The sequence below is a fragment of the Crocodylus porosus genome, unplaced genomic scaffold, assembly GCF_001723895.1.
Source record: "Crocodylus porosus isolate Cpor-Errol unplaced genomic scaffold, CroPor_comp1, whole genome shotgun sequence".
In the NCBI taxonomy this organism is placed as follows: Eukaryota; Metazoa; Chordata; order Crocodylia; family Crocodylidae; genus Crocodylus; species Crocodylus porosus.
In genome coordinates this window covers 7326310-7392696 of record NW_017728925.1, presented here as the reverse complement: position 1 = coordinate 7392696, position 66387 = coordinate 7326310, and the positions used below count along the sequence as shown (strand labels likewise).

Genomic DNA, 66387 nt, shown 5'->3' with positions numbered 1-66387 from the left:
TGAACCTGTTCAGCTTCCATAAAAGAAGGCTGAGAGGGGATCTGATGGCCACCTACAAACTTGCCAAGGGGGACCAGCAGGCAATGGAAGAGTCCCTGTTCCCCTGAGCACTACTGGGGGTGGCAAGGAACAACACCCATAAGTTGACTGAGAGTAGATTCAGACTAAACATCAGGAGGCACTACTTCACTGTCAGGGCCACTAGGAGCTGGAACCAACTTCCAAGGAAAGTGGTGCTTGCCCCTACCCTGGGGTCTTCAAAAGGAGGTTAGGTAATCACCTAGTTGGGGTCATTTGACCCCAGCATCCTTTCCTGCCCATGGCAGGGGGTCAGACTAGATGATCTGTTTAGGTCCCTTCTGACCCTATCAACTATGAAACTATGAACAAGGACACTCCTTCAGAGAAATAGATCACACTTTTGAAAGATCCATCCAGGTACTACATGAAGAATTGATGCAGTACAAAAAGGAAACCCCCCATGAATTGCACACCACTAGTTATGTCACACAATCCCTCCCTGGAACCTATAAAGAAAATCCTCAAACAACTGCAACCCATACTAGAAGAAGACTCACTTCTCAAAGACATCTTCCCAGAACCTCCCAACCTTGCCTTTAAACCAGCACCAAACTTCACCAACCTCATCACCAGAATCAAACTTCCTACAGCCCAAAACATACCAAATAGATCCAGACCATACCGTGACAAGAACTGTAAAACCTGCCAACACATCCCCACAACTCCCACAATAACTGCACTCTGCAACAGAACCATCACCATGCCTGGGTCTTACACCTGCACTTCCACAAATGTCTTATATCTCCATCCAGTGCACCAAATACCCTGATGGAAAACATGTAGGAGAAACCAAACAATGACTGCATACCTGAATGAATGCATACCGACAATCCATCAAAGACAAGAATACCCAATTACCTGTAGGGGCACATTTCTCACAAGAAAACTACTCCCTCTCCAATCTCTCAGTTCTAATCCTCAAAGGGACTTTAAGAAACACCTTTCACAGACAAGCCTATGAACAGATGAGCCTATGAGCTTTCATCAATCTATTGGATACAAAAAACCATGGACTAAATATAGACATTGGATGTATGACACATTGTAACCTGCCTAACATCTGACTCCCCAGGTAAACCCTCCACTTTTTACCAGCTATTCCCATTCCCTCCCCTCCTCCCCCTCCTCCTGTCTCATCCTTTGCCTGCAGCCACTTTATTCCCCCTCCCCTACCACCTGTGTCTCACCTACTGAACACCTCAATTACATTTTAACTGACTGGCCTTTTTGCATAGGTACTGCTCAAAGGGAATTTACAAAACACCTTTTGCAGATAAGCCTATGAACTTCACTTCATCAACCTACCAAATACAAAAAATCATGGACTAAATATAGATATTAGATTTATGACGCATTATAACCTGCCTAACATTTGATACCCCAGGTAACCTCTCTACTATTTACCAGCTATAGTCTTATCACCAGGTCTACATTCCCCTTCCCCCACACCTGCCACCTCTCTCTCACCCATTGACTTCCTCAATTTGAATTTTCACTGACTGGTATTCTCACATGCATACTGGCCTCTGGCTCCTATTCCATCTAGGAAGAGCGCTGACCAACTGCAGATACTTCCTCAGCCTGCTGAAAGGGGTTTGTACCTGAAAGCTTGCAAAGAAAAATTTTTCCAACTATTTTTATTTGGTTTAATAAAAGATATTGGATTTGCCCAAAGATCCTTGTCTGCCTATACTCTTAAACCAACATGGCTACAACTTATACCCCTACAATTTCCCATATTTCATGGTAAATTTCCACGTTCTGAAAAAAGGGATGACTATACCATTTTTATATAGTCTGGCATGAGACACCTAACCCAAGGCTTGACAACTGCAATGTCTGGGACTGACATGCACACATCATGTCTGCTGTCAGAGAGCAGCTTCTTCCTGGCAACCACTGGCAGCCACTCATAGACTGAAGAGTACAAATCAGTCAGGGAAGATGGCACATGGGACATTAGAGACCAAGATTTGGATTTCCCCAATGCCTACATGTGAGTTAGGATGCCTGGCCAGCTCATCCATGTCCAAAGTCAAAGAGAGAGGAAGAAGGGGATAGCATCTCCTTGTGGTCATAAAAAGAGAACCAAACAATGGCCAGACTGTGAAATGCATTTGTCATCCCTCCATTCTGCTCCTAATTCATTGGCTCTTTCCTCCTTATTTTAAAAACACATGCACACACCATACTCATTGCATTTCAATTTTCCCAGTGCTCAGACACCTTTCTTTGGGTCTGGAATTTCTTTTAGTCTCACATACAACATTAGGGAACATTAAAATGCATACATGATCTACGCTACCATCACAGAGTTTCAATCAACAGGAAAACATGACCTTCAAAGTACTGGCCAAGAAGCCAGGACTCCTGCATTCTGCTCCCTTCCATGTTACACAAGAACAGCACAGTCTTAGGAAAATCAGCTGTGCCTCGCTTTCCCCAGCTGTACAGTTACCTAACCTGACAAAGATTAAATGAAGGTGAGTTCAAGAACATTTGAAAAAGGTTTTTAAATCCTAGGAGAGAAGCAGCAGGAAAATGCAGAAGTAGCATTATTAGTAGCAATGCAAAAAAAAAAAAAAGAAAAAGAAAAGGCCGTGCTATTCTGGGCTGTGTGCGCAAAGGCTTCACGTCACAGAGCTGGGTAGGATACAGCATGGATGTGAATGCATTTGAATGCTGCATGCAGCTGTCAGTAGCCTATAGCAGGCGCACAAAGCCTTGGAGAGTGGGACAATTGCAGTGAATCTGTAGGTGGCTGGAGAGAAGATCAAAGGCCATATTCTCAGCTCGTGTAAATGAGTACGGGTCTACAGCTGAAATGAATATATGCCAATGGAATCCCAGGCAATGCTATACAACAACAGCTCTACTGGCAAAAACGCTGGTAGAGACACAGCTTATGCCAATAAAAGGAGCCTGCTTGCTGATATACAAGACTTGCCTTCCTGCACAACCTAAACTACATTGACAAAAAGTTCTTTAACTAGTATAAATTGATGCCACCTAGGGAGATGAGGAAGATTGTCAATGTGGCTATGTTCCTATACTACATCTAGGTGTGATTGTTTTCAGGGCTTCTTTCTGGCTGAGCCATACTTGAATTGACTAACAACCACTGCCACCCAAAGCCCCGACTTCAACTGTCATGGAGTGTACACTGCAGACTACAGTACAACCACTACATTCCTCAATGTGAAAAAAAAATACAGTCAGCAAACTGGAAGGGATCCAGGAAAAGGAGATAAAAATGATTAAGGGTTTAGCAGGATTGACCTATGAAGAAAGATTAAAGGAACTAATTATGGACAGCTCAGATAAAGGATGAGTAAAGAGGTGATTTAATAATGGCCTGAAAATACTTGGAAGGTGTCAATGTTAAGGTAGAGGGTGGAATTATTTAGGGTGGTTCATTTAGGACTAATGAGAAGTGATGGACTAAAGGTTACAATGCTCTTTAACCTGCAGATATGTTTCTAGTCAGAAGCCCCACGAAGTCAGCAGCGCATGGGTGGCCAACACCTACAGCTGGGACTAGATCCAACATGAAAGACTGGCCCACGCAGATCATTTAGTTGCTACATCAGCAGCACTATGGGGAACTGCTCTAGTTCTCTTGGGCTAGGGACAGAAATTACATATAAACCAGTATACGTGAGGTTCAAATCCATAACACAACAGAAGTTCAAGGCAAATAAATCACTTTCAGAACAGCCAAAACCAGTTTAAAATAAACCTGGATAGATGTAGTATCAGACTTAACTGACTTAGGTTAAAATTGATGTATTGAACTTCAGTCCCAGATTACCTCCAGATTCGAGTTAATGCGCAGTCCCCCCGCATCCCAGGATGTTTTGCACCTTCCCTATAACCCCTCTCCCCCTTGCAAGGTGGGCAGGCTAGCCTTGACCCAAGCTGTCAGCTCCAGCTGAGCAGGGAAGCAGGCTGTAGCACTACCCCCCAGCCCCCAGTTTCTGACCTGAGCCACTGCAGGCATGTGGCTGCATTTCCAGAATCAAAACTGAATGTCTGTTCACTAGGGCTGTGCGAAGCTTTGGGTGACAATTCAATGCAGAAGAGATTCAGCCCCAACCCACCCTTGTCCCCTCCACCCCCCGCATGGGTGCCTTGCCCGGGCCAGCTCCAGCCCATTAAGAAAAAAACCAAACAAGAATAGCCCTGGGACTCACCATTCCTGCAGTGGTCTTGGGACTTGTGCACAGCCCCCTATATGGCATGGGGCAATGGGGGGCAGCAGGGATCATTCCCCCACCTCCCACTGGCAGGAACAATGAGTCTGGGGGTTTTTTTCTTAAAGGGCCGGAGCTGGGCCGGGCAGGGCCCCCGGCTGGGGGAGTGGGGGGGGCTCAGGGGGTTTGTGCAGAGGGGCAGTAGAGGGCAGTGGGGATGGCCCCCCCACCCAACAGCACCCGGTGAACCGGGGCTTTTTTTTTAACAAGTGCCCTGGCTGGGAGAGCAGGCAGAGGGTAGGCCTGCCTGATTTGGACATTCAGAGATTTGGCAGCAGCTGAATCTCCAAATGAGATTCAGCCAAACTGAATCGGGACAGTGATTCAAATCACCAGATCCAATCACTGTCCCCTGAATCGGCTGAATCCGAATCCGGTGCGAATACTAGCTGCTTTGCACAAGCCTAATAATCACTTGCTTATCAGTTCAATCTCTGCAGCTTAAAGTAGCCTGTGAAGATAGAATAGATTCACCCTCAGGTTTTTTTGACTGTCTGTACTTACTCCAATAATTCATCCAATGGAAATTAATGGGAGTTACATTGTGATCCCACTTTGCACATGAAGAGGGGCACAGTGAGCCATGCCTGCCTTCATCAGGACATCACACAATGGCTTCTTCCAGGGATATAATCCCCCAGAAAGGGGCAAAGGCATGGCTTTGTCTATCTATGTACTGCTTCACAGGGTGGAAAGATTTGGCAATGGGGAGAGCAGGGAATTTGTTCCAGCCATGTGGATGTGTGTATATCCCTCAGCTGAAAGAGAGATCATGTCTGCTCAAAGCACATTCTCTTGATGCGCTTTCTAGCAGTAGTGATACAGCTATTTTCTGTCCCCCATCACCCCTCCTCTTCCCTCCATGTAGACCTTGTGTGAATGACATAGCTGAGCTTGGAGGGTGTAGAGCTCTCCTCTTTTCCCCAAACTTTGGAAGCAATGAAAGCGACATTCCCCACAACAAGGCCACTTGTAAACTCTAAACAAAATGCCAGCGTTACCAGAGTAAAATTTTGCCTGCAACCTACTTTATTGCTATAGCTACTGCACTTGCAACCTCAGATGCTATATTAGAATTTAGAATGCAGTAATAATAGAAGTCCGGGTGAGAGAGAGCGAGTTTGTGACTTGTACTTGTTATCACCCTGAAGGATTCTTCAGGGCAAATATTCCAGAGACAGTTTTCATTAAACCACAAACTCGGCAATTTAGTCCAAAAAAAAAATAAAAAAATCAAATAATTGCTTGGAATTGGGGATTTTTAAGAGGATAGTTTAACCCTTTAGCACCACTCAAATCATCTTGCAACAAAATGAAAGGGGAAAGTTAAACACAGAGATAATGGCCAGAGTTGCCATGGAAATGTAAGAGGATAGAAATTGAAAGTCAATAAAGGGCTAACTTAATGTTCAGCTTTAAAAATAGTACTTTCATACCAAAATGGAACAGCTTTCAAATCCCTGGTGGCCTGCATTGAACTAAGTGGGAACTGGCTTGGCAACTGGATAAGTCCGTTTAATATTGCAGAGTATTCACAGTGCAATCATGTAAACTATAGGCTGCTTTGGTATGTATTGAATCAAGACATGCTTTCTAAATGTTAACAGAGCATTCTACTCCCAGACATATTGTAAGGCCCTTAATTACACCTGCAAACACATGTGCATACATACATGTTGGCTCAAATCATTGTGGTATAGAGGAACTAATGATCAGAGGGGCATGAATGATTCTGCTTAGACTAATTTGCTTCCTTTTATTAAGAGAACTAGAATGCACCTAGCCCATGCCATTTAGAGAATGAAAGAGTTATATTTGAATAGGGTAAAAATCTTTTCGTGAATAGCAAACCATTCAAAAACTGGCTTTTGACTTCGTTCCCTCCATCCCTTTGATGTTTGCACTTGGCAAACATTCATGTAGCCAGCTTTTTGTTCACAGGATTGCTTGAAAATGGCCATTTTGAGGCCCGCAGACAAGATTCTTTTAAAGGTAGAAGGTTTTTGTGTGCCCCAGTAAGCCTAATAATTAGACAGGGGTGAGACTGTGGTAAAGGTTCAATCAATAAATCAGAAGGCAGAAACAAGGCCATGTGGTCAGTGCTTCAGTGGTTTTCCAAGTGGTTTTCCAGTGGTGCTTCAGATGTTTTCCAAGAGACCTATTAACCTGGGTGGTAGAAAGCTGGGGAGGTCTTTTTGAAACAGGTCTCTGCATAATGAGCCAGTGCCGAGAGCTGAATGTGTCTGCATTTGAAAAAAAAGCTCTGGCCCTCTAAATTTAATGTCAGATTGGGATGAGTTTGGAAGTGGGTATTTCTGTCAACAGAGTCCACAGGCTGTTGGCACAGCCGCTTCACCAAACAGTGATGTTTCTCCTGCGGTGCGTACCAAGCCAGCGTGAGTTAGTCTATGAAGGTGTGTATCTCCCCTGCCTTCTCACTGACTTCAGGTTAACACGGCTAACTAAATGAGGTACATATAGACAGTGCAAGCTTTCATGAACTAAAGTTCACTTTACCAGATGCTGTGAAAGGACATGCAGAAAGCAGAGTATAAGGTGAGAGAAAGTCGAGTGCACAAGACAAGGGAGGTATATTAAGCCAAACACTCATTCCACTACCTTACCTCCTCATGGTAACAGTGTCTGCAGTCCCGATGGGTAGGAATAAGGTGGAGGATCTACGTACACCCTGCTCCACTACTACTTAGCCCATATCGCTAAATAGCGGTAAGCAGTGCTAGCTATCAAGGCCATTCTCCTCTCACAGCTCTACACACAACCTTGTGCCCTCTCCTACCTTAGTCTATCTGCAAGCCCCAGTCCTGATCTCATCTTGGGATAGAGTCTTTGTCCTCCATTCATGATTGCTGTTGCACCATTGTCTCTGGACTTCTCAGGTTCAGCATATTAGCAGCCTGCAGTGGCCACTCCTTCACCCCCACTGGGAGCCAACAACCACCAGGCCTGGACAACACTGTTCTCTTTGACCACCCAGTCAGAACTGAACTCCCTTCTCTGGTTTACTGGTTTTAGAGTCCCATTCAACCCAGACTCCAAGAATGCTTCTTTTTGCATACATATAAGGGGGGTTGGAAAACCCCATTATATAGACGTATCACTTTATGCCAGCTGCATAGCTACCCTAAGCAAGGGTAGGGGCTGGGCTCATTTTCTTCTTCCTGCTGGGCCTCTTGCATACTACAAACAGGCTCAGGGGGTTGGTTCACCACTCTTAGGGAAGAAGGCTCAATACTGGTGGCAAGCAACTACAATTTCTGTCTTTTATCTAAAGGCATGGCTGCTTATGATTTTATAGCCAAGGTTCCTGATTTCTGCAGCACATGGAATATGAATGAAGTTAGCAGGTAGAAGGATCAAGTGGTGATACAGAAGCGTGAAGTGAATCTGTCTCCTATTTTTGCCCTGGCACTTTCTTCTACAGCTCTCCCCCACACTCCCACCTGAAGCTCTCTATCCAGTCCAACAACCCCTGCTATATAACATGAGAAACAGCCTCTTCTTTTTCATTCTAAAAGACCTTTATAAATTCACTTTTTCCCAGGAGGCCTTTCAACAACACCCACCAAACCTGGTTTCTAGATTGCAACACAAACCCTATACTATATTAGTTATATCAATTTAGGTATCATATACATTTAAACCACACATGGATGAATCTCCAAAAACACACAGAGTTTTGGGAATCACGCAGCCTATTTCTTGGGGAATTCAGAAATCTGACCCAAGCCTGTAGCTTTTTTTCTCCAGTAGGTTCAACCTGAATTTACTTTTCAAAACACAGCCATTGCCACCCTTAAAAAAAGAACCTGCGTTCTCCACATACAGGAGCTGAACTGCTTATCAGAAGTCCTGTCCATGTTTCACAGACTATGGATAATATTTTCAAAAGAACCTAAGTCATTTCAGTAATTTGGAAGCTAAATCCCATGGACCTGAAAACTCCTAGTGGGATTTTCAAAGGTGCCTCAGTACCTAACTCGTGCTGATTTCAAGGGGAGTTTGGTGCTTTGGAAAAGTCTCACTAGACATAGACCTGCATCACAGTGAAATGAACACCTTTGCAAATCTGCTCCCTGGGCTTTGGGTACTTAACTTGTGTTGGAAGTCAATGGAATTTAGGCTCCTAAATCAGTAGGTGGTTTTGTTTTCTCCAAAATGTTACTCTATCTTTTGCTTCCATTAGTCTCACTCACTATCTCTCCCTTGTCCCTCTATAATCCTCTTACTGAAAAACAGCCCGAACAACCTTTGAGTTTAAGCTTCTAAGCAAAACATTCTAGTGAGCCTGAAACTGGGCGCTATGAATTAACTAGCTCCTTTTATGAGCTGTATTGCCTAGTTCTACACAGCATCTTCCCCTATCATGCATGCAACAAGAGTACTGTAGGGGTTTAGAAAGCAAGCCACAATAAATGTAGGATTTCTGTCATTCTATAGCAGCCCTGTCATGCAGCCATAGGAAGGAGGTCTTTAAAAACGGTTACATGCTGCTCTGAGGGGGATTTTCAGGTGCAATGTGATATACAACATAGACGATTCTAATCACGGCTCCTTTACTTAAAGAGAAGTTCAGAGCGTAGCCGGGAGGCAGTGGCCCCATTTTCACAGAAATAGCTATATTCTGTAGATGTCAGGGGTGCACATACTGCTATCATTTCTCTGTACTGCACTGCCAGCAATTTGGGTTTCAGATACAAATAGCAGTAGTAAAGTGCATGCCCATCATGAATGCATCCTACTAAGCTAGTGGAAATGAGCCCATTTCACGTATCCCAAAAAAGTCTGTCCCCAGCTTCAACGGGAAATAACTATAGCTAGTGCTGCAGGCCTGAACAGGCCTATCAAGTGCAGTCACAGAATTATTCATATACTCTGTTTCATACTCTGCCCTTCCATTGAATGTACCCAGCCTTCCCCAGCTTCTGTCAACTTGAGACTCTGACTCCTGGGAGCATGGAGTACAGGGGCTGTCTTTTATTATTTGCACTGCAAAAAAAAAAAAATTGGAATTAAATGACAAATTTCCATCTAGGTTGATTTCTTGTTTCTCCTGCACACACACATCCATAATCCTATATTTACATGCACATTCACACAGACAAATATTCTTCTTTCCCTTGGCCTCATCATAGGAGCACTAGCTCCACTACAGTGAAGATTGGCCTTCAAGCAGAAAGCAGCACTCAATTTTTCTCTCTCTACTGCCAGTATATACATGGCTACTCAGATGTAAGATTTCCTGAGACTTCTGGGGGAACTGGATAGCATGACTGATCCATGTTTTGGATCATTTGGTGGCAGAGTTCACAAGTTACCTCTCCCTAAAAACAGCACTTTATAAAGTCACCTGTTTTCCTACTGTGCATGTGCATGGGGGGATGGGAAGTGGGGGGTCGCACTATTCCTTGATCCCCAGTCAGACGGATCTTAGCTGGTCACGGTATATCATAGCTAGAGTATACCCACTGCCCCTTTGGAGAAGCTATGTTGAAAAGCTAGCAAGGACTAACTTTGCAATTCCAAGTTGGGGCACATCAAACAGAAATGCGCAGCAAAGAAAACCTATGTCTAGGCCAGAAACATTAGGAATCTGCTGAAGCCAGAAACTTGCAGGCAGCCCTTTGTCAGAGTAATCAAGTGACTCAGAATAACATGCTCAGGTCAGCAAATCTAAGGTGCCACATGAGTTGGAGCCCTGCCTATGAGGGGTTACAGAGGGCATACATCATGAGTGCTTCTTGCTCCTTATGAGTTTCTTCTTAGTTTTTCAATCCTAACTCCTTCTCCAAGTAGCACTCCAGCATGCCCACAACACACTGATGAGCACTCTTCCCTTACAGATGCTGCAAATGCTCAGGGATTAGCGCACGTGAGTACAGCTGGCCGAAGTCTAACATCTTCCATTGGCCAAGGCAAAACTAGGGTGAGATCAGAGACAGCAAACAAAAACTGCCTTCACCTGAACACCAAGCCCACTCCACGCAAATCTTGCTTTCAAATGAATAAATCACAGCCCTGTGGCAGGCCTCTATCCCAGAGCACACCCCCTCACAGGGCAGCATGATCATCCTGGCAAAAGAATCCCATCCCCTCCTAGTTCTCCCATTACCTTGAGGACAGGCCCAGGGTGCTCGAAACATTTCACTGCCTAAGGTCCAAAGTATTCTTCATAAATACAGCCCCCTTGGGACCGACCCTACATACAAACTGGTTTAAGTGATCAGAAATTGGTTTAAACCTGTAACAGAACAGACATTCAGTGCACATAAACCCATTTGAAATTGGCTGAAACTGTTTTGAGATAAACCTGGTTGAATGTAGCATCATCCTTAACTGGGTCAAACTGGTTTATGTAATGCCTGTCCCAGACCCCTTCCTGGTTTAACTTAAACCAGAGTCCCTCAGCATCCCAGATGCTTTGCAGTCCTGGACAGGGCTGACCCCATTCCTCTGCTCCTTGACTGGAGCTCTGGTAGACACTTGCAGGCACAGCAGTGTCCATCTGGCTTCTCCTTGCCCCATTCCCCCTCTTACTACTTGCTGCTCAAGCAGGGATCCCTCCCTCCTTTTTCCCACAGCACAGACCCCAGCCAGTACATGGTTTGCTAGCTAATGCTGAGAGATGTCTGTGTAAGGAGACAGGACAGTGTCCAGTTAGGACTTTTTGGAGCTAAGCAACAGGTAGCTGGTACCTCCCTCTGTTCCTTCCTTGGAAAAAAGCTGTCTAAGAAGAACTTTAATGAGAAACACTTTTGTTTTGCTGATGGGCAGAAAAATGGTCTGCAACTCCCTCCTGGTTCAGTCGGTGATCAGAAGAGCAGTGAGGGGGGTCGGGGACCCCTCCCCTATCAGAGCATCCTGCCAGGGCCTGACTATGCATCCCTTCAGCTCAGAACTGTAAAAGGGAAGGGAGGGCTGTTCTAGCACCCCCTGGCTTCTAGCCTGAGCCACTGCAGGCATGTGCCTGAATTTCCTCAGTCCAGAGAGGATGTCTGTGAGGTTACAAACTGGTTCAGCCTCTCCAGGTTAGACTAACCTGCAAAAATTGAATCAATTCAGGTTCTGGCTTTTTGAATGTCTGTCCCTAGTCCTTTATCCCTGCAGGCCCAAACATGACCTGAAGTCACTCAACATCAATGTAGAAAGCTGGGAAGAGGGTACAGAATCCAGTGTGAGCTGGAGGGAACATCTAGCACTGGATCCTGCTTAAGATGAAGTAACTTTGATCTAGAGGATCAAAGCAAAGTGAGAAAGAAGGAAGCAGTATGCTGTAAACTTGGACTCCAACTTGGAGACCACATGGATCTGTGAAATTTTTAACAAGCTGTGCACTTTTGAATTAGGCTTGTTAGCCACAGGTAGGTTCATCATGCATCTGACTAGACTTCTTGCCTGTACACCATGATCCAAATGACTGACAGTTGTCTCATCAGGCTGCACACAGAACCAAATAGACTGCCCCAACTTACAACTAATACATACACTGGCAAACCTCCCCTCTTCCTTTTTAGGCTTTCTATCCTTCCTCTACCACAGACAGCTGGATTTAACCAGATGACCTGCTTATCATGTGACCTTGCTCATTTTCTCCACCTGGTAAGATAAGCCAACTGCATCACAGGTGGGACTAGACAGATCATCTCTTAAAGCTGACAAACTTCTTCATCAGACCCCTGCAGTCTCTGTTACAAGAAGATTCCCTTGATACTGAGGTGGATGCAACTTCCAGAACCCAACAGTGACATGAGGCATACCAAGTGTCTTGAAGTCCACATAAAACCTCTCCTCATATCGTACAGTGTCTGTGAATTCCAAAAGAAGTCCATCCTTTATGGATGCTATCCACATATGAGGACAGTCAGTGCACAGTCAGCTTTGTTTCCAGCCATATGTCCACCTGTGCTCACACAGAATCAAGGAAATGGCCTTCCAGGCAGTCACATCTGCAGCTTATTAAATTCATATGGTTTAATGTTGACACAACTGTGTCAGACATGCCTTTAAACACCCTTCTCCATGTGTGTTTATAGGTAGACAAACAGATATGACTGTACAATTATTCCTGTACAGCCATGTTGCCGTGCACACAGCCGCATGAGTGTGTCTACATGCACAGATGTTTTATCCAGCCCGTATCACCGCAGAGACATGGCCACACATGCACACCCTCCTGTTCTCTGTGGATAGGAGCGGCAGAGCTTCTCCCTCTCCCCAGCTCCTCACTCCTTGCACACGTAATCCTGACAGTCCTAGTAAACTCTCAGAAAAAAGACAAGACAAAACATGATCCCATTTCTTGTTAAATACCATTAAAAGCAAACCAGTTACAAAAATAAAACGCAACAACAGCCCTTGCTGAAGGTTACAGCCACCTTGAATGTAATCCTGGCATGGCTCTGAAAAAGGCAGATACTTCCCTACACTTGTCTGTCAGGTTCACTTTGCATCAAAATCTCCTTTGGATGTCACAGCATTATTAAAGTTGTGGATTGCAGCACAATGCATGTGTGCATGTGTGTGTGTGTGAAAAACTGGGTCACCCAGGGAAATCTCCCTGAAATCTTTGTCCTTGACAAATGCAGCCAACTGGGACCTAAGGAGCCTCCTCTTTTATTTTTGCTTCCCATCCTGTTTTGAAGGGACCAAATAATACGCCCCCTTTTACTGGGCTTTTGTAGCTTTTATTTGCCAGTTCCTGAGGTGAATAACCTCTGGCAGATGAATCCAGGGGGACGCTCCTCTATCGCTCTTAGTCTCTGCTTGCTGAGGGCTGCTGTGCCTTTGCTTTTACAAAGCTCTTTATAAAATATTCCCTTTCTCCAGGAAAGCAGCTATCACTCGGGGTGATCAGTCCCTCAGACTCCGCTCAGCCCTTTCTATTCACAGCGCTTGCCCTCCAGCTTTTGGCAAGGGAGAGGATGGGAAGCAGCCAACTTCCAGAGCTCAGCTAGGGCCGGCTGAGTGTTAGATAAGCAGAAAACAGGGAGCATCAAGGTCATGGGGCAGCTCTGGAGCTGCTAGAGGGTGGCTGTTACAGTCCACTGGCTAATGCTGTCAACGCAGGGTGCTTACACGGCTTCATACTGGGGAAGTATCAGGAGGCTGCATCCATCTCTCTCCCCTAGTATTGCAACTCCACTGCAAAGACGCCATCCATAAGGCAAGGAGTAGGGTCTGGGTTTGCCCCGGCAGGTTATAACAGGCAACTATTCCCTCAGGATCTGGAGGCAAGCTGTGCTCCTTGCCAGCTCCTAATGCCAGCTCCCTGCGGCCAACTGTGTCGCAACCACCAATGCCCCAGCACCCAGCCGGTGCCCGTTACTCCTTGGAGGTGCCATCTCACTAAGTGATATCATCATCCTCAGTTTCCATCTGGGGCAGGAGAAACATTTTGTGCTCTGGGCAAGCTGCCCTCCTGGCCTCTGCAAGATAGACGGACGGGAAGATATCAGAGAGCAACAGTGCGCGCACAGAGAACTGGAGCTGCCAGAGCGATGCAGTTTGCACAAGGCGAGAGAACGAGACCTCCAGCTGCCACTAACCTCTGGGGGAGAAGGAACGAGCTGACGGTGTTGGTCCAGTCCTGGCAGCTCCAGTAACTGCACTTGCCAAAGAAGCACAAACCAAAACAAACAAAAAGGCTAGTGGCCACACTGCTGACAAAAGAGGAGGGGAAAGATTGTGTGCTTTCAATTCTTTTAACAAAACAGTTTGATTTTCAAACATATGCACCATGAACAAGACTGGGCTGCCACTCGACACTGCAGTCTGACTGCAGAGGCCTCCATGCTGTTTTCTGTTCAGTTTAATAGGAAAGGCAACGTGTACCCACTGGTCCCTGGCAGTTACATTAAACTGACTATCCAGACAATAGTGAAACCACCTGCACTTATTACAATCCAATCAGGCCCGCTCCATTGTCCTTTGGCTAATGTATTCAGCAGTGAGTTTAAGGGATCTTGGCGGAATGAATTGTCAGCTAATCGGAAGCGAACGATGACAGGGGAATTATGGCTAATCCTACTTCAGGGCCCAAACACTCCAAAGGAATTAAAGAACATTTAAAAATAATAATAAAAAGTCACCTTCTTTTTATAAACCCCAGCACAGATTGTTCCCTTTTCCTGGTCACCAAATGGCAAGCAGAGATATGCAACGAATGAAGAGAGGAAGAATGCAGGGGAAGAGAAAGAAGAGAAAAGATAAAGACAGGAGATTAGATTTGGACAGAGGCTCCAGGTTACCCACTCTGGGAGAGTAAACTCCAATTCAATTTTCTCCTCCCCACAATACGCCATTGTGAGTTACACAGAACCCAAGATAGTGAGATAAATGTACATGGTGTCACCAACTGGAGAGGAGAGAGACAGAAAAGAGAGACAGAGCGAGAGTGCAGTCAGTATATTACCACGTAACAGCTGGGTGTTATTTGACAAACGGAGGAGGTGGGGGGGTTATGGTGATGAGGCCTGATCCCCAGTTGGCGTAGATCAGCATGGGTTCACTGAAGCAAACCATCTATTTCCATTGGCACCAGCTGACAATCAACCCTCCAAGTTGTTAATTAATAGCTTTGCAGCAGTGTTAATTGGTCAGAAGAAAATACACTCATTCTTCCAGGTCCATAACCAAACCTTCAGTGCGTGTCCAGATTTCTATACCCCTGCTAAGCCACTGCGGAGGCTTCCCAGGATTTGCTTCCTCTGGCATGAAAAGCACAAGCAGGAAGGAGAGAGAACATCAAGTAGCTGCTCCTGCAACAGGTTACCTGGCCCTTGTGCGACCAGGGTGTATTTTTCCCTTTTTCACCATAATAAGCATGCACGGTCCTCATCATGGACCAACACCTTGTAGTGGTGGGGAGACTTGTGTGTCCCAATGATCCTCAGAGTTATGTGGCCCAAAGTCTTACACTCCTGCAGAGCCATCCATGGCAAACAGGCCTGAGGGGACTTTCCAGACAAACCACAGTTCAAACTCCAAATCCTCAACAGCAGATCAGGTGGGAAAAGATGTCAGGATCTCCACAGCTGCAAAGACGGAAGAAGGCTGTAGCAAGATGGATGTCTCCTGTTGTCTAGGGCTTTCCCTCTCTAGTGGGCTTAAGTTTCTACCTTGTCAAGAGTCTGTGGTTGCTGTTTCCACACCCCAGCTTCCTCACATTAAACAAAGTCATGCGCAAGCTTCTACCACAGAAAACACCATGCTTTCCTATACAAACCCCCAAAGGCCCTGCCAACTATGATGGCACGCTTATCCTGCACAAATATGCAGAGCATGGTATTGTCATCCTGAACACCATCTTCAGACATGACAAATACAAGGACGCATGGAGACATGTTCACTTTAAGCACTGGCACCTCCAGGCATGTGTAGACAAAACAAGAGTTTACTTTTCCCTAAACTGAAGCGGTGGGTTTTTAAACAGGCCAGATGACTATCCAGTCTCTTCTTGAACACCTCCAAGGTGGGAAAAGCACCATCTCCCTTGGAAGCCCATTCCATATTTTGGCAACCCTCACCACAAAGAATTTCTTCCTTATGTCCAGTCTAAACCTATTCTCCTTTAGTTTGTGGCCATTATTTCTGGTAACCCCAAGGGGTGCCCTGGTAAACAGAGTGCCCCTATTCCCTGCTGCCACTTTCCCCCACGCCAACCCCGATGAGTTTGTAGGCAGGTGTTTTAGTTTGCTGCACCCCAGTCATTTAAAACACATTATGCCACTGAATGTGCTACAGTGGCTGGAATTAATGCACAATATGCCACCAATGCGTGCAAACACCAACACCATTAAAGTGGTGCAAAAGCATTAAACCCACTTTAAAGTGTTGTGCACACATGCCCCTCGTTTCTTCTATGCACGGCCTCCTTGACTATGTTACTGTTAGAGCCTGTGATTGAATGGATGTCTGTATTATGCAAACCATGAAAAGAACCAGTGACTGCTGGACAGATCACTCTTCTCAGATCCATTATGAATATCCAGGTTGCTTTAAAACACTAAAAATGGCCAAAAGCAATGTGAAGGACACCAAATCCCTTCAAAACCCCAAAGTCTGTAAGGATCTCCAACAGTGTCTCCATGTGAAGCTCTCTGCCCTGTCCAGAAATGAAGGAACACTGGAAGAAGTTTAAAACCACCATTCATGTGACCTATGGTGAATCCACTGGCTATACCACCAGTCAACACCCAGACTGGTTCGATGAGAGTGACACCAAGACCAAGCCCTTCTTGACCAGAAGAGAAGAGCTCATTCTGCTTGGCAAGATGATACCTCATAATGTCAAAAAAGCAGACAAATCTGCTCTTCAAAGACAAAGCTGAAAGGAGGATCTGGAAAATCAAAAATTAGTGTTGGCAAAATAAAGCCAATGATACCTAGTGCTATGCTGACAATTATGACACATATAGCCTTTTCTAGGCAACGAAAGCAATCTATGGCCCAACTTCCCATGATCCTACTTTTCTGAGACCCTTGGATGGCTCAGTGCTTCTTAGATGCAATTAATCTATCCAAACTAGATGGAAAGAGCACTTTGAGGCACATCCCACTCTTCTCTATGGATGTGAAATGTGGGTGGCCTACTATCATCATCTCAAGATCCTAGAGAATATCACCAACAATGTCTCCAGAAAATCCTCCACATCAAATGGGAAGATCACTGCACAGATGCCAGTATCCTTGCTGAAGCCAGTGTTACCAGCATTGGGTGGATTATCCTCAAGAACCAACTTCCCTGGACCAGACATTGTGTACAGATGCCATGCTCTGGACTCCCAAAACAAGTGCTCTGCTCTCAACTTAGTAATTGCCTGAAATCTTGCAGTGGCCAAAGGAAATCCTACAAGGACATATTGAAGGCATACCTCAAAAAATGGATGCCAACATCAAAAGCTGAGAGAAGTTGGCTGTCAACTAATTCCAATGGCACTGCAAATTTGACCAAGTGGCGGCTTGTTTTGCGGTAAAGTGTCTTGCTCTTGAAGCAGAAAAGAGAGAACAGAGGAAGGAAAAGAAGAGAAATACTAGTCTACAGCCTACTCTCCTCTGTGGAAAGATCTGCAACTTCTGCGGGCAAGTCTGTAACTCAAGGATTGGAGTCTTAAGTCACCTCAAGACCCATCAGTGAGCCAGGGTAGAAATCATCCTCAAATCAAGGGACTGTCACTGCTACCAGATGAGCTAATGGGAGTTTCAGTTCCAATGAGTTTGTTTAAACATATTAACCTTTCTTTTGAATACCACTGTTGAGGAAGCTTTGGGGCAGATGAAAGAAGACACCTCAGGCTATGTTCCACTATACAAACTTACTGATGTCATATGGGGCTTCCTGATGTGCCTAAGGTTAGGATCACGCTTAAACATCTTTTTGAATTAGGGCCTGCATATATAGGCAGCAGCACATCAAGTTTTCCATGAGCTTCCATGAAAACATTGCTAAGCAGTGTCTGAGAAAGAGCAACCCAGAGAGACGAGGGCGAGCTTGGTCTCCAGACCCTTCCATCCTAGCTGAGACCACCGCCTAGTACTGTGGGAAAAGGTACTGTAGTGATGCATTTAATTATACTCTTCATAACATGGGGTCCAGTGGGTGGTAATGTTTTATGTGATGTGGAGACATCTTCCCACTAGAACCACACTGAGGATCCCAGGTCATGTTATATATTATAAGTACCTTCCTATGGGTTCCCCCACCCCCAATACTCTGTAAATATGGTTTAGTGAGAAAGTCCAAACATGTTGATCTTCAGCCCATTTGACAAAGAACCCTGGCTTTGGTGAAAGGAGGTCAGCTGAGGATTATGGACACAGCAACGTTGTGATGTTGGGAGTTATTTACACTGCAAGTTGAGCATGGGATTTTAGATCCATGAATAGTTTTGTATCTGTAGCATGGGAAGGAGAATAACCAACTATGGCAGGTCTGGATTTGTGTATAACATTGGACTGTGTCTTTCCAGTGATGCTTCTTAGATGTATGATAAGGAAAGATCAACATGCTTTAAAGGCTCACATGCATGCAGACCCGCCAATGTGCAAGAAACAGTGGCAGACATAGATATGGAGTGGATAAGGGAGGCCTTCACCTTTCCAGGCTGTGACTCTCTGGAGGATGCTGAGCTCGGTTGATTCCAGCTATCTGTCTGGTAAAGCGGTGGCCAGCTACAATCCCAAATGAAAGCTAGTACCAGCAGTTTATATGCTGAGAAGAGGTCTGGTAACCAAGCAACCCTGACATTTCCCTCTTTCCCTATAAAGCCTATGGTGTTGAACCATGCCCTGTCTGGGCTCTGGACAACCTCAGCCATGGCCTGGTAGAAGACATCAAGGTTTTCTGAGAATGGAGGAGTCACTGGGATGAAGCTGTTAATATTGTGGAGACTCTGGTTACCTAAGATGCTGTTTTTGCTCCTCTAATATGTGTATGTGATTAGATGACTAGAAAGACAGCGGTGCTTATTGCAAACACTAGACTCATGGGTTAACTGGAGTATTTCAGAATGTATGAGAGGATCTTGCAACAAACATAGTATGGACTGCACACATAATGGGGCTTCAGGACAAGAGTTTCATTTGCATTTAAATAGATTTAAACAGTGACTCAGTCCCTCTCTTGTCCCATTCACCATGTGGAAAAAAACAGGCTGATGACCACAGGTAATGAAAACTTGTTCAAATGAATCTGTTCTCCTGTAACTGCTGATACTCAGGACAAGGAGAGAACCGTGCAACTACATTACTGTATACTGTCTGGAGCTGGGATATTTCAAGGACAGGCTCTGTACAGACCAATGCTCAGTCCCCACTGCCCACCCCTTTGGGAAGCAACGCAGGAAGAAGTGTAGAGATGCTAAGCAAAAGCCCTCTGCTCTTGCAATCTCAGCCTCTCCCAGCAGAAATCACAGCAGGTAATGCTGTGAATGTCAGCACCTCCACTTCCAAGTTTCAGCCTCCCTCAGAGCATGGTGTTAAAGCACTAGAAAAATCACTGCAGTCCCAGTTTCCCCAAAACCTCTAACAGCTACTTGTGGAGGAGTTTCTGCATAGATATGACTCACAGCTCCATGCACATGCACCAAAACCTGGTGTTAAGATAACACATTATCAGGGATACTGCTTTCAAAAGCAACTCACCCTCTCATCTCAATGTTAATGAAGATCTTAGGAGCCGATGTGCTGCCTTGTCTTTGCGCTGGCCACTAGTAGTTTCATTGGCCCATATGCCCCCTGGTTAGAAGTGAGTTTCAGCCTGAGGGCTCAAAGTCCCAGGTTCTAGCCCCTCTTCAGTCTGCATTTATGCAGCCTCAGCACAGTTACATTTTTATATTAGCTACCAGTTAAGTCCTGCATTGATTTTTTTTCCCCCAGGTCTCCTTTTGATTTTCAGAGCCCTTAATAAAACCGCCCCCTGGGACTTGTCTGTCTCCTATCTCTTCCCACTGGACTGGTGTGGTCAGATCAGGTGACTGAATATGTCCTGGATACAACCTTGAAGCAGAGGGAGGTTGGGATTTTAGTTACTGGGCCCCCTCTGCTGCAGCCTGTGTGTTCATACTGCTAGTCATAACTCTCAGCCTGAGTTAGGATTTCAAAGCAGGTTAAAGAAGTGTTTGCTTGCTGCTGCATTCCATCGCTCTTGACCCCAGACAGTTTGTATTGATCAACCGTGCGTGATCCAAGATATTTTGCAAAAGGCACTTTATCTGGTATATTTTACAAATGGTTCCAATTGTCAGGGAAGTCTGCTTCATGTACAGAGCTACCCACACCCTGTGTACAAACCAGCACAAAGGTGAAGAGTTGAGCAGACACATAAACGTGCACTTTGTGAGAAACTGCTGAACTGGAGCAAAACCAAAAGATTCTGAAATTTCCCATGAAACAAAAGGACTGAACGCTCGGGGTCAACCCAGACAGTCTGCTTGGACAATGTTTTGATTCTAGCTTTTTTATTGTCTTGGTAATAGGAAAAAAAAGAAATGGTATGAGAGTTGAGCCAAACCACCCGAACCTGCCTTTCAGAACGTGGTGAAATGGAATATTTCAACTCTTTTGAAATGCCCTGCCCCCAAAATTATTCAAACCAATTTGTTCCCACAACAAAAGGAAGCTTTTGTTTAGAAAAAGCAGCATTCTCCAGTAGGAAGTTCTCCAGTAGCTCTTGTGGAGAACCAGTGACTCCAAAAAACCCCAAAACAACCCATTTTTTCACTGGTATTGACAATATTTACTAACACATTGGAAAGAACAGGATAAAAGTAATGTAGAGCATCACTCACCTTGCACCACTCCAGGAATCAGCATCCAAGAAGTCCTCAAGATAAAAGCAGTTTTGCAATAACATGGAGATCACTACTTCAGAGTAGCAAGGGCCTCAAATATTTAAGTGAAGAAATAACCTTTCCAGTAATGATCAGAACTAGCCCAGCCAACCTTACCATTAGGGGACCAATTTTTTTGCCATTTCCCTTCTCTACACAGAATCAGCTCCAGTGCCCTGTGGTCAAATCACTATGCCCATGCTGGCCTGAAGATTTTGGGAATCTGCATTGTAAAGGAAAAGGGGAAAATCCATCAGAACAAGCAGTAGCTTTGTCTGCACTTAGGGCTTGCACTGATCAGCTGTACTCGACTCAAATGTGAGCACACGCAGCTGCAGACAAGACTTAATGTTTGAGATTCAATGGGAAATGCTTGATTTTGCACTCAGTGGCTTGAGTGCAATGACTTGAACCAGAGACAGGTACCGCAGGCAGACATCTCTAGTTATGTACACCTTGTAGAAGTGGGGGCAGGCAACAGAGATAGGTGATATTTTTTACAGCAGTCTAATCACAGAGAAATGTAGTCTTGGGCACAACCAAAATATATTTACCAAATTCTGAATTTAATAGGCACTTTTGAACTAAAATAAATGTATTTTGGTGGTGGGGGGAAGCCTCTTTATTTTGATTGTTCATTTGGAAAATTCCCAAAATTCATTTTTCTTTAAAAAGGTCTTTAAAAAAACCCCAAAATGAAATAACATGTTTTGATCAACCTCAAATTTCTTTTCTTTGTTTGCTTCACCCAGAAATATATAATACTAAGTTTGAATGAAATTATTTGTTGTTATTTTTCAGTGTAGCCTGTAGATGCAAGAATCAGTTTTTCACACAAGACTCTGGTTGGCCACCTTTCTGTCCCAGGGCAACAAATGCACAATGTTTCTGAGGCCAGACACATGGAGTATCTTCTCCTCGCTGGGCAGAGGATATTTTAGGAGCTGGAGCTGCTCTGTGAGAGACAGGAATATTCTTTACCTTGTCCACAAACCACTTCAGCATGGACAGCAGGTGCTTCTGATTCCAACTTGGAGGCTCTGTGTACCCCTCTCTGGCACAAGTGCTGCATACTTTTGCATTTGCATGGGTAATTTTGGCCCATGGTGGAGACCAGAGCCCATCTAGAGATGTTCATGTCACCAGGTTGTCTCCCTTTGAGCACTGGTGCTCCGCACAGCATCTCCTATTACCCTTTGCAACGGATGCTCACTCCAACCACTAAGGAAACGGCTGCCATCTATACCAGAGCATATTGACCGAGATCTCTGCGGGCCGAAAAATCAACTTGCCACATTCTCAGAAGCCAAACCAGTATGAAAGCTAAGTGACACTAAGTCCAAGTCTGTATGTGTTTGAGAAAACTGGAAGGATAGATCGTGAGGGAGTACTAGGGGACAGAGTAATTTCCTTGCTTGAAGAGAAACAATAATTAAATTAAAAAAAAGAAAAGCCTGAGAACATGTGTTTGACACTGCCCCAGGGCTCTGCAAACACTTGGAAAGGCATAGCCTGTCTCCAGGTCCCAGCTTGTTGGGTTTGGTTTCTGCTTACACCTTCCAAAAGCACTTAGGGTCTTTGCACGTGCTCCCAGCTGGAAGGGGTAGCCTGGAGCAGCTTGTGAATCTGTCTCAGCAAGGGGGATGCTGTGCATTTGAAGTGGAGGAGGATGATGACTGAATGGCTTGTGTTTAAATTGTGTATCTCCAAGCTTCTTATGGGCACAGCCCCAGCTATTCTGTTCAGCTTGTTTCAATAATCAACAAACACTCACTGTCGAAACAACACATCTGTCCTAAACCCTTATTATAATTCCCGGAACCACTTGCAAGCGTTCAGAAACCCATTATTATCATTATAATCAAGAATCTTAGGACACTGCTATTTGTGCCAGAAATACATTCATACAGTGAATTGTTTGTGGAGGAGCCACAGAGCGGGAGGAAGATGCAGCTTCAGTGTCGTTAAATTCAGGAGCAGTAACTCCCACGCCATTTAATTTTTCCCCTTTCATTTTCTAATTTAAATTGTAGCTGCTGAAATTCAGACTAATCTTTACTTTGTCCTCTACTCGCCTTTAGCCTCAGTCCCAGGTACCTTGAGAAATGCCCTTGTTTACTGAACCTTGGAGCCATTTCAATGAGGAGAGCCTCTCCCTGGGCTTCTGGTGCCCGCACCCCAGGGTGAGAAGGCAGGTTTGTTTGGCAAGACCCTGTGCTTAAGGGCTGTCAATCACACCTGATATAAAAGACACAGCACTTTGGAAATTACTGCAACAACACTTAGCAAATACAAAATGAAGACGAACTCGCTACAGAATGTAAATGCAGAGTGGATCCCAGTTTTATTAGTCGTTTACAGTTCCTCCCTTGAAACAAAAGACACCAGAGAGTGAACTCTTTTTTTTTCCAGCAGTGAGTATTCACCCACCACACAAGGAGGAAAAAGGAATCTGGCTTATGCCAGCACAAGCCACAAAGTCTAAAATGATCTCTGAGCAGGCTTTTGCCTCATTCTGTTATCAATTATACTTGGCTGCAATGGAGATTGTCTTGACCTGTGCCCATGGGAGAGAGAGGAGCATCAGGCCTCTCTTCTTGAATAAATAACAGATCTGATTCATGACTGCATTGCTCCTGTTTTACATTAGGATAGTGTCACTGATTTCATTAGGTTGCGCTAGTTTAAAGAAGAGCTGGCTGACTCACTGATTAATCATACCTGAGGCCTTCCAAATAGTTACATAAAAAGGGCAATCTGTTATTTAGCAATACATGCCCCTAAGATCCCTCCCAAACATTTTGTCCAAGAGAGGACGTTTCTCAAGGCAGGGATACACTCAGTTCTCCACTGCATTAACCTATGCACCTCCTCCTTCATTCATTTATTAGAGGCAGAAATTCCACTACATGGCAATACTAAAGGTCAAACCTGTTCCCAATAAACCAAAGGCAAAACTCTCAGGAGTCGGCCCTAATAATTTATCATCAGAACTCTGGAAAACAACAACTTCATCAGTTAAAATGTCTACAGCTCATTTGACCCCGTAGGCAACCAGAACACTTTACAGACACTGGTGTAAGCAGTGATAATCAGAGACTGGCACTTGCTTACCCACGGACTAACTTTGGCCAGAACATACAAGTACCATGAACACACCCAACCCTAAGTCTATGCAAGTAGGGCAGTCCCCGGTGACACCCGCTTAAATAGCCACAGTAGAAAGGCCAGAAACAATTGCAGGAAAGGAATAGTTTGATTTTTAGAGCTGCTGAATGCAAGTGACTTCCATTGGTTTTCAGTGACTCACTGATTTCATTGACCACAAGTTCTCAGGACCAAAGATGGAAAGTATGGTAACAGCACAAGCCACAAAAGAGGGCTTCCAACTTGCAAGTAATTTTGGTTTCTTTCAAAATTTGATTTTGGCCTAAGTCAGACTGAATTCACTCCAAGGCTACCATGCTCTGAATCCCAGCTCCACAGCAGGTAGCATAGAAGTTCAAGACTGTGGAGCTGTGCCACAATTAGAGCTGGGGCTCCTAAGGCTTTTGGCATACCAGCTCAAAAGTATATGGCTTGGAAAATCCAGCATGGCTGGCTGTCTCCCAACAGGGGACTCAGGAGTCCTGGGTCCTTGGCCCCGGGGAAGTCTGCCTAGAGCCAAGCAGCTGCTGGGATCCAGCAGCCAGCTCTGCTTATCTCCACAGCAGCATGGGGAGATCACCCCTGGCTGAAACTCCCCACCTCCAAATGTCGCTGAACCTCCTCATGCATATGCTGGATCCAATGGTTTCACAAGCTGGATCCAGCCTATAAGCTGTAGGTTGCCAACCAACCCCTGCTTTAAAGGGTGCAACAGACCCAACAGCAAGCATTTTGCAGGATTTACCCCTCTCCTCATCCAGTTAAATTCCTCCAACTCCAACAGGGTGCTTGAGGGACATGCCTCCCGCAGAACCAGCACTGTACCACTGACTTTCAGCCAGAACCAGGTGGAGAGAGAAGGAACAGGATGTGGAGAAGCCTGTTCACATTTGTTTGACCTCTTCGTGGGTCCATGTTTTGCCATCTAGCAAGGCAGTCCTCAGCTGCCTCCAGAAGATGTGCTTGCTGATCTCTTTGTCCTTCCACTCCAGGTAGGTGTTCCTCCGCAGGTACCGGGACAGCCCCAGCAGACGCCGCTGCATTGCTTTATCCAATTCCTCCAGAACAATCAGGATGATTCCAGCTTTGCCCTCCACGAACTGCCAGGACTGGGCAATCTCAAACTCAAACTTACACCAGTGGCTCTCTAGGAAGTGGCTGGAGATGACAGCAATGACCTTCCTGCTGCTCAGGAATCCTTCCTGGACAATGTTGGAGATGATGGGCACCCCGGGCTCGAAGTCTCTGTAGTGGAGGCAGAGGCGGAAAGGGGGAACTCCCTCCTCTAAGGTCTTCACTAGCTCCTCTTTAACCCAGTCAACATCTTTGCTGGAGTGGATGACGAAAGCATCGTAGGTGTCTCCCCTCTCAGAGGAATGCTTACACCCACTGAGCAGCACCACCGCATAGTACAGGTGGAAATAGTACTTGTAAATCAGGAACATGATCAGGACAGCAACAAGGGCCATGCTCGCTGAAACAGCCACCAGGGTTATGCTGAGCTGACAGTAGGACAGATCAAAGTTCAGCACGGTCACATTCTTCATGTTAACAGGGCTACTGCAGACCATCCTCTCAGTGTTTTGAAGCAACTGCTCCTGTTTCTTGACCCACTCAAAGAAGCTCAAATGGGAGCAGGAACAATCAAACATGTTGTGAGAGAGGTCCAGGTGGATCAGCTGGTCTGCCAGGTTCTGCAGAGCTGTGTGCATCAGGAATGTTAGCTGGTTGTTGCTGAAATCCAAGACAGTGAGGGCCTGCAGAGGCAGGTAGGTCGTGGTGTCAAGAGTTTTCAACCTGTTGTTGCTAATGTTGAGATTTTGCAGGTTCTGGAGGTCTGCAAATGTGCTTGAAGACACCTGCAACAATTTGCAACTGGAAACATCCAGGGTGCGCAGCTGGGTTAGATTCCTGAAGTTGCTGGCCAGGCTGTTGTCCTTAAAGGAGTTGCCAGCCATCTTGAGCACCTGCAGGGATTCCAGGCCCCAAAAGACACATTCACACAAGATCTGAACACCAGTGTAGGAAATATCAAGGTAGGTGAGATTTGTGAGGGAGCGGAAGAGAGGCATGACACCAAAGTCTTTTAGTATCGAGTGCTGAAAATCCAGGGATAACAGCCCATTCAGGCAACCAAAAGGTTCCTTCAAGCTGATGAAATAATTGAAACTTAGATTCAAATGCTTCAAATTTGGGGCCCCAGCCAAATGAGAGGAGCAGCACCTGGTGAGACTGAGCCGATTCTCACTCAGATCCAGCACCTCTAGGCTAGGCAGATCCTTAAAGCCGTTCAGGAAGTTAGTGAGGTACTTGCTCTTGGTAATCCGGAGCACTCTTAGCTTCCTGAAGAGGGACAGCTTCACTGCGGGAACCTCCTTAAACTTGCAGAGTTTGCATTCCAGGCTTTGTACTTTGGAGAACTCAGGAACCGTTGACACTTGGGCGAGGTAGAGGTCCACGAACCGGATACTGGAGACATTGAGAAGGCACTCGAAGACCGTGTCTGTGTGATTTTGGAACCTTTCGAAGCTGATGAAGACAAACTCCTGCATCTGTACTTGACACAGTCCATCCAGGAGCCCATTCTGAAAGTTCTCCACTCTCCCAATATTACGGTACTCCCCCAGGATGAGTCTATTGACCTGCAAACCAGCAAGACCCTGGAGGCAGTCCTTCATAACTGTGAAATTGTTAAAACAGGCTCTCAAGGACAGCTCCTGGAGCTGAATGCCTTCAAAGGCACCTGGCTGAATGTATTTTATATCATTCAAAGAGAGCACTAATGTGAGATAGGGTCCCTTTCTTTCCTGCAGGACATCCAGCTGTCCTTTGGAGATGTATGAGATCCTATTTGATTGAAGGCTGAGGAATCTGAGGGAGGTCAGGCTAGTGAAATATTTTGGTAGCGTCAAAGAATCTATGTGGTTGTTGGCCACATTCAGCTCCTCCAGGGTATGTAAGTGTCTGATGGGGAGGTCAGCCAGAGAGAATATGTTGGTTTCTACAGCTATCAGTCTTTGCAGGGATGTCAAACCAAAGAAGGCTGATGGACCAAGGTACTGGAGGGGATTTCCAGTCAGAATCAAGGTGGACAGGTTACAAAGATCCTCAAAGGCATAATTTTCAATTGTCTGGAGGCAGCACCTGTTATACAAGAAATAAGAATAACATACATGAAATGTTGTCACTTCCAATATGCATGTACACAGGTGCCAGGGAATTGCAGTGGGCACAGATGCAGGATTATCATGGCAGGTGAAGTTTCCCATATGCAGCATTACCAAACAAGGCAACCATATTGGCACAACAGTATTGAGTCAGAGCAGTGTTATCACCTAGCCCTACATGAGAACACAACATTATCGCCTACAGATGCAGCATTGTCCAATCAGGAAAAAGGAAATCAGCTTAGGGAAAGGACATGAGCATTGACACATAGTAAGCATCGCTCACATCTCACCTCTCCTGCCTAAATCTGGAATTAAATATAGAAGGGTGGGATTTACTACTCTGGTTAGAGTCAGACGTAGCGCAGGCTTCATTAAACATCTCTCAGTCCTCAGCAGCAGCATGCAAGGATGTTCCAAGGTTTCTGCACAATCAAACATGCCTGAAGAACAGACTGGGATTTTAGAAGGCACCTAGGAGATTTGAATACCCAGCTATTCATTTTCATTGGAATGGGGTGCTCAGTTTGGCACTCAGCTTACATTATTTTTAAGGACCCACAGGAATACAGTGGATTTACAAACAAACCAGAGACCTTACATCTGGATTCCTGCATGGAAATTCTGTGGTGCATATGTAAAGGAATCTGCCTGGACTGCACAGCATGATTTGAACCCAAATTCTTCAGTCATTTGATCTAACAGACCAAACCCATTAGCTGAAAACAGTAGCAGACTTAGAAATCCTTTGTGCAAACTCCCCATATTCCCTCAGCATGGGGCTGTATATTTGATCTGAGCACTAAGGGTGCCTATGCACGTGCTCTGATGAGTTCTAATTAGATTAGATTAATTGAGTCTGCTGCAGCGTTCTAATTGGAACACTCCAGCGTGCTGCAATGTCACGTGTATTCTGCATTCCTTGTTTCAAAATGGTGGCGGGGACATTTTAATTAAAACTCGTTGAATGAGCTTTAGATAAAAGCACCCCTGAGGCCATTTTGAAACACAGGATGCTGCATACACATGTTACTGCAATGTTTTAATGAGAGAGGCTGTCCAGGAGCTGCTCTAATTTAAACACCCGGTCCCCACCCCAACCTTGGAGCACATGTATAGACACCAGACTCATGTTTGGCACTACTACAACCAACCAACTTAGGTACACAGTAAAGTTTAAGCCCAGGAACTTGGTCTCTATAACCATAAACTTCTAAAGCTTGGTCTAAAACAGGGATGACCAACCTGTAGCATATGTACAACAAGTGGTATGAGAGCAGCCTCTGTGTATGAAAGGAAAGGAAGGAAACAGGGAACACAGTGGCAGTTAGGGTGGGGGACAAAAAGCAGAACTGCAGATCAAGCAGGGAACAGAAAGGCAGGAAGCAGAAAGCAGACAAGCAGATCACATAGAGAAGACAGGGCAGGGAGCACAGATGCAAAGTGGCAGATTGGCGGTTGGCCATGGGAAGGGAATCAGAAGGGCACTCAGGGAGAGCATGGGGCTTTATAGCATGCTTGCCAAAAATATTGGCCCTCACTAATCTAAAAAATTTTGGCCTAATTTGAGCTGTCCATCTGAAAAACCTCAGCCTACACTTAGGTCTGTATTTAAGCACCTAGTTGAATTTAGGGTATGCCTAAACATGTTCAAAGATTTTGTGGAACTATATCCTCAGTTTTTTCAATTCAAGCAACAGGGGTGTATGTGAAGTCAGGCACATGTATTTAATGAGATATGAAAGTTGAGGTCCTAGTAAGCTAAAGAAAACTGCCCATCTAGGACAGAACATGACCTACAATTCCTAATATCCTAATACAGTGGAGGAAGGGGGCAACCTTTTTTTGGCAGCCATGCCACAAGGTAAGACCTGTCCCCACCCTCAGTGCCACTCCAGTCCCTTTCCTCTCCCTGATCCATTGCTCTGCAGTCTTCTCCTTGCTCTGTGTGCTGCCGTTCTCCCTGCGGGATGTTCTATATGCCACATAAAGCTGCTGCATGTGTCACTTGTGGCACGTGCGCTGCTAATTAGCAACCACTCTCCCAATGGAAAACCAAGGTCAAGCACTCACTCAAACAATGTGAGTTCGCAAGTAATTAGCTTACAGATATGCAAACAACCACTTGTAAACCCGAGCACTGTAGCAATGTATGGGGCAGATACCTGAATTCAGAAGGGAATACAATAGAGACTAGGGCACACCCTGGGCAAATGCAGTCGCTCGACATCTTTGGATGTGCTCTGTCGAAGGACAAAATTCTGCCCAGGGCAGATCTCTCATGCAAGGCCCTTAGGCATCCCCTGTCTCTGTGGCGGGCCAGTAGGGGGCGCTCCTAGGTTGAGCCGCCCACCTCCCTGCGCCCGACCACCTTCCAGGCTCCGAATGCCTCCCTAGGGGTGGCTTATATCCGGCCAACCCCCTCCCTGGAGCACACTCACTAGCCTGGGGGTAACGTAGCTGACACCACCCCGAGAAGGGACTCTCTCAGCCCAGCGTCCTCGGAGAAATACGGGCCTAATAGTCCTACGGGTACTCGACCCAGTACAGGCACTTGGGGCACTTCCCCAAGTCAGGGAGCAAAAAGTAAAGTCTCCCTTAATCTGCAGACCTAAGGGGTCTCTTAGGCATAATTTAGACCCACCCCTCAATAAGTCTCCCACACCGGTCACAAAGGAGAACTTTATTGGTTACAGGGGTAGGGTGAAAGTAGGGTACAAGATTGAGCAATATCCTAGAAATCCTAAAGAGCAAACAGTCTGGCTGAGGTAGCCTTTTGATCACGCATCTGAGTTACTGCCACCTAGATATCTAATCAGATCTCGAGTAGCTTATTCACACGCTTCATCCAGAGGCTGGTGAAATCCCCTCTAGAGTCAGGCCGTTTCTAGCTTGTGAGTTTTGGGGGAGAGAGCCCGTTTCAGATGGTAAAGCTCCTCTGAGTCCCCCGCATGGCTGCTGCTCCCTCTTCCCAGGCAGTCTTAACTTATATAGCCCCTGTGACCTCATTCACCTGGTCCAGTGGAGGCCAGCTCCAGTTGGCTGTTGGCCAACCAATTTGAAATACATCACTCATTGCCGGGCAGACTCCAGCCCACCAGGTAGATGCCCCTCACCCCGGTAGCTGATACCAGTCACGTAGGCAGAGGGAGCAGGTTTCCCCCCTCCCTCAGGAACGTAGCCAGCTCAGGTTACCTAAAGATATAGGGTAAGGGTGTCTCCTCTTCTGGGCCCATCCTCATCAAATGGTCACAGAGCAGAGATTTAATCGCATTGTCACAGGGCAGAGATTTTGGGGCGAAACCAAGGTGGGTTTCTGCCACAGTCTCTATAGTTCAAGGTCCATGTGAGGCTCTAGTGACTTGTACAGCCAAACGTGGGCCCTCTGCCAGTAGACAGAATCCCTTCAGAAGAGGCCATGGTTCAGAAAGGACACGGTCTGAATGGCAGGTTATGACAGACAGGCTCCATGGGTAGGAAATCTGAATTTACCCACACCTACAGAGTGCCATGCATACCAATGCTACCACATATATAATCATTACTATTATTATTCTTCATTGTTCCCATTAGAACTGTAAAATGCAATCTTATTCTGCAAGGGGGACAGCCGTGAGTTGCTGTATTTATTACCTCTAGATGAGGTGCAGGACAAGCATGCTGTATTTACAAGTAGAAAGATGTTCATTTCATTACTGCCAGGCTATAAAACACTACCCAAGAGCCAAGCTAGGACTTCCAATCTTGTGCATCCATCCTATGAGTGGTAACCAACACTTAAGATTCTGTAAGTCCAACAGGGCCTTCACTTCTACCTGCACTTCCTAATGGCCTTTAAATTATGCCTTCAGCCACCCTTTGCCTCCGCTGTGCTGTCAAACACTAGGAGTCACTGACTGGGGCTCAGTAAATAATTCTGTTGATGATGCGCAAGAAAGAAAATCCCATTCACTCCCCCTGAGTTGTCTTTGCAGGGCCAATAGAAGCAAAAAATAGAAAATAAAGAAATGGGATGCTCCCATCAAGCAGATTTACTTAGTAAGAAAGAAAACGTTAATCTAATTTACCTAGTCCACTTTTCAAAACAGAACCAGTTTTTGTGGTGACAGTAATTTAACTTCTCAGCCAAAAGAGAGCATCTAAAAGAATATAGGAGGCCCACCCAGCACCATTTCACCTATGCCAGGCAAAGCTGAAAAACCTGTATTGGTTAAATAGTTTATTCATTGAAAAAGGCAGTTGGGTGGGGGGCAACTGAAATGATTTGCATATTCAAATGTTGTAAATAGTTTTCAGCCAAAAATAAAAAAAAGAATGAAGTTGGAAAAGCTGAAGCACTGCAATCTGACATTTGCAAAATGTAATATGTTTACTACATCTTCCTGAATAGTAATATGAAAGGATCATTACCGAGCAAGATCCAGAAACTTCAATGCAGGGACTGCTGCGAAGTTATTTGAGCCCAGCGATCCCAGTGGATTGAAACTCAGATCTAGGTTCTGGGTGGAAGATGGGATTTCAGTGGGAACCCTGGAGAGGTTCAAATCCATGCATCTGTAAGTCAGGCCAGGAACCACCTACAACATTCACAAACCCAATTCACAAATTAACACGCTTTTCCTCAAAGTGTAAGACAATGATACCATCAGAAAATGACAAGGTAGCCTACCTAACTGCATGGCAAGCACATTCTCCAGCTTCTCTATATGAGCTGCATTTGCTTCGTGTCTTCTGACATCTGCTTCTGCTCTTACAGTAATATTCCTGTCTCCTAAGCTAGTGGCTCAATTCTCTGTAGGCTTCGAAGCCAGAGATTTCATTATCTCTTACTTACATTAAACAAAATTTGGTGATACTTGTTGGGGAAAAAAAAAAAAGAGCAGGCTACAGAAGCACTAGCATGCTAGAGTCACAGGTCCCACAGGCAAAAGAAAGGTCCCCCAGAAAAAAATAAGATGTCACGCTTATGCAGAGATCACGTACCTCCAAGCAGGGATTGAACTTGCCAGCTGCGCACTGTGACAGGAAAGGCATGACCAAAGAGAGCGTGAAGAGTGTTGACGAGGAGCAAACCCTCTCCTGAGCATCTTCCAGATGTGAAAGTCCAGTAGAAATAACCATGACTGAAAATCAAAAAATCTGGCTAAGGAAAACTCCTAAAATGCTGCATCTCATTCTCCCCTCCCCAATGTGTTCCCAAGTACAAATGGAGGCGGCAGGGGAAGTGAAACTGAAAATTAATCAGCTCCAAGATATGCTCGCTGTACAGTGATCTTTTCAGTGACTTGTTAACGAGAAAAAATATATAAATCACGGGAAAGTGTGAAGCCAAGAGGAACCAAAATATCTTCAGAGGACGTCATTTGACTCATACCTCAGCCTTGCTTGGAGTAAACTGAATGAAAACAGAAGATCTCATGGAAACCAGTCATTGCATCAACACTCAGACTTTATGAGGAAAACAGGTCAGAAGTTCCAGTACAGTAACACTGCTATGTTTCAATGAATTAGACGCACCACATGTTTGCACAGCGGTTACCATCAAGTGCTTTGTTTTCCCACACAGACTAGAGAAATACCGTGGTGTTATCTGGTCCCTGTGCCCAGTTTCCAGCTCTAGCAGGCCAGGGATGAGCATGGCACTAAATAAGCGCTGAGTTTTAAAAATGACAATGGGCTGGGAAGTGACATAGTGGCACAATGAACACAGAAGAGCTGTGGCTGCTACAGTGCACAGAATGAAAAGCTACCTTTGCAAGCCATCCCTGCTGCTTTTTCAGGTCCAGTGGGACAAAGCCATGCCCCTTTATCCTCCTGCTGCATGTCCCCAAGATCTTTCATTTCCCCTCCCTCCTGAAATCCTGCACAACACTACAGAAACATTTTGCCCCTAGATACAGCGGCTCTGGCTATGCCAGTAAGGAGGCAATGTAGTTCATTCAGGGGTTGAAAGTTCATCCGTGCTTGGAAAGTTCTGGGTTTGACATTTCCTTCCTATCCTGACACAGTAAATGCTGTCAAGGTACTTTCCACCAACAGATCTCAAAGCAAGTTGCAGATATGAAGCAGCCCTCATAAGTTGTCTATGAGATAGGTAAGTGTTATCCCCACTTCTCCTGAGGCACCCAGAAGTCATGAGAGTGATGGCATATGTATGCTGCTTCTGTGCCATTCAATCCTGCATGCGTCAACTCCGGGATGCCTTGAGGCCAGTGGTTCCCAACCTTTTTTCAGACGGCGGATTGGCAAACATATTTAAATTTAATTTGTGTATTTAAATTTACATATTTAAATTTACATCTTCGCATTTAAATTTAATTGGGGGAGGGTTGCAAAGATTGGATCGGGTTGAGGAACTGCAGCCATGGGCACCGGGGGGCCCTGCAGGGGAGGCGGCTGCGCAGGTGGTGGCACAACCCAGCTGTGGATGCCCAGGAAAAAGCGTCTCCACTGCCTTCCCTAAGAGCAAGCAGCTGAGCTGCCTCCCTACCGTCCACCCTGGGCATTTCCCTGCCTGCATCCCCTCACTCCCAGCCACGGATGGAGCTGGGGGATCCTGCCTGGCCCGGCATGGGCCCTGGTACTTGCTGTGCAGACAGCACCTTGTCAGGCATGGCTATGGTAGCGGGCGTGGGATGGGGAGCACTGGAGCCCAGGGATGCCCAGCTGCCCAGCTATCTTAACCCCGCACATGACTGCCGGCAGCCCGGCAGCCAACCCTTCATGACCTGGTACCGAGCCACAGCCCGGTGATTGGGAACCTCTAATTTAGGCCATAAGCAAGCACACCTAGAGGTGCTCTTAGGCATGCTGTCTCAGGTGTGCTTACTGGAGTGCACTCAGGATGCACATTGTGCTACGTTGCTTCATTTCCAGGCGTGAGTGAGTGGGACGTTGCTAAACAGCAGTGCTACAGGGTGCAGTGCAAACAACCCCTTCCTCATGATGCTACAGTAAGTCAGTGGCAGAGCTGGAAAGAGAGCCCAGGGGTCCAGCCTGAGATGGGTGTGCTCTTCACATGTGCTCTTCCGTATCCTGTATCATGCAATTATAAGATACATCCCTTGCTGAAAACCTGCCACTCCTGTGCTTTGGATGAGAGAAGACAGACAGAGAATAGTTCTTCTACCTTGAGCAATGACCGTCAAACAGTTTCTGGGCTTTTCCCTTCACCATGACAGCAAGACCTTCCAAGCCATTGCGCTACAATCTGAATGAAATGCAGATGAGATTTCAGAAGGAGTAAATGTCCTCAGTTGATAAAGCATTTACATGGTTTACTGGGCTGCAGTTTTGCAATATTCCATGTAGAAGCAAGGGGCTGCAAATTACAGAGCAGCGGCTTGTGAACAAAACCACTGCAGACATCTTGCTTAATTGGACAACAGAAAAGCATAAATAAGAAACACAGGGGAAGACCTGTTGCATATTGAAGAGGACACAATCAACCCTCAGCCCAAATAAAGATGGGAAGAAGTGTCTAAACCAGAGCCATCAGATTTGGGCACACAGTGGAGCTGTAGCAAGGCCAAAGAAGCAGGGAGTTAGAGCAGAGCAGGAGACGCATGGTAATAGTTGTGTGCCCACTCTCAGTGTTGCGTGAAATCTAAACAGGGCAAATGTAACTCTCACTGTAATGGGGCCTTGGTTCAGCTTCTCTCAGCTGAGTCCTCACCCCCACTTTTAGCTCATTGTCATTTAATTATTTGTTCATACCCACTATTTTAGCTTTATGGCAATATTATATATAGTCTTACATGAGCCTGGCAGGGGAAGCAGCGTGACCATGTAGGCAAGCTCCCCAGGGCAGGTGATTGTCTCTGATATGTCCTCCATAGGAGGTCTATATTGAGCAGATTCTTTTTGGTTTTGGGTGGTGGAACCAGAGCATGCTCCATCCACTCCATGCATTGACCTGGTATTACAGTGCTTCCAGGACCAGTGCAAAAAAAACAGAAAAAAAAACAAAAAAACCCAACTATTTCTGGGCAACCCTTTGTAGCCTACAGGGATAGAAATCCTTTCATGAAAGTAGAATTCCTCTAGTGAGCCTCCTTTTTTCTATGCAGTAGCCACCCCTGCTAGAGCATCAGTATCCACATCTTGCTAGGTCTGTGTATTTGCACATAGTAAGCACCATTATTTTGGAAGCCACCTATGCCTGTGTGGTTTCTACGTATAATTAATGTTGGTAACAAGGATGGGATCCTAATTCGGGAGTATGATGGAACATGGCATAACTATAGAGGCCTAAAAGTGAAACTATAAAAATGCAGATTGCAACACTGGGGCAATGAGTCACCTTCTATTGTAGAAGGAAAGCGGTTTAAAAGGCCTGGGCCTTTGGGGAAATTAAACTTCTACCATATTTCAGCAGAGGACTACTGAGGGCCTGGAACAGTCCATAATCGCTTGTGATAGCAGTGCTGAAAAAGAGGTGGTAGTGTTAGCGAGCTAAAATCTATAACCTGCTCCACAGCCAACAGCTTCTGTCCTATTCAACCAGGCAAGATTGTGTAAGCTCCACAGAATCCCGTCCCCAAAGTCGATAGGGATCACTGAGCATTTCATCTTTTACAGATGGAATCCAAGGGATAATGAAACAGTGGCTGAATATGTGACTGGATTAAGACATTAACAGAACATTGATGGTTTAAAGAGTTTAACTAATGTGTAAGGGGTCCAGTTAGGTATTAAGTCTGTAAACAGAAGCAACCTAAAAATGGCTATTGACTGAAGCTAATTTGACACTTAAACATGCCCTAGAGATCACTGTTTCAATAGAAACTACTACTAAAGAGGCCAGGGAGTTGTAAAGGCATCATGAAATCCATGCAAAATATAAACTGGGAGTCCAAGAGAAAGCACAGCATGCAGCACACTGAAAGACTGTGGTCTCTTCGCAGGAAATTGTCTCAGCATGCAAAAGATTGCTGAGCAAACTAGAAACTGGACATATACCAGAAACATGCAGGTGAGCACAGATGCACCACCATCATCTCACAAGGACAATACCAAATAATTTTAAGTCATCTGGTCAATGTGGAGTCCAGCAAGAAATCTGTAACATCTCTTCCACTCTTTAATATTGAAGAGTGATCCTCAACCTTTCTTGTACTGGAACCCATTTTTAAACTTTGACAGCCAGTCCTGATCCAGGACCCCTCACTCCCAACCCACTGCACCCGCCCCCAGGTCCCAGTCCCGCAGTGTGATTATTCTTGGATTATCCTCTAATGATTTTTTTTTTAATAGAAAGAGTACTCAAAATAAAGCTTGATTTTGGACCTGTTGGTTCTGTAAATTTCCTGAAACCACTTTAAAAATCAAGTTGCAAAAAAACCCCTCAGAGTTTCTAAAAACTTACAAAGGGGAAATCCAGAGGGGAATATACAATTATAAACATGGTAAACCTGTATGTTGTAAAGCCAGGAGGTCATGCATTATCTAGTAAAGGATGGCTAAGAGAGATTTAGTTGGACTAAAGAAGTGTGAAGTCTCTTCAAGCCTTCAAAAATACTATGACCTCTAGTCCAAAATAAAATTCAGTTGAACTTTTGGACAAGAGACCTAATGTTTGCTGGAACCATGACACATACAGAAGCAAAAGCTTGTGCTCAAAGAGGGAGCAAGTCCTAAACTTTGGGCATGTTGCAAAAGGTATTGGATGAGCTTTGCAAAGACAGAGACAGAACAGCAAAGCAGCTCTTACAAAATGCTGGAATTATATTTAGGGTTAACTGTAGTGAATGAAACACCCACATACTGGCAGTGATAAAAACAAATGCGGGTGTCCACATCCATGATGATTCCAAGGTCACAATTCACCCAGTACTTCATGGAGATCAATATCCTTTGCCAAGAATGGAGGATATATTTGCTTCATTAGTGGGTGCTAAGCATTTCTCCAAGCCTGGCTGCAAATGGAGATTGAAGATTGTGAGAAGACACAGCTTGTGATTTACACAAAAAAGATCTTATTTCAATATAACAGATTAGTGTTTGGAATAACATCTGTTCCCACCATTTGGCAATGGTCCATGGACCAGATACTACAGGGCATTCCTGGAACTCAGTGTTATTTGAGTGATATACTGTGGTGGGAGCTAGCAAGGAAGAACACCTTGAGAACCTGCAAAAAGTACTTGTGAAAGTCTCTGAGTACAGTTTGAGTGCAAATAAGGGAAAACGTAAATTTTTCAAAGAAGCAGTTGCATATGGAGGCTGTCATATCGACAAAGGATGTGTATGAACCACAAGAAAAAGAAGATATCCTTAAGGAAACTAAACTCAAAATGTGTCACAATGACTGTCCTACTTGCAGACATTCAATTAGAAATGGATGGCAATAACTAACATAGCCTCTATGCAATATCACTTGAATGAACAGCTACAATGGACAGAAATAGTGTTAACCCACACAGAGCACCCAGGCTTGTGATGCAGCCAAAAATCTAATATTATCTGAAAGGGCCCTGACACACTACAGTGCACCTGTGCCTGTAAAGTTAGCTTATGACACTTCCCCATATGGAATAGGTGCAGTAATTTCACACTTCATGGAAGATCATAGCAAAGGGCCTATTGCCTTTGTTTCTAGATCTCTTCCCTTTGTAGAATGGAACTATACACAAATTGATAGAGAAGCTCTGAGTTTAGTCCAGGATGTTAAGAAGTTTCACCAATATCTGTATGAAGAATGATTTACTCTTGTTACAGATCATTAAACTACAAGCTTCCATTTTTTTTTTTAAACCAGAAAAACAGCACTAGCAATGGCTGCAGTGCAAATACAGCAGTATTCTTAGGCACTTGGTGTTACAATATTGAGTTCAAAAGGTTCAGTCAGCAGGCAAAAGCAAATTGCTTGTCATGCCTGTCATTGAAAGTGGGAGATAAGCATCATGGAACAAGAGACAGTCGATATGTTCTATATGGCACAAACTGTGAACCCTTGCCAGAGACAAATGCCATGGCACAACACAAAACTGAAACGATCCAGTGCAGCTATAGTGGCTGACATTACAATGGGTTTATGCACATAAACAACCATGCCCAGCTTTTTTGCATGAAAACAATGGGTAAGCATATATCAAGGTTACCTAGTATAGCACCAGAATGATTATTCTGACAAAGCTGAATTCATATACGTCCCAAGAATTATGCAAAAGCTATCTGGGTATTGTAAAATGAATGTCATGGCCAGGACCCAGCAAATGAAATATGAGAGGGGAAATAACAAAACAGCCTTATAGATGTCAGCAAAAGTAGCAAATACCGACTGTGCTCTTTTGCAAACTTGGGGACACTGAACTATGCCATGGCAACAAATCTACATAGACTATCCTGGCCCACTGATGAAGCACATGTTTTTGATTGCCATAGATTTATATGGCCTGAGGTATACTGAATGAATTTAACTGATACAAAGCACTAGCAGTGGGTCATGATTCTTGTTTTCTGGGACAAAAGTTCTATTACAGCAAGAAAGCAACAGACCAGCAGCACACAAATGCACCCAGGCTTATATAGTTGTATGTATTTAGTGATCACTGTTATTTAGAACATTACTGTGGCCATGTGGTTACTACCTACTGTTAATGTTGCAAAGAAAGCAAGGATGTCACACCCCGGCACTGAGCAAAAGATGGGATGGATGCTTAAACATATAATCATGAGACTGCCTGCCTTGCTTTAGTACTGACTTCTGTACTCAGCTCTCTGGATAAGCATGCATATGAATGCTTCCCAGAGCCCCTCTTCTGTCTACCCATTTCAGCTTTAGCAGCCAACTTCTCAGGCTCTTCCACTCACCCCTAAACACGTGAGCTGATGATACGGAGAGAAGTACACAAAGAGCCTCTGACAGGGAAATAGAACTGCGTCAAAAAAGAGAAGTAACCCAGAAAAAGGATGACAGTCATGGAATAGGAAGTGCCATAGCAAACTAGCTGTAGTGTTGGGGCGGGGGTGAGGTCCTGTGACAAGGCGAGGAAAAAGTAAGCTAAGGCCTTATCTCCTTGGGAAGGCTGTACCAGTTCTAAAGGCTTTTTATAGGAAAGACTCCTCAGCCATGTTCTTATTGTGATAGAAGAGTAGCTTTTCCGATATATCTTAAACCTTTCCCTGTGTGACATTAACTAAACTGAACCAACTCAATGTATGCCTGTTAGATATGATATCTATTACATTGCACACAATCACTCCATGTGTCACCACTCTTGTTCCAAAAAAAACAGTGCTTTATTTCACTTTACCTTCATCCACTTACAAAAGTAGATTTGGACTTAAGGTAAGGTGCACGTAGAAAGAGCAATATCCATTTCTGAACAATTCCATGACTGGATAATCTGATTGGAAAAGAAAAGAAAAGAAAAAGGAAGAAATTACTATGGGGAATGGTATAAGAATGGTAGCAGCTCCAGTTTCATCCAAGAAGCATCACCTAAAGGAGCGGCTTATTCCAAACAGTGTAAACCCGCTGCTTCACTGTTCAGGTATCCAAATCCTACAGCACTGACCTCTCAGCTCATACAGGGGGCTGAGATAGAAGGAGAGATTCTGGTGGTAGCATATTTCTTGATAAAAGGATACGAACACATTCTGAATTTACACTATGCACTTTGAATTCAACTTCACAATCCCAGCACTAAGCAACCTGCCACATTTATGACCAACTGCCCTCCTTCATTCCTCTTAGCCAAAAAAGACAAGAAAAAGTGATGAGCGGTTTCCAGATCAAACCTTTGCGATGACACATAAACAAGGTGCACCCACTTAAGGTGACATTGTGCAGAACAGTGTAGCTAGTGGGGAAAATAAGGCCTTAGGAAAGGTAACGCCGTAACTACGGGGCATATAAAGGAGCATTTGGAAAGAATCGTGCTTGCAAACGTCTGCACACCACACTGAACATTCAATGCTTCTGTCCTCTCCTGACTTCTGGACATGTCTTGTTTGTGGATGTGCTCCGGGGTGTCAGCGTCATGCTAAATTCTAGTGTGTGCATTAAATTCTTGTTGGTAACCTAAACGTTACAAAAAACCAATTCATTCATTTATGGACAACACGGGCATTGACAAACACACACCTACATTAAAAGAACAAGATCAAGTGGAACAGCCTTAGAGATCTGCTCAGCAGGGAACATACCCACCATTTTTCCAGCGTCTAAGTAAACACTTAGCACTTTTTGCCTGGATTATAGCACCTTTCAAGACTTTTAGCAGGGATAAGTGCTTTTGAAGCATCACGTTTGGAAGTCAGGAGACTTAATCCCAGCTCTGGCTGAGAATCATTGGGTGACCTTGAACAAGTCATTTAGTCACACTGCACCTCAAATTTTCCCCACAATTAATGCAGATAGTAATACTTCCCTAACTCACAGTGGTAGCTGGGAGGCTTAATCTTAATTAATGGTTTTAAGGCACCATCTCAAAGATCATCAGGACAAAAGACAACATATTATTGTACTTATTAACAAAATAATCCTTAGCGCCCCAGTGAATGGGAAACAAATGCTACAGAAGGAGCTGGCATCAAGCAGCATTAAACTTGAATTCTCTTTCATATCACATTGCTTTGAGGATTGGCAACCTAAATTTGCCTTTTCTTGCAGTAGCCTGTTATTTGTACAGGCCTGTATGATGGGAAGAGAGAAAACTTAAGTGTGCATAAAAGGAATTACATGATACGTTTGCCCAGTATAGCAGGGGGCAGGATTCGAAGAGCCAGGAGATCCCTGCCAAGGTCCTGTGGCTAGCTTGAGGTAGCACTCACCAAGTGGAGGAAAGATTATTAAATGCTGCATGACAAAGAGTGATGGGATAAAACTGAGGAAGGGAAATATAAGTTCGATATCAGTAATACCCCAAAGCCAGCCTGTTTTTGGTTCTTTTTCCCAAGGGATATAATGGAAGCATTTAGAGCTAGACTGGCCACAGCCCTGGATGTCAGGCTTCAGGACAACACCTTGCACTGGCAGGAAGTGATGCTAGTGATTTAAGTAATTGGGTCTTTCTCTTTCCCTTCTCTGCTTTCTAGGAGTCTCCCTTAGGCAACAGTGAATTCCACTGAAGCATTAAGACACCAAGTCAATGAGGGCACGTGGATACTAGAGACATTTGTCATAGCCAGATGTGATCCAGGGTCAGGTCCATACCTTGTCCAATTTATTCAGTTAAAGCAGCTTGTATGATACATCACAGATGATGGAGGGGTGGAAAGTTCCTCAAGGAGGAGGTATTCCAGTTCCATTTGTGATAGGGCAGGTGCAAAGACCCTTTAACTGCCTGTACAGGGAGGGCAGAGATGAAGCTTTCAGATAAGTTTCAATACCCCAAGCAACAGAAAAGAAGGCAGATAGCACACATAAAAAGCTATAATCCCTGTGGACAATAAATACTGAGGCAACATGAGGCTATGGGATGTGGTAGGCTAACGCCATTGGGTAACACACAAGTGGTAAGTTCATGATGACAACATTTCCAAAGATGCAAATGGGAGCTGTTAACTGAAGATTTCCCAGTCTCCATCTCTCCGTTACCAAAGGTTCCCATGCTCAAACTCAGCCACCCTTTGCTCTGTGAGCAGTCCTATGAACATCGATGGCGTTAGCCACAGAGGAAGGATCCTAATCCAACATTTCATTCCCTATTCTCAGTGGGTTCAGCATTGTAGCTTTAGGTACTACACAGTGAGTAAGCCATTAACAGGGAAGATGAAACTAGGAGAAGACTGGGCAAGATTCTTGGGTCACCCCACTGTTCCTGAAGTACCACAAAATTTAAAGGTCCACTCCCCAACACCCACAACCCCTTCGCCCATTTGTAATTCTAGTGAGGTGGAGATGCGTTTGTTTCATGAGAAAGCATGTCTGTGAAGGATTTTCAGCTCCCCAGTTCTTTATCAACAAGATTACCATTATTTCAGGTGACCTGGATCCCCCCAAACTCAATAAAAGACATCACTTCATTTCCTTCCCTCACTGGAACCTCCCTTGGTGAGTTGAAATCCGCAGCCTCAAACTGTTCATTGTTGGTATTGTCTGATACGTCTCCCCAGAACAACTCCATGACTTCCCACCACCATGGCCCATCTCACCAAGTACCTTCCTCCTCTTCTGGGACGAGCAAGCTTCACATTTCATTGGGAGTTAAACCGTACCACAGATATACAGATACATACCATGCACTGGAGAGCTGGGCCAACTACTGACCCAGCCCTTTTATGAGTGCTTGAGTCAAAGGAGCCTTTCTCCTCCCTTTTCTATTGCTCCATGTTGTAAATAGCATTTATCATGTCACCCCTGGACCAGCACAGAAGAAAGATCACATTGCAGCTCCATCAAGGGGTCACTAGGACATTGGCCATTCACTGCAGTGCAAGCAAGCTAAGGCTTTAACGGCAGAGTGCTCCCCCTGTGTTCCTCCTGGCATAGGTGGGGAATGGAATCAGTGAATTAGCCCTTTTCTTGATCTCTGCCAACTACCATAGTCCTTTGAAAGAGTTCCCATCCACTGATGGAGAGCTGACTCTCCTAGACTCTAACCTCCCATTTATGAACTACTACGCCTTGGGTCTGATGGGCCCTAGGGTACTTCTAACACCTCTTCCAACCTAGCAGTCCCTGTAGGTTGGGTGGTTGTGTAGAAAGAAGCTTTACTGAAGCACAGATTTACTCCACAATCCTGCAGATTAATTAAAAACCAAGAGGGCCCCAGGAAAAAGGAAATGCTATACCTGAGCATCGCAGTCCAAAAGGAATCCTATGGAACTGGAGACAATTATTCAGCTGTTTCTTGGCAAGGGTGTTTTTCATCCAAAATAACTCTCTGCTGATCAAGAAAGGATCCCATGAGGCTCAAAGCTAAGAAGAGAGACTCAGGGCATCTCCCAGGAAGAAAGCACCAATTTCTCCAAAAGGGCTTTAAATACTGCTGGACATAGGGCATTTGAATGCTTCTTTGCTCTGCTTGGATATGTCCAGGCTACCAGCTGTGTCCCTCAGATTAAACCTTTGCTGGCTCTGCTTTTGTTTCAGTTCAGCTGTGATGGTGCAATCACCTCTTTGATCAGTTCTGCTATTTCTTCCCCATGCCTGTGTAACTAGGGGACTGGAAATGCTGAGTCAGGTTCTGATTTCTCTACTCCAGGGGTGGAGGCTCAGACTCCATTTCCACTTCTGTTTCCTCTTTGGCTTTTATGTTGGCTTGCTCATTACTTCACAGCAGTACCAAGACATCACCATTCACCGACTAACCATGCTCTGCCTCTCTTCCTGTTGGCTAGATTTCCACCCAGTCCTACATGTACAATGATAGTGGGTTGTCCTGGTCTTGTATATTTAATTCATGACAGTGCATTCAGATAGGCTCATTGTGCACTGGTCAATTAAACGCATCTGCATCTCCCTTCCTGTCTGCTGGAGGCACTCCAGATTTCCCTGGCCACTACACCCATTGCCAAAATCAACCCAGCGCTCCCTCTGCAAAAGTCCCAGGATGAACAGAAAGCAACTAGTAGGAATGCAAAGCATGTCCTGCAAATGTCCTGCTGATACTCTTACTGAAAAAGCAAACCTCAGATTTCATTATCAGTTAAACAGTGCCACAGATATATTGATACATAAAAGCTAATATACGAGTGTCTCTTCTTAACACTCTCCACACCATTCCCTCCAGCTACTGCTAGCCCTGTGTGATTTTGCACTATAAATGCCCATTACCACACCACTTCTACTTCCCCCACAGGTTCCAGTCCGTTGGAAGCTAGAATTATAATTAAGCATTTCCATTATTTCTCTTTCCTGCTCCTTTTCACTTCCTTTTCCCCTTCCTTCCCTATGAGTGACTCCACACAATTCAGCTATCTCATCAATACAGGTCTCTCAAAAGCCATAGGGCCACCTCTGGACTTATCCCACAAAGAGGTCCTTATTAGGGGTATGCAAAGCTTTGGTCTGTGATTCTATTCAGAGAAGATCTGGCCCAATCTGGAGGCCAAATGACCAAATTGAAATCGAATCGGGAAAAGGAAAAAAACACTGAATTAATTCAGAAAGAATTCAGAAATTTGGAGATTCTGAAGGTAGTCTTTCAGGGGAACAGAAACTGAAAAGAGGGGAGAAAAGACTGACATCTCTAGCTGGACAGTGACTGTGATGTTTTCCTGAGCCCCCTTCCAATCACAGTGCTCTGGGGGAGGGATGTAGAAACAGCATATAAGCCTCTGTCTTCAGGCTTTCTGTCCTTTTGTGAGCTGTTTCTGCCTGAGCAACCGTGTCTGAAAGGTCCTGGACTGGCTTGGCTTCCTACCTAGCTTCGAAAGTTTCCTGATATATTTCTCTATTTAGTTGCTTTACTAAAAGATACCAAATTAACCCCAAAAACCTTGCCTTCCAGTGCCTTAAACCAACACCCCTAGCACCTGACTGGAAGGAGGCAGGGCCCTGGGGACACCTAAGCTGGGGCTGGGGCTGGGGCTGGCAGTGAGAGTTCTCTGGAAGCTGCTGGAGAAGAAGCTCCTGCAGGAGAGGAAAGAAGGGCTCTGTCACAGTTTGGCTGCCTGAGATGCTGCTGGTGCTCCTGTGCTGCAGTGTACTGCTTACCTGTTATTATTTAAAGTGGTGGACTGAGCTGAGGCTTTAGGGGAGGAGGAGACCTCACTGGGGCACACTACCGTGTCAGGTAGAGGCCTCAGCGCCAGTGAAGGTGCACCTTAACACACACACAGTGTAACGCATCACAAGTTTTGCTTGTCAGCAGTCTGAGATGCAGTTTCCCATAAACCCCTGCATCTATCTCCTTGAAACCTGGCAGGCGTCATGGCCTCAGCAGGAGCTAGCAAGCCTGCAGTTTTCACCCTGCTGTGCCTTAACTCACACATGGGACATGAGTTTTGCTTGTCAGCAGCATGAGGTACAGTTTCCCAGAAACCCCTGCACCTCTCTCCTTGAAACTTGGCAAGCTTCATGCCCCCAGAAGGGGCTACCATTCTTGCTGTTTTCATCCAAATCTGCCTTCACACCCACACACAGCATGATTTTAACTTTCACCAGTTTGAGGTGCAGTTTCCCAGAAATCCCTGCACCTATCTCCTTTAAGCTTGGCAGACTTCATGCTCTCAGAAGGAGCTATCATCTCTACAATTTTTAGCTGTGAATCAACCAAAACATGACAAAGTTATAGATATTTTAGTGACTCCCCATTATAGTCTATGGTCAAAACTCTCCGAATCGGCACCGAATCTTCCAAAGCTGATTTAGCCAAATTGATTCAGGACAGTGATCCAGATCTCCAAATTGAATCACTGTCCTCCAAATTGGCCAAATCCCAATCCAAATTGAATACTTCCCTATTCACACAGGCCTAGTCCTTATGTCCCATGCTGGGAGGGAGCTGTCTCCTCTATCACAGTAAGGGAAGGCTTTAACTCTACTGTGCCGTTCTGACTGGTTCACCATCTGTTGCAACCCTGACCGTAACATCTTAACATCAGTACAAGAGTAAGGAAGGAAGTTGAGTGATGTAGAGCAAAGTCCATGCAGCTTCCCTGAACTGTGGTACAAAACATGCACACGCAGAGCAGGCAGTGAAAAGAGACACAAGGCAGACACATCAACACAGAAAAAAAAACATCCTCCACACGGCACCTTCCTTCAGACTACCCGCTGCACAGCCCACTGTTGGGAAAGCCCCAGCCCCTCAAAAATTCATAAACTATGCTTCAGCCCTCAAGTCTAGAGATCATCATCAGATATCGATATCGTTTCAGAGCATGCAAGCCCCCTAGTGGCTGCATTAAACCCAGCCCCAAGCCACACAGAATTAAATGGCACTTTTTGTGAACGATCCTTAGCAGTTTTACATTTTCTTCCAGCCTGGGGTCCCAGGGCACTTTGCAAACATTAACTCTTGTGACACCCCTTCTGAGGTAGGCATTTTTTCCCAGCTGGCAGTGGCAAAGAGGGACTAAGTGATTTACCATACCACCCTGTGAGCTAGTGGCAGAATTGGCAAAAGCCCTAATTATGAACCCACTGTTTTAAGCAATAAAGCACCCTCACTTGAAGAGCCAGGATCACAGCCCAGGAGCCCTGCTTCACAGACCCACCCCTTCTGCTCAAAGTACAAGCCAAAGTCCAAGATCCATCATCAGTCCTGACTATGCCCTTTGCTGGGAATTACTGGAAGGAGTTGCATTTAGAGGAGTGCAGTTAATCTCTGCCCCCCTCCTCTCTACAGCATTATGCCTTGCATCCATGGGATGCTGAATGGTGTGATAGGAAAACAGAGTGAAGGTATCTTTAACCCATCCGTCTTTCTATTATAGCAAGTGATCCATTATCCCAAGCTCAGCAAGGAGCAGGACTCTGCAAACAGCACCCCGAAGACCGGGGGAAAAAATGTGGGTGGAAAATGAAGAAGGGCTGATTGCAGCAAAGATGCTCCACCTGGTTGCAGCAAGAATAAGGGCCCTTGCAAGAGAAATTCATTCTATCCATACAACTAATAACTATGGTGCTTTGGAGGAGTAAAGAAGGCAGCCTGTTAGATATTTCATGTTCTTCTGAGCTGTATTTCTGCTCTAAGCTTCACTTCACATGGGCAGTGAAACTAGGCTGAACCCAAGCATGTGTTTATTAGGCAAGTGTCTAGAGAGCAGCAAGAGTCAGGATCCTGTTGTGCAAAGCATTGCACAGGCACAATGACTCAGCTGGTTTAAAGGTCCCCACCTCCCCAAACTGATGGGTTTCCAGAAACTGGGGAAGAAGGTGAAAAGCCACCCGCATCTTTGGGAAGGACAAGGACACCCAAAGTGCAAGGTCTATCAGATGTACTTTGCTATTTCCCATCCACCACTGGAGATTCAAAAGGACAACAAAGGGTATCTCTCTGAAGGATGCAGGATGGCGGAACAGGGTAAGTATAGAAGAGCAGCCACAGATTGCCAGGGACGCAGGGTGCCCCTAGACATGATCACTCCTTGCTCCTCACCCCTTCTTTCAGGGTAAGAGATCCACTCAGAATCTCATACCATCCCCTGTCCAGCCATAATGCTGTTATATCTCGATGTACCTCAAACCCAAGCATCGAGCCTTTGCCTGCAGAGCCAGCCCTATCACGAGAACTCCTGGGCAACCCCCACTCCACCCGACTTCAGTCAGATGGCCATGCCTGAGTATGCCTAAGAAACCCTGGCACCTCCATTGCTGCTGACAGTATATACAATTAGGAAGACTCCCTGCAGCAGACCTGGCTGCCTCTTTTCTACTGTTGAAGCCTAAGGCTCTCTCATTAGCTCAAGAAAAGCCACAGAATGAAGTTACCAAATGATATGTCCTACCCCCTCCCCAAATCCAGTCCCAAGGGAACCAGAAACACAGAGGAAGGTGCCAGGGAAAAAGGTCTACCAGATACCTTCCATGGCCATCAGCCTAGATATTTGACTATAGTGAACAAAAGTTGGTTACATCTGTGCAAAAGGACAGTAAAGGTGCCTAGGTCAATTCCGGTAGATGTGTCTGGGGTATGGTTGCATAAATTCAGTGGGAGTCAATGGCTCAAGATGGGCCAGTCTGAGCAGACCAACCAACCTGAGAATACCTACGCCAGGCCTCTCTGATCTGCTGCCAATGTTGCCAAAAGTAGTCACTATTGTGCCTCATTTTTTCATAACCAACCATGCAGACCCAGGACCTGACCTCCAGAAGCACTGAGGACTCAAACTTCTACTGAAGTCCATGGGGAAGCAACAACATGCAAGAATATGAGACACTCCAAAACCAAAGTAATATGCTCAGCGCAAAAACACAAAGTAGTGGAGCTTAACACTTCTGAATATCAGGCGTCTGGGTGGGTAAGTATGAAGTTGCGCACCAAAAAGCCACTTCAAGAAAACATACAGAAGACTGTTTCCACAACGATGGCTTCCAGCCAAACACATGAGAAATCAGCCTGGAAAAATGCAAAAAATACAGGCTCTGAGAAGGCACTGGCAGTTTTTCCATTGACTTAACTGGAACCAGAATTCTCCTTGTTACCAAAAAGCATCCTTCATTAACAAGGACCAGTCCTTTGTCACCCCAATCAGTCTTTGGCAAAACAAAATCCCTCCAGAAATCTTTCTAAAGATCTTGGATAGCTCTCTGGTGAGTGAGCAGAATGTAGATTTGCAGATGTTCAAGCTATTAGTTAAGAACCAATTTTAGTTGCAGATAGAAGATTTTAATTTGACTCTGCTCATAATTCCCCATGTCAGACAGCACAGTGGTTATTACACGACTGGGCACCACAGTGGTTTTTTCTTTGATACTAAGATGAGAATGGTTGTATTTTTTTGTCAGCAAGCAGCGGCAATCTTCCGGTGACAATTAGCCTTTCTAATGACTATAATAAAATATGATAGGTTTACTTTGTAGAAGTTTGTGATTGGTACACTGGTCCTCCTGGAGGATGTCTCCAAGACCTGCCACACACACACACATGCCAACCCACAGCTCTTTGTCAAAACTTTGATGGTGCAGAGGTCCAAATCACAGAGACCATGGCTAGTGAAAGCCCAATAGCGCCACCTTTGAGTCTCAAGTATTTTGAGGAGTCGTCGTTTATCTCTGCCTAAAAACAACATTTTTAAGAAATGGGAGGGGAATCCCACTCAATTCCACCTATTCAGTGCCAAATGTTAAAAACAACACTTAAAGGAAAAAGAAAAAGAAAACTTTAGAATGCTTTTCCTCCCCTTAACCCATTCAAATAAAGCTAAGATGACTTACTACTCTAAAAATAATCTCCAAACTAGGCATATACGTAGTCTACAGTGAGAAATGCATCTTTACTAAGTGCTTGATGATTGCAATGGAAATGATTAATATGGGGTATAATGCTTACTATTACAAGCACTTCCAAGAACAAAAATGGAACTTACAGTTTTAAGTGCTTTCCCTGCTAGAAAATGTGTGAACAATTGGAGATGTGGGTTTGGAAAACATACCTGGTTGTGAAATATGTAGCTATAACAGTTCTACATGCATTAACTAAAGTAGTAGCACCTTAGGGCCACATTGTTGAGCCTGCGCTTACCCAGAGAATCATTTAGTCCAAGAGGCACCGCTGAAGTTGAAGGAAAAGCTCATCTAAATAGGAGCCCACCACTGTATGATGGCAAAGGCCTCTTGCTCAATGCATTATTTTTAATCTACTCCAACATCTTTGGGCTAATTTGCTATTCATTTATATCAGTCATGTTGTTTTAAATCAGTGTGAGGGAGAAGGAAATAGGGCCCAATCTGAATTATCCATTGCCATGTAAAATATGAGCAAGTCCAGAAATCTCATAGGTATCAAAGTTTGTGAAGCTTTCTAAGGCTTTATGTATCTGATATATATTTTAACCAAGTTCTTTGGTTTCTTCCATATTTGTCACACCCCTTAGAGGTGTCCTCTATACTTAAAGTACAAACTGTTTGAGGCACAGGCTCTTTCTCTCTCTTTCTCCATACACACACATGGGCACTTGGGGCAGCAAGACCTCATTCCCTATTGAAACCCCCCAGAAACATCATGGTGCAAATAAGAAGAGGTGGGTAGGTACTGGCAAGACTAAGCATGCAACACTCTCTTTACCCATACTTAGGAGGAACATCAGCACTTTCCACATCCTCTTGAGAAAGGAAAAGGAAAGTCTGTACACAAAGCTTTGATATTCATGGCCTCAGGTCCTACATTCCCAGCCTGCAGGGGAGTAAAGAAAACTGATACAGGTGACGCATCCCTCTCAAAGAGGTGACAGGGAAAGGCGACAGTAGTCTCTGCCAGAACCATAGGCAGGCATTTGTCTTGGCTGCACTGACCCAGAATTGCAGGCAGTGCCTAACCTTGAGTGCCTACAAGCCTCTAGGATATATCCCACGCTGCCTCACTTGCTGAGATCCCCAAGACAGAATAAAGGCTGTGCCCTAAGCCTTGTCCCTTCCCCTGAATCCCTTTGGGCTGCTACATTTGCAAGTCCAGTGCAGGACACCCTACCATGGACACAAATGATTTCAGCAGGCCCCTTCAACTAAGACAGAGTAAAAGAGTGCCCCAACCAGGAGTCATCTAAAGCCTTTCCAAGTTGCTTCCTCCCCACACTCTCTTCCAGTCATAGCTATTAGATCCTACGAGCAGAAAGAGCAGCGCTTTTGCCTGCAAAGTACTAAAATCCTGGGCGCAATCCTGGCAAGCCGCAGAGTTTGTAAGTGTTTAGGCGCCTGAGCTTGACTGGCAGCCTTAATTATACAGGGACAGCTCCGCGGCTCAATCAGACAATTGCAAGCACAGGCTGGGAACGCAAGCATAATATGCTCCTCTCTTCAAGCAGCAGCGCAGGAAGTGAGAGTTCGGCTTCCCCATCTGAGGACCATCATCTAATTATCCCCATTGAGCAGGCGATACAAATTCCAGCTCAGCGGGAGGAAGGGGTCTGCGACTTGAGGTGTTTTGCATTCATCCCCCCTCAGCATCTGGAACGTGGCCCTTTTAAGCCTGATTAGTTTGGGCAAAGCAAAGCTCCTTATTCAGCATCAACTGGCTGCTCCAAAGCCACACAACATCTGGCTAAGAGCCCCCCTTGGCTGCACTGGCATCTCTTGCCATCTCAGGCCATGTTGGGGATGGAAGGGGTGTTGACTGATTTGAAAGCAAGGGCATCTAGTGCACCTCCTGCAGGTGCCAGCTCTCACCAGGGCATTTGTACTTAATGCTGCAGGCTGGGGAAGGGCAGCTTGGGCCCTCTCAGCTGCCTCCCTTGCTGTCAGCTCAGCTTCAGCCTGTTGCAGATGGAGAGAGGCAATTGCTCTGGACTCAATGGGAGGTAACTGTTTAAACAAAAGAGGTTTAAGTGCCTCCCTGCCAGGAGCTGGAGAAGGCCCATGCGGTGGAGATGCATAAGCAGCCCCCAGCTGACAGAACTGCTCAGAGGCAGCCCTGTAGAGGGGAAGGGCTCCTGAAACCAGCAGCAAGGTTGGGCCTCTGAGTTTCTTTCTCCACACTCCACAGATCTGCATCATCCGAACGGCAGTGCTGCAAATGCCCCTAGGTTGTGACCATCAAACAGGTCTTTCCTTCCCCTGCATCGTCGCTGAGTTCTGCAGACAAGGCTACGTGCCATCTCGTCACAGACAAATCGAGCAGTCCTCCCAGGTCGGAAAGGCAGCACCCATAGCCGTCTAGGTCGGCAAGGCTGGCCCCAGGGTTACAACCAGCATTTCTCATGCTCGCCCTCCACATGTGGAGCCTTCTGAGGTCTTCCATACAGCAAAGTACAGCAAGGAGAGGGCTGCTGGATGGGAGCCTAAACTCCCAACACACAAGTCCGTAGAGGATTACGCTAATCACACTGCTACCTCTGGCCTAGTAAACCCATCTGCTTGCACCACCACACTGAGGCCCTGACTTCTAGTGAGCTGCCATGTGCACCTGTTCACCAGCATGGGGCGCTCTGCCCACAAGGAGATCCTTGCATATAAAGTGTCTAGTTTTCTAAACCTCCCTCGTCTCAGTCATTCCTCTTTCCATCTGGTGGACATATCAGAAGATGATCCTCTCCATCACTGTCAGGGGAAGACTATAGCATCAGGGCCTCTGTCGGGGCAGTATCAGACCCTGCTGAGTTTGCTAGCAATGCAGTGGCACCAAACGTGGTCTTCAGTCCCGTACGCAAAGGCTTCAGCAGACTTATGGGGCATCTAAGAAGTTGAGGACACAGGTCAAGGAAAAGAGTTTCTTTCCTTCACAGAAAGGTAACTGAGTTCCCTAACTCCCAAGCAGCTGGGCTTCTAGCTCTTAGTATTTAGGAAGAAGGAGGAGGAAAAAAAACATAAAATGCTCAAGAAAAATCAATCATATTACCTCCTGCTTGCACCAAAGTTTTCTCTTTGCCCCTTTCTCTTTCTCTCCAGCCCTGCATGCTAGGCTCAGCACTGTTTTCATAGAAGTGTTTTTCTTTTTGTTTGTTTGGGGGTTTTCTTTAATTAAAGTATTTGTCTCCACAGCAGGAAATGTAAACTGTACAACAGCCAATTTATCTATATTTTTAAAAAGTGAAAAATAATTTAGCAAAGCAATTATCTTCAGATGCACACACAAGCCATGGCTGGCCTCCACCCCAGAAGCCACCACAATCGGTGGGGGGGAATAAAAAAACCTTGTTTCTTTAAAATAAATTGTCTATTTTTATTTTGTGCCTATAAATTAAGGGCTAGATTTTGCAAAAAAGCTCTATTGTTCCCATTTAGACTCCCAAAGAAGCTGCTTTTGTCCTTCAATGTGCCCAGAGCCCTGGGTGTTATCAAGCACTTCTGGAAATCTAGCTGCAAGCATCATCACGGGGACTGCTGGGTACTGAACACTAAGGAAAATCTGTTCCTTGATTAAGTGTTAAATCAGAAGCAGGCTCTTTATACAAGCAGTCTCTATTTCTTTGTGCTAACCCAGCCAATGTCTTAGAAATCTGGTCCTAAGTAGAAAGTAGCAAGATCAGCCCAAATGTAATATAGGGGTTTCCCTTACTTAGGGAATTCACAGTGGAGTTGTTGGGGTCCAAATCTAATCCTGTGGCAGTCTGTCAATGGACTTGACTGAGGGCTGGATCAGGAAATCTACCCACAAGTAAAATGAAATGCTGATCTTTGGCTTCACTTGAAGGATAAGTATCCTGGTCCCTTGAACTGGAAGTCTCTTACAAACTACTCCTGCCATAGCCAACTAAGGATGCTTCTACTTCCCACTAAGGTTGGCAAGCCAGTCAATTGACTGCATATTTTTGTTACCAAAAATTATAGCAATTGTACAAAAAACCTTACATTTTTGTAGTTTTCTTGACAAAAATATGATTTTTAATTGTTTTTTTGTACACATTTCTTGATGGAAAATGCGTGCTATTTCTGTGTATTATTTGGACCTATTGGCAATTTTTTTACCAATATCAGTTTTTGACTGATAGTTGGCCGGTCAATTCACTGAGCTTTATTTGACCAGTCAAACAGCCAACCCTGCGTCCCACCAGGGAACTCCACAATGAGAATTTGTCTTGCATTAGCGCCTACAGGTCTCATTTGCATTTGGGCACTGTTTGTTGCACTTGTGTCTGCAGTGCCCAGCACAAGTACAGTCATCGCTGTGAGGGGGCTGAAGCTGCACATCTGTGGTTTGTTTTGCTATCATCCTCGACCTCCTTTAGTTCCACGGGCAGCTGCCGCCTTTTCCAGTCCCCAACCATTCACAGCCTGCTTTGCCAAGATATTGGAAATGTATGGCTCTGGCTGGAGCTAGGAAGAGCTGTGGGTGCTCTTCATTTTAGGAAATCAGCACGCCTGGCCTTTCCCACGAGTGCCTCTACTCCTGATGGCTTGTATCTGGCACAGTAGTGCCTCCCAATTGACTGTGAGCTTCAAGTGTGCTCTCCCATCATGTCCTAGCTACAACTGCCCTGGACAATGCTGCTGAAGAACGTCACAAGGTGCTAGATGTGAGAACTCACCCTGAAATCCCGAACTCCTGTGGGAGTCTGCAGCTTGGGCCCACCTTCAGAACATGTTCTTCTATTAGCAGAAGAGACCTGGCTGGCTCTAGGGACCGGTTGTGTGGAAGGGAACCTGGATGAGATGGGACTGGACCAGAACAGTCCTAAAATTCACAGAACTGCCTCTCCCTTTATTTTTCAGTATCTTCTTTCCTTTGCTGTAGCTGTCGCTTGATGTATTTCCCAATCCTAGACTAGGCCCTAACTACTGGTTGGTTCCTACTCTCATGAAAATCACAACATCTGAGTTCAAACCTCCTTTTGAAGCTCTGACCTGGGAGGATTCAATTCCTAGCTCTGTGCCTCAGTTTCCCCAGTGGCAAAACAGCGATAACAATGATTGTGTGAGCAGGCTTCAAAGTTGCATTGGAATCCAGTATGCTACCCTGCCTTGTGCCCATATCGCTGAGATCGTGTCACTTCCCACTATTCTGCATGAGAAATGGCAACCGATTCTTTATTGTCTTCCAGCAGTAAGTGATTATGTGACAGATGTTAGGCTTTTTTTACTGTAACCTTGAAAAAGAAATAGGCTAGTAGATTAAAATGCATTCTGTCTGAAATCCACCTTGCCCTCCTCCACACACCAACCCCAGCCTCTTGCCTCCCCCCTTCCAAATAAATAGAAAAAAAAAAAATCAACTGCTTTAAATATTGCCCCTCACATTTCGGCACAGCAGGACAAGCAGGAAGCAAATTAAAGTGACAGTAATAACCATCAGAAACTTCCAGTGCTGGGACAGCTAGTGACATCACAGCACCTTTTCTGGTGGAAAAAAAAAATCCATATAAAAATAAATGGGAATAAAAGAAGAGAGAAAACCCCTCAAATCAACAACCTTTGATGCATGCAGGCCTTCTGCTAAAAAGGCTCCACACTGAGACGTGGAATGAGAGCTGAAGAAAAAGTTGCCACAGAAATCTTCCACTGCTCTTCACAAACAAATCGTCTCCTGATGGCTGTGCCTGTTCCTAATGATCTCTTATGGCAAAGGCCTACAGAAATACCACAAAGTACTCTCCTTTGGGACCATCCTGCAGAATTTAATACACGACTTTGCGCCTGCGGTAGGTTTCTAGCCAGCCTACAGAACGGACATGTCTTTGCTTCCTGAATTGCACAGGTCTTGGTAATCATTTGGTTGAATCCTTATTTGATTTTATAGGCTTTAGAGATTGTGTAAGTGAGGAGACTGGTTCAGTGATGGGCTTAAATCAGGATACACAAACGTCTTTTTAGGGAGATCTCCCTCTCTCTCTCTGTAATCGGGAATCCCAGGACAACTTCTTCATAGGGAAAGCCATTACAGCCCTTCAGCTAGGTCCTCTGGTCTCTCTGAGCTCTAGCTGAAAGCCAGAAACATCAGGAACCAGCAAATTAATAGAACAACTTGGTCTTTTCCAAAACTTGGTTGCCAACCAACAGAGCATGTTCATAGGCAACTTGCACTAGAGCATCCCCAAAACACTTGAAAGCTTTGCTCGGTGGGTAGATGTGTGTTACCAAAAAAAAAAAAAAGGGAAAGGGAAAGGCTCACCCTGCCCCTTTCAGAGGGGAAGGGAAAAGTTCTTCTTTGGGACTCCCCCAAGAAGCAGTTTTATTAGGTCTCCCTCCCTCTCCCGAGAAGTCCCCCTGCAGCCAGGCCTAGTGTGGCTTCACAAGGGGCAAGGCTTTGGCCATGAGACCCCGGCTCTTCTCAGACCCTGGCTTCCCTGATGATCTTTAGCATCCCCATCTCTGGGAGCTGCTTCTTTTCAGTCAGCTCCTGGGAAGGAGGAGCAGGGGGTGTTTTCTTCGTTAGAAGAGGGTTATCAGAGCACTGATAGTCTCCAAAAGCACAACAATCACTGCTGCAAAACCAACAGTCTTTATTGTGCCATTCCAGCTCTCTCTGTCCTTGCTCAGACTACTCTGTCCTCACTGGGCCCATTGCTTTTCTCTCTCTGCCTTGGGACCTCCTCTCTCTCTGCCCTGGGATTTTCTCTCCCAGTCCGTCTCTGTCTCAGAGCTTCATCCTTCTCCCCAGGCTCAGTCAGCCACACTTGCAACAAAAAAGTTAGAAAAAAACCCTATAGTTTTAACCTGGTAACAACAGTTACCCAACACAACGAAATGTGAAGTCATAGGGACAAATCAAGGAGCAGTCTCTGGGCACTGCTGCCAGCCCCGGACTGCCATCTGCCCCTAGGGTGAACAGGGCATATAGATGTCCCACACAGAAAACTACTACAAGTATTACTTAAAGTAAAACCTTCCCACACTGAGCCCCCTCAAAGTGCTCCCCCCTGGATCTGCAGCTCACCTAGCCTCCTTCTTCGCAATGTGAAACACTTCTGTCCACCTGGCTGAGGCCGGGATGGGAATGAAGAAAACCCTCCCACCTGTGGTAATGGAAAGGATCTGGGGAAAGCACTTTGGAAAGCAGGAACTTGGATAGAAATGATTAATCCTCAGGCAATATTACCTATGTTTGGAGATTTATTGTTCCCAGGGGATGCTGGTGGCCTGCTCAGAGCATGTGATGGAAAGGTGGTGGCTGTTTTGACCAGAAAGGCTGGAGTCTACCTTTCTAGTATCCCCTGCAAAAAGTTGTTAGGCACACCAGGCACTGATACAGGCACCCCCCCCCAGCATCTGTGAGAAAATTCCTCCTGCCTCTGGCAATGATGACCTTGACCTGAGAACAGCAACTGGCATGTCCGTACTGATGGACCCCCCGCCCCCAGATACAGACCCCAGGATGCCCTGCACATCTTCACAGATGCAGATCTGGACCAGCAGCTAGAAAAAAGACTCCTGGCTCTGCCCTGGCTGTGGCAGCAACACCATTACCATCAGCTGAAGGCCACATGAGCATCCTCTCCCCCCTTCACCCCCTCCCACCCTCTTCCCTACACTCCACGTCTCAAACTCTGCTAAGCCGGGGCACACACAGCAAATTCACCTCCTTCCAGGGGTTAATAAACTTGATCCAGACAGACAGATGAGTCACAGGCACCAGGGCACTTTTGTGCTCTTGTAGTGCCATCGTGTGGCTGATGTATGTGCCACCAAAAGCTTCCCAGCCTGTTTCAAGAGAAGCGAAGGAAGTGGGAAAGAATTTGCCACTACCAGAGCCTTGCGTGGTCTGGCAGAGCCCCATCCAGGTCCCTGTTCTCCTTGCATCTCACTTCAAGGCAGCATGTCTCTAATCCTACCCATGCCCATCTCCCGCCCACAAGTGGTGACCAAACAGAGCCCATCTTAAAACCGTGTCCCCCTCCTCCCTCCCTGCTCTACCAAGCAGCCTCACAGACAAGTGCCAGAATGTGATAGTCTACCTGGATGGGAAGGATCTGGCTGCTTCATGGGCTGGGTCTTGTCACTGCAATCCCTAACGTGCCTCAGTGACAGAGGGGGCAGCTGCAAGGTGAGTGCTGATGTCCAGCTCGGGGTGCCTGGCTAGTGCTACTCTGCAGAGCTCAGCAGGGCCCAAGTGACACTTCTCAAAAGGGAGGATAATTTCAGCTGGTGTCTGCACCTGAACACAGCTCTAGAACTGCAGCCTCAGGGCTCACAGTTTTAGTGCAGGTCTTGTTGTAAGGCCAGACACCGGAGCATCCCGCCCAGCCGCCCTGGCCCCGTCTCTAGCGTTCAGTCCCTGGCCTTGTGAACGTAAAGGCTGGATGGGTCTTGGAGAACCATAACACAAATGTCTTTCCTGCACAATTTGTTGGAGGCCAAAAGTTCCAGTATGTGACCACACCAGTATCTGAAGCCACACAGGCCCAGGAAAATTACACTCTGTTGAATGAGGGTATGACTTCTGGCGTCTTTCCCTTTAAAACCTCTGGTCAATCACCCTGGGAACCAGCAGGCCAATGCCTTTTCCAAACCCTGCATTAGGGTACTCTCAGACCACGGGTCAAAATTGGTCTGTGACCCACAACCCCGTCCTATAGACACCAAGGGAAAATTCCCTCGTGCTTCTTCTCATCCCCTGCCTCGCATAATGCAATCATCCTTGCAATATGTTCTTGCATCTATTATGAAGTGACGGGGGTCTTTTCTTCTACTGTCAGCTTTGCATGTCGTTAAGCTGCTGCGTGGGTGACAATATAAAAATCTAAGGAGATTTGCATGAGGCAGAGGAGGCGGGAGAGATGGGAAGCACTTGCCATCTGCGGAAGTGGCTATAACATTGGGTGCCCCTGAGCTGGTCTGGAGCCAGGGTGAGGAGTGGAGCCATCAGTGAAATCCAGAGATGGCCCTGTAACAAAATTGTGGGCTCAAATGTCCCAGCTGGCCCTTCTGCCTGCGGTGACAGTGAGTCAGCCCCCTGAACCAACAGGGAAGTTGGAGGGAGTTCAGATCTGAGGGTATTTGCAAAGCGAAACCCCTGGAAGAGAGGAGTTTAAGGCAGCCCCTCTGCTTTGGCCAAGGCAGGTCACCTGGTCATTTTGCTGACACAAGTTTCAATAGCTGTAGTTGACAGATATGACAGCGAGCTCTACATGGACAATCCAGGTAGAGCCTCTCTAACCAGCAGTGGTGGGAACTTTAAAACCAGACTGCGAGGCTTCACTTGGAGTTCGAATCCAGGTGCGAATCCAAGCTCTGGGATGAGCCTTATAGTAATGTTTCTTGTGTTAGCCAGGAACCTAGAGGAGCCAAACTCCATCCAGCCCCAATGTCTGGGTCCACAGACTGATGGGTAGCAAGTAGTATCCTCCAGCCAATTCTTGCAGACCCTCTCTCCTGCTCAGCAAAAAGGCAACACCCAAGAGCAGAATCCCTCGGGAAGGAGATGCCAGGCTGAGATCGTGGGTAGAAGACATCGCACAAGCCTCCATGGTTTCCACCCCCAAGTTTTAGTTACGAAGTTCTTTGTGCTGGAAATTTCCAAGCCAGCCCTTTGCTCATCTTAAAAAGCCTTAATCTAGCAGTGGCAGGTCCTCAGCTCACGTCAGCAGGAGACGTGCCATGGAGTTAGGCGAGTCTCCTGTGTTAATAACAGTCCCTGGGAGAAAGTGCTCATTAACTACCCTAGCAAGTGGCATCACAGGAGTTTGACAGCACCTACGGTGACAGCTGCAAAGTGTCCTGGTGAGTGCCGACAACAGTAACTTGTACACCCGGCCTGGCCCCAGCACCACGCCAGGAGGGCCAGGCAGGTGGACCTGGGAACAGGAGTGCTGTCTGGGCAGCTGAGGGAGGAGAGGAGTCCCAGCTGCGGGAGCCGTGCCCAGCGAGCAGAGGAACAAATGTCCTCCTTCAGGCAGTGCTCATACGCTCTCAGTGCAGCTCTCTGCAGGTCCTTTTCCTCCAGCCCCCGAGTCCTGCAGGACAAAATGACTTGGACTCCCCTGATCCCTGGGAAGCCCTGAGAGGGACATTAGCTACCTGCTGGACACAGCTTCTCTGCCACCTCATCCACTATTACCCAGAGCCGCCTTGTCAGGGTGACAGCACTGACGGGTGTTCAAACAGGACCGGGCATGGGTCTGTCTCTGCAGGTGAGCCTGGCAGCTGACTCTCACCTCAGCACCTCTCCTGGCACCCCACTCAGCATATTCAGCCCACCTTACGGTGCCCAGAGCTCCACCCTATGTGAGTAGCAGCTACAGGGATAAGAGGGAAGAGAACAGCTGAGCAATGTGGCCATATCACGATCAAAGTACACCGTTCTCCTCTAAATGGCCGTGGCCAGAGGAGGCTGGGCATAGACACAACCCAACTTTGCTGTATGACAGCAGACACTTAACAGGGATTATGATTATTATTGTGCACTGAGGTCATTCCCAGGAGCCCTAGTTTCAGGCCCAAGATGCTAGCAGCCACATGAACGCAGGATAGATGATCACTTCCCCAAAAAACTGTTTCTGGTTCCTGGGGCTACAGAGAGAGGGAAAAATAAATTACCAGGGAGAAGGAAAGGGTAGTATAGTCGGTGCTGTCTTCTGAAGCTACACAGGGGCATGTCTGGGACTTAGAGAGACTGTGTAGTGACATGAGGCAGCACAGGGTAAGTTGGCATCTCTCTGTCCAGCAGTCTCAGGGAAGAATCCTGTTCATGTGTGTCACAGGGATCTCCAACCCTTCTCTCTACCACCTAGAGAGCGAATCTCACCCCTGCAATTGCCTGCAAGTGGGCTTTCACCTCCTGCCGGCCACTTCAAATCACAGCTGCAACAGAAGCCTGTGCCCCTGCTAGGACTGGGACGTTGTCCGTGACTTGAGGTGAGTCCAGGTCCCAGCAGATACAGGGTCTGCATTGTCAAATGACCCCCTCAGTGGGCTTATCTGTGGGAAGCTCTGCTGAGACAGCCAAAGAGAGCACAGTCCACGGACACGAGGGCTGGCGGGATTTGGAGGATTCCTCTGTCTTCAGTGTCTAGCTTCAGACACAGTGAACTGCCATTCAGAAAGTGCTGAGGACTTGCATTCCCCAAGGACACTGAAGGTGAAACCCCAGGCTCTCAGCACAGAGGTATCCTCTGGCAGGGGGGGCAACCACAGCTACAGATCAAGCTGCACAAGTTATCCACCCTGCACTTTTCACCAGCTCCTTTTAAAAACATACCCTTTCTCTCCAGCAACCCTGCTTCTTGGCCTGCTGGTGAAGGTGGTAGCTCGTATTTAATCCTTTGTGAGCAGGGAGGGATCAAGGGTAGCAAAATGTAAGCCTCTGTGCTAAGATGAGGTAAGGCATGGGAGGGCCCCTTACACTCACACACTGCTGCAGCTTGCAGAGGGGCCCCAAGCAAGTTAGGTGCCAAGGCTCCCCAGTTTTCTTCAGCGTGCCTCCGTTATTACCGGCTTCGATATCAGGAAAAGTCTCTGAATAAAAGCAGTGCCAAAGCAAGCAGGATGTTTCTTCTCAAGGCAAAGACTGGGTTGTGGCAGAGGCAGGAACCCCAAAGCAAAGCAGCCATTGCTGCAAGGTTTCGCGAGGCTGGAATTAGTTGGGGCCAAGGGTGGGATAACAGTCTCCTGGGGAAGGAGGCATTAGGGCTGGACTGCTGTGCTTTTCCTGCAGGCAGTGGCAAGTCATGTTGTCCTCCTGGGAGCCCCCACGATCCAGCCATCCCTGTCCAGCAGAGGACAGCCAAGCTGCTGCCAAGTTTTCTCTCCAGCGTCTGCTCAGGAGCCATCTGGCATGCTGGCCTCTTGCCCGGCAGAGCTGTACTGAAAGAGGCAAGAGAGCTGCCTCCTAACAAGTGGCATATCTTTCCTGTCCAGGGTGGGGTGTCCCTGGGGAAGCAGGGACAGGCTCTCTCAAAGGATGGGTTTTGTTTTGCAGCATGGCTTAAATGGCTGGATCAACTGAGATTCTCTTTGGTCTGACTTCAGGGTCCATATAATGTGACAATCCCCCCTGCAACACCAAAAGGAGGCCTGACCAAGGGACTAAAGCTCAGGGCTGGGCCTCAGGAAACCTGGCCTACATTTTCAATTGCTATGTGTTAGCAGGAATTAGGGCATGTTCCCTTTCTGTGCCTCAGTTTCCCCACTTGTGCGATGAGGCTTAAAATGCTTCTCTTGGTATTCCCCAGGGACAGCCATGTGGTGGGTGGGGTCCTTTGGTCCATGTCCCACTGGGGATCAAACTGGACAGGCAAAGAGGAATCTCCTTCATTCCCCTTGCTGCTCTCATCCCCTCTACGTCTGCTTTTCTGATTCTGGCTTCTCTCCCGTATTCAGCCGAAAACGCCCAGGTTTCCAGAACGTGCTGTTCAGAGCAGCCCCCTTGAGGAAGCCCCTTGTTGTTTGAAAGATCTGACTGCAGGAAAACAGCGACATCCAGTGAATGCCCTTAGGCTAGGGACAGGCATTACACATAAACCAGTTTAAGTGATCAGAAACTGGTTTAAACCTGTAACAGAACAGATGTTCAGTGCACATAAACCAGTTTGAAGATGGCTGAAACCAGTTTGAGATAAACCTGGTTGAATGTAGTATCAGACTTAACTGATTTGGGTCAAACCAGTTTATGCAATGTCTGTCCCAGGCAGAATCAACAGGTAGCTGGTAATGTCCCTCTGTGTTCATAACGGGGCGATAAACGCCGAGACGGGGTGGCACTGTTATCAGCGTCCTCCCGCCCCCAGCTTGCTTGTCTGTCCGTTTGCTGCAGACAGTATACAGAACAGGGAGGGAGATGGAAAAGCTCCATATCATCAACAGATGCATGCACTGCACTCACCATGCCTCAGTGCTACCTGAGGGCTGGCAACACTCCTGCCCTTTGAGCAGCGAGCCAGGAAAAGCCTGGGACTGCAGGCAGACCAGGGGTTCATACCCCTCCCTAATCCGAGCCTCCTGCTGGGACCTGGCTACACCCAGCTCAGCTCAACTCTGCAATGGAAGGTGGGCTGCTCTAGTACCACCCCCCCCAGCCACTGCTGGCACGTGCCTGAATTTCCTCAGTCCACAGGGATTGTCTGTATGGTTGGAAACCAGTTCAGCCTACCCAAGTTAAACTAACCTGCAAAAGTTGAATCAATTCAGGCTCAGGCTTTTTGAAGGTCTGGTCCTAGTCTTACAGAATCATATACCTCATCCTGGGGTCCCCAGCAGGAATGGCGTTGAGCATATACCCCAAGGCCCAATCCTCCACTGCGGCTTGTGGTTCTGATTCCCCCATAGCTTTGCACCTGACATGCCCAGTTAATCCATGCAAAATCTGCAGAAGTTTGATTTAGCAGCTCTTTCCATCCCCATTGCAGTGGTATGAATGGCTCCACAAGGCACAGGAGAAAGGATCCGGGCCTCTGAAGTTCCTTATATAGAGTCATAGAAGTTAACATTTAGAAGTGGGGTGGACAAAATATGGCCCACAGATCCAGCCCACTGTGGCCCGCTGTGCATCCCTTGATCCTGTTTGACCTAGGCACTTTATTTTTATAGAGAGAGATAGATATAAAATATCTATCTATATCTATCTATATACATGTAACAATAAAAGAACTATGTTTTTCACATTCCTGAAGCACAGACTTTAAGAACAATACCAAAAATCATGAGAGTTGGCAACACTGCTACTACCCCACAATTAAGAGTTGTTGTTTTATTCTTCTCATTCATGTTTGCCTGTTTGCATGTTTATTGAACCTTATGATCACTACATCCTTCCCGAGGGACAAAAAAGGAAAACCCCCAGCACTAAGTAATTCTGATTTGGTAGCATATTACTCCACCCACGCCGACCCCTTTTTGAAAAGCAGCTACAGGAAAAGAAAGTCAAAGGGGGTCTAGCCCTTTCTGGCTGGGGAGCTGACATCTAAGCACTGACAAGAGCCTCCCCTGAGCATTTGAGCTCACCCTGTGCAGCCTTAGCAGGTGCCAAAAAGCACTGAGGCCGGGCCAGCCAGACAGGCCGCTGCAGCATCTTCTGCTCCTAATCCAGATGAAACCTCTCCCTGTTGCACTGGGTCCACACACAAAAAGTCTGAAGCCTGCAAACCTAGTGCATATTATAAAAGCCAGGACAACTCTGCAAATCATGAGGACCCAGGCTACTTACAGCCACTATAACCGGCTTGTCTTGCACACAGGCGAGCTGTATAGGAATTGCTCTGATCATTACCAGCTGTTCTGTGGCCCATTTCTTCCGAAACCAGCTTCCTCGTGGAACAAGCTCAGCTGAAATGCAGCTGAACTTGGGCTGGGCAGTGCCATCTGCTGGGTAGATCACATCACTGCCACTCTGGAATAGAGGCAAGCTGACACGGGAGTAATACAAATTCCCTCCAGGAACAAAGGTTAATAGCAAAGCTGTGGAAGGATGAGCTTGTGATTACGGTACTGGATGACCCCCAGGCTCAATTACTTCCTCTCCCCGAGGCTGCTTGGGCTACTACTACTAGCAGTGTGGCCACTGAAATCAGTGTGGTTTGAACAGCTTGCTGGAGATACTAGGTAGATATCTGGGTGAGTTTTGCAGTCTCTGCTCAGAGGACCCAAGCTGTAGCTACTGTAATGAAGAAACACCTAACTAGTTTCTCTGTGTCTCAGCTTCCCACCTGATAAGGCTTCCTATCCCTACCCCATGGGGTTGTTGGCGAGGCTGAATTCATGTTTGAAGAGCTTGTGGTGATCTTCACACCGCTTCCATCTCCTCTTCCCACCGCCTGGGAAAACACGTGAACAACATTGACATTTAAACAGCACGAGGGGACAATATGCAAAGTGAACACCTCAGCAGCAGGCTTGCCAGCACCTGAGTTTGAATTAGCTCATCCAGAACTGTGGGATTTTATTTATTAAGAAATAAAGGCTTGTTTATCCTCTGAGGGTTTGTGTGTGTGATTTAAGGTACAGTTACAGTTTCAGGTCTTTCTCTACACCCAGGAGGGCTAGGGACTGAACTTCTCCTTTAAATATAACCAAAGGCCCAGTTCCCTTCCTCATATGACTCCAGGAGCTGGGGCTTTAAAACCCCACCAAAGGTCACGTGCTCCCTGGTAAAAGAACTGGAGTCACCATCATTGCCCCTGAAGATGACTGGAGAAAACATATTTTTCTCTCAAAGCCGTTTGTTCAGGCTGTGTGTTTACACCAGAGTTTGCACAGGCTTCCTTGGCACTCGCATGCGGTACCAAGACTTACCTTGCATCTAGAAAAGATTGGGATTACCCTGCAAACACCTACCAACCTTTACAATAATGCCAGTCAGGAAATGAGGGGATGGGTTTTATGGAACACTTCAAATTCATTTCATCAAAGTTTTCCAGCAAAATCTGACTTTTCAGCAAACTGATCAGCAGCCTGGCTAGGTTGGATGGAAATAGAAATATTTGGTTTATGAACTGAAGCCAAGGGACCTCACAGGAGTTCTAGGTTGGGTGGGTCATGGTCCCTGACCCCTCTCTACACAAAACTCTTGGGTCAAGTTTACATCTGCCAAGATGCATCAGAGTTCACATGTCAGGCAGACACTCTTGACCAAACAAATCAACTTTAGTCCAAACCCAATTTTCTGCTGAAAAACAATTTAATTGGAAAAATTTCAAGCAGTTCTCATTTACATTGGTGCAAAGCAAGCGTAAAACGGCATGAGATCAGAACAATGTGTTACATTCACTTTGTATTAATCTAAATGAGCACCCACAGAGCAGGGCACTATATAATTTAGCACTTCATCTGCATTTTTTCTTCTTTCCTTTTTCCTCCAGCTAATTTTTCATAGTATATTTGAGCTAGAGAAGTCTTCTTTGGTGCACTACAAAATGCATTTCCCTGGACTGCCAACCCCAGTCTGCCATGGCTGAAAAAGGGAGACCATTCCCTCCATTCTTTGCCTTGACTTGCACAAAGCAGATACTCATCTTCACTGCAGTGGTTTGAGGACACTTTATCATGACTCACTCCTTCCAGCTAACCAAGCTCTTAATCTTCCTACATACCGAGCGCGGGAGCTATTCTCTCCAGCCCCACCAGGAAAGGACGTAAGCCTATTGATAATTTTAGATCTCGTTGAAGTCAATGTGTTTTAAGCATTTTCTAAGGTGCTCTTCTGAATCAGGGCCTGTTTATCACCCCCCTGACCCTACTTCACCTTACCCTCAATCTGCTCTTTGTAGTCTTCAGCTAGGTGTCACTTCATTTCAACAGGCAGTGGGAGAGTGATCTTCCTGCTGTCTGGAGCTTAATATAGTGCAAACAGATATCATTTATATATGAATCACTGGCTTTCTAATTACCTGCTTATGTATCTGGAAACATGCTGATCGATGGCACAGTGGGAGTGGCCTGCTCGCGGTGCGGCAAAGGCAGTGCCACGCTCCAAGGGAGCCAGGCTCCTCCACTGTTTCAGTTCACAGGCAGAGAAAGACACCGCAGTGAGTAGAAAGAAATAGGCTGGTTTTCATTCAAAGCTCTCTGAGTTATTAGACCAGGAGGAGAAATGTGGCAGCTTCCTTTTCAAGCCTTGTGTCTAAAACAGTGCTCCGGAGCTAACCAAGAATTGAAGTGAGCTCCGACAGCTTTGCTTTGGCCTTGTCTTTGTACCAAGTCAGCCAGGCCAAGTCAAGTAGAATCTCCTCTGCCGGCTTATGGAAATGTCCCTTTTTTATTGGCTTTGGAGAGTTCATATATGAATGAAGCTGGGAGAATTCATCCAGGCTTGAAAATGAATGTGGGCTTGAAAGTTTGACTCAGGTTTAGGCACTGCTTTTCCACTGGAATCATCCCAGATTCAGCCTCCTATGTCCATGAACCTCTCCTTCCAATTGGGATGTTGACCAAAGCCCCCAGCATGCACGGGATAAAGGGAAGTTTAGTTACAGAGTGAGAGACAAGGATATTTGTGGGCGATGGCTTGTACTCAACCAACTGCATGGTTGGACAACCTTCGTTACAAAATGCAACCTTATGAGACTATAAAGGCACTGAAACTAAAGGAAGGGGGTAATGACCGTCTGGACTGAAACTTCCCAAAGCTAAAGGAAGCGTCTTATTGATGGGCAATAGTGTCAGGTAGTGTAGGAGGAAAAGCAAAGTCCCTTTCGTTGGCTTCAAACGCTCAGTCTGGCAGAGAGCACCGCTGCAGATTGCCGGTGTCTGTTTCCTTTGCTTTGTTTCCTTGTTGTCTTTTTAAAACAATCTGCCAATTCATCATTAAGAAATTAAATATTTTATAGCCGTTTGGATGCTGATGACAAGTGCCAGATTGATTGGCTCTGGCAGAGAAATCTCGCTATTCTCTCTTCCCCCTCGCAGTGATGAGTTCCATGTGCTAGGGGAGAGGGAAGGGTTGAAATATCCAAGCTGTCCAAACCTGACCCAATAAACAGTGTAAAAATAGGTGCAATCTGGAAACATTTCAGTGCCAAGAAACTCAAGAGTGG

The 66387-nt window shown here is 46.0% G+C and overlaps 1 protein-coding gene across 2 annotated transcripts; it reads right to left on the bottom strand.

Annotated features, from left to right (window-relative positions):
- Positions 1–24202: 24202 nt before the first annotated feature.
- TLR4 (toll like receptor 4) lies at positions 24203–43009 on the bottom strand. 2 transcript variants are annotated; one of them, XM_019540652.1, is made up of 5 exons: positions 42736–42821; positions 41156–41285; positions 31978–32117; positions 31405–31571; positions 24203–26971 (listed from the first exon to the last, which is right to left on the bottom strand). In XM_019540652.1, the coding sequence occupies exons 3-5, from the start codon at positions 32113–32115 to the stop codon at positions 24712–24714; spliced, it is 2565 nt and encodes an 854-aa protein (XP_019396197.1). In that variant the 5' UTR covers positions 32116–32117; positions 41156–41285; positions 42736–42821; the 3' UTR covers positions 24203–24711. The 2 variants fall into 2 exon arrangements, with proteins under 2 accessions (XP_019396197.1, XP_019396196.1); XM_019540651.1 differs by lacking the exon at positions 41156–41285 and having other exon boundaries at positions 42736–43009.
- Between the last annotated feature and the right edge of the window lie 23378 nt (positions 43010–66387).

What these genes read in the sequence shown, in the direction of transcription:
- TLR4 (XM_019540651.1), bottom strand. Translation starts at nt 42,814, where the DNA reads ATGAAAAACACCCTTGCCAAGAAACAGCTGAATAATTGTCTCCAGTTC. An exon ending in AGTTCAATCCCTGCTTGGAG is followed by an intron (nt 31,572 to 31,977) that starts GTACGTGATCTC and finishes TGAATGTTGTAG; the next exon opens with GTGGTTCCTGGCCTGACTTA. An exon ending in AAGTTTCTGGATCTTGCTCG is followed by an intron (nt 26,972 to 31,404) that starts GTAATGATCCTT and finishes CTTGTATAACAG; the next exon opens with GTGCTGCCTCCAGACAATTG.